The 72,089-nt window shown below is 39.7% G+C and overlaps 4 protein-coding genes across 4 annotated transcripts in view; 2 read left to right on the top strand and 2 right to left on the bottom strand.

The window, feature by feature from the left end:
* The first annotated feature begins 16,646 nt into the window (after positions 1-16,646).
* Positions 16,647-26,909, top strand: LOC111234487 (cyclin-I-like). Its single transcript, XM_022762610.1, has 7 exons — positions 16,647-16,952; positions 17,777-17,933; positions 18,218-18,352; positions 19,322-19,396; positions 19,552-19,692; positions 23,735-24,034; positions 25,002-26,909. Exons 2-7 carry the CDS (start codon positions 17,820-17,822, stop codon positions 25,341-25,343), a joined length of 1,107 nt encoding a protein of 368 aa, XP_022618331.1. The 5' UTR covers positions 16,647-16,952; positions 17,777-17,819; the 3' UTR covers positions 25,344-26,909.
* Positions 26,910-29,686: 2,777 nt separating this feature from the next.
* Positions 29,687-59,994, bottom strand: LOC111234486 (septin-8-A). Its single transcript, XM_022762609.1, has 10 exons — positions 59,850-59,994; positions 50,647-50,761; positions 50,161-50,356; positions 47,021-47,207; positions 41,488-41,649; positions 39,906-40,002; positions 34,031-34,199; positions 33,688-33,820; positions 33,096-33,265; positions 29,687-30,963 (listed from the first exon to the last, which is right to left on the bottom strand). Exons 1-10 carry the CDS (start codon positions 59,877-59,879, stop codon positions 30,960-30,962), a joined length of 1,263 nt encoding a protein of 420 aa, XP_022618330.1. The 5' UTR covers positions 59,880-59,994; the 3' UTR covers positions 29,687-30,959.
* A 1,524-nt stretch (positions 59,995-61,518) lies between these two features.
* Positions 61,519-64,000, top strand: LOC111234515 (ankyrin repeat domain-containing protein SOWAHA-like). The gene has a single exon (XM_022762658.1). It carries the CDS (start codon positions 61,619-61,621, stop codon positions 63,074-63,076), a length of 1,458 nt encoding a protein of 485 aa, XP_022618379.1. The 5' UTR covers positions 61,519-61,618; the 3' UTR covers positions 63,077-64,000.
* Positions 64,001-69,733: 5,733 nt separating this feature from the next.
* LOC111234622 (protein Shroom1-like) overlaps positions 69,734-72,089 on the bottom strand; it is a 10,030-nt gene continuing 7,674 nt past the window's right edge. Inside the window, exon 9 of the mRNA XM_022762794.1 lies at positions 69,734-71,138. Coding sequence (XP_022618515.1) covers positions 70,884-71,138 — 255 coding nt within the window. The 3' untranslated portion in view covers positions 69,734-70,883. The remainder of the gene's footprint in view (positions 71,139-72,089) is intronic.

Here is a 72,089-nt window from a genome sequence, read left to right as displayed (position 1 = left end):
TGTCTACCTTGCCTGCGGTGTCCTTAAAGCTGCCACAAAACGCTGGGGAAGGGAATCTTCAAGAGGAAAAGTAACGCCAGTGTCACCTTTTGTTTTTGCCCTTGCTGTTTCTGCCACATATTTAGTGACCTGTGCACCCTTCGCCACGGACAACAAATGCACACTCCAGACTGATGACAATGACTTGTGATTTATCTGAGTTTAACTGAAGGAAGTTTTAAGATAACCAGACTTCTTATTCCTGTGATGCAGACCTGCAGTTTGCTGAAAAATGACCTCTGCATGATCACATTACTATTTATAGTGACAAAAAGAAAAGGATTCAAGGTGAGAGTGTTTGAAAATGAGAAAAAGTTCAACAAATACACCCTCAAGAAAATGCTGTATCTATTCTCTAATGGTTATTTTGAAAATCAATAGGACTGGACTCGCCTGCAGCAAACCTTTACATACCAAGGTATAATTTTCTATTGTATTGATGAATATTTCTGCAAAAAAAGAGCTGATTTGAAAAAAAAAGTAAGTTACTGTCATGTATCTATGACTTCATGTCTCACATGATCTCAACAGATTGTCAACATACACATTTTATACAGATTGGTGCACTGTAACAGATGCACTTTAAATCAACATGCCCTGAAAGCAACATGAATTCATGCATTTGGTTATATGTGTGGTCTTGGGGGAGTCAAACCCCCTCAGCACTGAGCTCTCCCCACTGAGCATCCTTATGCAGACCCTTTGCTCTCTTTTAATTTTCCCAGCTTCCAACCCTTTGAACCAAGTGTTGGTTCATTCATTAATATTTATTTCCCTTTACATCACTTTGATGGTGGAGCCTTTTAAATGTTTAATTTGGTTCAGAGCCATTAAACAGTAATGCTGGAGTCTTTTAATTCTAATGTACACATTATGGCACAGCCTGAACACAGGCTGAGTGGGAATGACCTGTATACTCTGCATCATGGTGGCCTTGTTTCCTATTTTCTTGAGTCCTCTGTTGTCTCAAAGCATAAAGCCCCTTTTCGGCACAAAGCTTAATAGCACCCTTTAATCATAGCTGATTTATGTCTTTATTACATTTCCTGCTTTGTAATTGCTACAGATTTAATATATAAAATCAGTAAGTGATAGTTGTGTTTACCTGGATTTACCCGACCAAAATCAAAGATTTGTAACAGAGCGTATTTGGCCACTGGCACTTTTACTATTGCAGACTCTATATGTATGTTTACTACATTAAAGCAGTAAAACGTCAGAGGAATGTGATTAGCCTTCTTTTTTCAGCTACATCTAGTGTAAGGGATTTATAATTTAATATTCACTAATAACATTACAGTTACTAATCCCAGTTATGATCTGTTAATTTGGTGAGGTGAGGGTTGAGGTGTGGAGAGGGCTGCATAGCCTCTGCCAAAACAGGGAGGGTGCGTAACCGAGCTTCTGAGGTTGGGACTTCAGAGAGCTGTGAGGATGCACCAAGACTTTGATGGCTGCTGCATAATCAGTAACTCCATCTTAGCTGTATGGATGCCTGCTTGTTAAACTGCAGTGTCTTGTTTCCTGATTCTACATGTGTTAAACACAAAATATGCAACAAAATATGCAATATGTGTAAGTAAATGATGTAATTAATAATAGTAATTATTTGCAGTTATCAAATAAGTGGCCCTACACTGGTTGTACTTCTGATGGGGGCCAATTCCTGGCTGGGTGGGTCAGACCACATGGACTGTCCGCACTACAAGTGCACTGACTGCACCAGAAAAGTACTGCACACCCATTGTATTTATAATCACTATTACTGAACTCATTGTCCAATACGTTTCTCACAGTTTAGCAATAGCTTCCACTAAAAACTTTTAATAAAATGAGGGGTCAGGTCTTTCTATCTTGTTCACCTTATTCATATCAATGAGGGTAGGTTAAAGATCAGAAACACCACAGTTAAACAGCACCGCAAGCTACATCCTTAAATGATCTTAACGTTGGATCAGCAGCTCTCTAAAACAGACTCAACAGAACGGAACATTATATCCTGAATGAAGGTGATGTTTTTATTCCTGTTGTATTGGACTGGATTGATTTTTACTAGGAAACTGGAGTGTATACTATAGTACTAAATGGGTACTTCAGACATTTAGCTGTACATTCATAAAGTTTTGGGACTCACTACACGACACATTTTAAAAATTAATGGTAACGCCCCCAATTTGAGGCCAGCAGGGGATCTTTTTGCTCCTCTGGTAAATGCCCATGTTTTTCAAACTCTATGAGCAAAGTTATACAGGCTCAAGAGCATCAAGCCAAATCTCTGTTGTATAATGTCTGAGAAGACTTTATAGAGCTATTTTGACAGGTTAAGTAGTGCTCCCCATAAAAAATTATCTCATCTTTGTGTGTAAAATCAATGGGGTACCCCTTTAGTTGCGTAAATATTCAGTTTAATGAGTTTAAGAGGCAGAGCTTCAGGCAAAGAGTAAAAGCATTTGGAGCAAAGACTGTGACTCAGAAAAGACATCAAACAACTCCCACATTTTGCAAAGCTCTATAGGACCTGAACCTCACAGCCTCCTCATACCACGTGGACCAAGGACATACAATCCATCCACCATTCTTTGCTTTGAATGGATAAAAGTAGGCACACAAACACATAGACAAAGCTGCTTGCTATGAAAATCCCACTAGTTCTAGTCTGAGTTGTCTTACAATCTGTGTTTGTGGCTGTGTGCATCTGTGTGTGTGTGTCCTCCAGGTAATACAATCTGTCTGGAACCTTCCCTCTTTCCCAATTACAACTGGTAATTCCCCAACCCACATGACCACATCAAACACATGTGCCATTACCTCCCTGTTAGCCTCGCTCACATTCGGTCCTGTGTTTCTCTCTGACGACAAGTCCTCTTCTCTACTTATGCATCCCCGACCCTTTGATCCTTTGTCATCCGGCACATGACATCGATCGATTGAGGTGCACCATCAGAAAGACATAACAACAGGTGAAATGCTGCTCAGAGGCAAGAAGAACAAGAGGCCTTTCAGTGGAGATACACAGGATCATCTGCCTATTTTACATGTCACAGGAAGAGTAACATGACCTGTGAAAGCATATGATGTCTAATGTGGCTCTGGGGAAGCTTTGAAAAGATAAAACTTCTCAAGGGATGTCACATGAATAACCTCAGCTTGAGCTTGGAGAGCTTTTAAGAGAAAAGGCTGCGTCATAACTGTTGGTCTGGAGTGTGAAAATCCTGAGAGTTTACCAGTTGGTGCGGGTCAAATGAAAAATGGGAAGTTTAGGGACCCACTGGTTTTGGAGCTTGACCCATATTAGGGACAAAAAAGTAATAGATATCTTGGTCTCTGGTGCATCAATTTTAACCATTCTTTATCTCCTTCAAGCAATAGTAAATCTTTGTCTCTACTGTAGTTTTTTGGAAGCAGGGCAAGAAGTTAAAACATATCAAGAATTGAAAATCGTGAGGCATGTTAAGTTTAAAGTAAGTAAATAAACTTTTGTAAGAGCTATGAATGTTCATAATGAAGGCATACTGTATGTACTATTGCTGTACTGGGCCATGTATGTTTTATGACTTAGTTCAAAGGCATCAGCTGGCCTGTGAGCTGGAAATCTATGTTCAGTAATTTGAGACCGGAGCTGATCTGATGGGACTGTAAAAGATGTGTGTAATAACTTCTAATCATTTGGCTGTGCGGAACAAACTTACAAATCTTCTGATTGATATTCATTCACAGAGCCGTAAATAGCTGTTTTGCTGCTCACATGTGGATTTATGTGACTCTGCATAGCGAATGATTTCGTTTAAAGAGACAGTATGCAAAGTGTTTCACGTCCTATTTTCACAAACTGAGCTGCATCATGGCAGGGAATTACTAAATAAGAGTTTATTTTCAAGTGTTTAAAGCAATATTCTCACAAAGAAAAACCACCCAGCATAACAGTGCATCATGCAGTGGTGCTTGGATCCTTTTCTTCAGTAAAAGTATTAATACCCGATGTAAAAGTGATACAAGTTAAGTCATGCATTTAAAACTGTATTGAAGTAAATGCTGTTCAATGTATAAGAATGCATTATATTTTATTTATTGATATATATTTTGTCTATAAAACCTGGACCTGCAAAGTAACTCCAGCAGTCGAATAAATAGAGGTGCAAAGGGACAATAGTTCCCTCTCAAATGTAGTGGAGTTGAATTATAAAGTATAATACCTCAGAACTGCAAGCACAATACAGACAGGTGATACAGCTGTGCAGTGCATCACAAGTAAATGATATTGCTTAAAAAAAAATGACACTCAAATGAATGATGCAACGTAAATGAAAGCAAATGAAAGATGATAGATGCATAATATGGGACTTGAGAGGAGCCCAAACGCAAATACAGCAAAGCAGTCACTTGAGAGGAGTTTGGCACAATCACAGCTGAGACAAACAGGAGTGAATGACATCCAAAAATCCAAACCAAAGTTGAAGCTCTTTGTCTCAATGAGGAATGTTAATAATACTTTTCCTCTTAACTTGGCACAATTGGTCATAAAAAACAAACAGGCGATATTCAAAATGCGACGATACTATATTCTATTAGTCAGTAGACAGGTAAGAGAAAATGTGCAAGTATGTCCACATTATGAATGTTTCTAACATGCTGTATCTTTAATTGTTACTATTTTACATAAATCGTGGAATATGAAATAGTAATTTTTAATATTAAGCAATAAAAGAGAAAAATATCCCACCCACAGGAAATTTGGTTGATTTTATCTATCAAAATATAACTTGCTGATTGAGAAGCTGCTCCAACATTAATTTGACATGGTAGACAGATGTCATAAATTGGGTTGAGCAAAAGCAAAATACTATCTCATTAAATAACAGAGGATGTGTTGCAGAGTTCAACAGTAAGTTGAAAGGAGAAATGAAAGCACTTTTTGTTTGCATTATAACGAACTGATCCAGCTGATCAAAGGATTTTTTTTCAGTTATTCTGCATTTTTTTAATAAACATTTTCTTTACCACTGGGAGTTCTACCCAATGGATGGAAGCAATGGATCAAAAATCAAGAGTAATTAACTGGGCGTGTATGGACCAGTCCTCTTTTCAATTGTGCACAGTGTGTTATTATTACCTGTGAAAAACAATGTCATATCGCAATGTCTTCCGGTTCATTGGTCCACCTCCCTCAGTTTATACATGAATGATTTACCACGATTTTGTTAGAGAGCAGGTATCATTTGCAGACGATACCTTTGTGTATCTGATAGAACGATTTCTCCTGTCTGCTGCACAACAGCTGTAGTACTGGCTGTGTTAAAGTTAAATGTCTAGAAAACCCCTCTTCTAAGGTGCTCGGTGACATGATGAAACCTTGCATTCTCTCAGTTAAGGCACGTCTATGCAGGAGTCATTCCAGACACGTTTTCAGTCGGCCATCTCGCACGTCTGACGGAATAGACACTGTCCTATTCTAATCAATCTCTGTCTGCACAAGCCACATAATAAATGAAGTAATTTTCAGTTGCATTTTATCTACATTTATGTTACTTTTATTATTATTTGTAGTCTCTTTTTCTATTTATTGCGTGTGTTTTCTTTAGCACCAGCAACAAGTGATTTCACCCCACGATGAATTTATTACTCTGAACTATTGGGACATTTTGGCCTCAGGGTGGACTCCAGAAAAACAACAAACAAACTGGAACTAAATCATACCAACCTATAATTACCTGTCTACCAGATTACACACACACACACACATGTATAAACACAACGTGACTGTACTATATGTCTTTGGGAAGGTTTGACGATGATTAAGAGAGGAAAATGAAATGGATGATAGCATCCTTAAAACTGACTTCAACGTGATAATTAAAATGTCTAGCTTTCCTCTTCACAGCGTGTGTGCGTGTGTGTGTGTGTGTGGGTGTGTGTCCCATCATGCTCAGATTGCTGGGGCAGGTGTTATCTCACAGCTGTTAAAAACCTATCCTCATTTTAAAATGTGATGGAAAACAATTATTTGAGCTATTGGAGTAAATAAAGTAGAAAGGGCTCCTGAGTGTAGATGTGAGTCTTTTTCCAGGTGTGTGCGTGTGTGTGTGTGTGTGTGTGTGTGTGTGTGTGTGTGTGTGTGTGTGTGTGTGTGTGTGTGTGTCCGTCATTTCATTAATGAGCACCTTCCAGGCAGGTTGCTGTGATGAGGACTGGTGCTCTCCTTTCCACAGAGATGAGAAATGATGGTGGCAGCCCAAAGTCTAATTATAAAGTGGGCCTAACAAACCAGCCGTTCATATGTCTCTCACAGCTTAATGCCTCTGAGGAGAAAAAGCCTGAATTTTCCTGTAATATTCATTCTTTTTCTTTCATGTGTTTTGCTTCTTCAGAAAAGTGATAGTATGGTTTGGTTTGTCTTGTGCCTCCTCGTTGTCCTCCTCCTCCTCCTCCACCTACACGTTGGCCGCTCTCTTCGACACATCTCCCTCAGTGACTTTTCTTTTTTCCAAGAAGTAATGACATCACCAACGGGTTGTCATGGTTATTGAACTGTAGCAGCAAGACTTGAGATTCTGTTCAATCTATTCTTTAAAATGCACGTGGGTGGATGTTTGTGCATCGTGTAGTGTGAGTACTGAATATTCCTGCAGATACCTGCCAAGAGTTAAATATTTTAATGTTCTCAGGATGGTATAACGTGCACTATAGTGGGAGTGCATTACAGTGCAATGAATGGATACTTTTTATGCATGTGGCCCCAGGAAGAACTTAATCTCCGCTTTTTAAACCAGTGTTCATGGGGTCAAGGCTCTCTAAGGGGTCTAAAGATGAATCAGAGAGGTCACAATGTGATTAAAGGGGTAGAAAGTGTAAAATAATTCTGAATTTTTTTCAAATGTTTTGCTTTTTTGTTAAATGTTTTAAGAGAAATGCTGAATAATTTCACACCCTTGAGTCGCCTTCCTCGGAATCCTTCAAATAAAACAATGAAAAGTCACAGGCAGACACTGCTTTGTTTTCAGTAGTCATGAGCCAAAAGCGATAAGACCCACTGCTCTGAACAACAGACTGAAATAGGAAACAGAAAGCAGCAAGCATTTTTGCATTTTGAAAGGACAATAAGTGTCTACAGCCATGCTAGCAGCTCTGTCAAGCTCTATAGGCACCGAAGTGGTTTGCGCTAACGTCAGCATGCTAACACACTCACAAAATTATAATATTAAGATACTGATGTTAAGCAATGTTTACAGTGTTAAACATTGTAGTTTAGCGTGTTAGCATGCTAAAAATTTCTCATTAGCACTAAACACCAGGGTTCAGCTGAAGCTTAGAGGAACATCATGTTTTGCTGATCTTTAGTCATAAACCAAAATATTGGACGACTATAATTTTTACCCTCGGATGGTACTTGATGAAAAGTAAGAGGGTTAAAGTTATTACAATTCACCCTGAGGAGGGCAAGAATATGTGTGCCCAGTTTCATGACGATCCATCCAAGAGTTGTTGAGATATTTCAGTCAGGACCAAAGTGGTGGACTGACTGACAAACCGACCGGCCGACCTATATTGCCATCCCTGGAGCCATGCTGCTGGCATGGCTAAAGAGTCATGAAATTCTACTTCCAGAGAAACCACCCCAAAATCTTTGAAACCTATCCAGAAGCTGTTTCTCACATTTCCAGGGCTGTGAATGAGTGCAGTCGGCTCCTTATAGAAAGACAGAGAGGCAAAGCAAGCGGATGAAAAACAGTCAGGTTACGGTGCAGCATGAAAAATCAGCAGCTGCAACTCCTCCTTCACATTGGTGAAATTAGATCAGAAAGGATGTTGATATTTCAACATGGATGTACAGCTGGTTTCATAAAGGCAAAGTATATTATGCAGCAATTGGCTTTCAGGGCTCAACAATGCAGATTTTATACATTAACAGGTCATTTTGACCGCACAATGTCATTGTTTGGTGTAGATTAGAAAATAATAATTCCCATAATGAGCAGAGTTTCCTCCTTAATCTCCAGTGAACTCGGGATAACAGTAAAGAATGCCCTCACAGGTATTACTGCCATAATGATATGTACAATGGTGGACAATTAGCTGTGCAATAATGATTATTATACAGTGGGTGGTTTCAGCCAAGCAATCTAATGCCATAAATTTTAATTTGTTTAACGCCCGAAGTAAACCCACACTCAATACTGATTAGGCCCAAATTTAATTCTTCACCCAAGGTGCTATACAACAGAGAAGTGATTTAAATGGAAATTTGCTTATTCCATTTTAAGCACTTGCACGAGACTGGTGATGAGAATTTAATTTCAAAGTTAACAGGTATTTTACAATAGTGTGGCTCAGCCAATCAGAAATGGAGCTGGAGCAGAATATTTAACACTGAAATGAATAAAATGAGTGAATATGGTGGTGGATATTGTAATAAACTGCTTTTACAAAATAGATTATTGACTCTTCGCTCTTCAATTTAGCACCAAGAGAACTGTGTGTTTGATGCAACTGGGAAGTATTTGGACAAGGTTACAAGGCGGTAACCATACAAGGTCTACACTCCAATTACAGAATCAAATGCCAGGAGAGAGACAGCAAACACAAACTAAACTCAATATCCATACTGAGATGAAAAGTTTTTTGCCAGTATCAAAATAATTTTAATATAAAAGGCAAAAGGAGACAAGAATCAGACAGAAACTCTAACTCAGACAATGAAAGATATTGAGTTTCCAGAAATTCCTAGGCGACTGCTGCTCTGCTTCCAAGATGATTTTATTATATTATATTTTTCCTCCCTTTGTACTCAAGAGAGCTTTTGTGCAGGGGATATTGAAAGCAGCACAGCTCTTGCGTAACCATACTGCCCCCTACTGATAGAAGACAACCCCGGCATTGCGCTCGGTGCCCCTTTGACTCCAGAGCAAACTGCTCTCCGTCACATAAAGTTTTGTGCCGTCCAACATTTTCCTCACAGAAAAAGAAAATCTGACACTTGTTCAACTCTGTGAAAAGGAGAAAGTGAGAGCTCGGGGGAGGAAATAAGAGAAGATGGCAAGGCGTATGCGGAGCTCACGTAACACACTATAAGACGTATATCCTGTAAACTGTGGCCTGTTTATTCTAAGAGAATGCAAATGTTTGATTTTACACAAACTGTTATCATTTAAGCCTTCATGCAGAAATTGATAAACAATATTTCAAATAGCCAAACAAAACCAAGCCATCTCAGCTTATCATTTTCTAGTTTTTGCTCTCTGATGACTTGTCTATTTTATGAAAAGAAATAAATTTATTCAAGTCCTCGTTGCTCAGGATTTAATAAGGCATGTAGACTGGTGATGTTACCTTGTACCACTGTTTTATCTCCATCCATTATGCCACATCAGACACACTGAGTAATAGGACAACCTGCCACCTTTCCATTAAACAGACCATGAAATTGACTGAGCTGGCCTCAGTGTTATTATCTTGATGTTTCCCACCTTCAGCGTACAACATTTAATAATGCCATCAAGGCAGAGACAAAGGAACGGCATGTGTTTGTATTATTCAGACCCACTTAGTGATGATGATGGTGGTCAAGCTGTGTGCTGCTCTCCCTGCTCCCAACTCTTCATCACTTTCTTTCTTCTCTGTAACCTCAACCATGTGAAGTCTCTCGCTCTGGAAACTCTCAGCTAAAGCTTTTCATGGCAGGCAGGGGTTGAAGTAGGGAGACTCAGAGGAAGAATAAAGTATGATTTTTTTTTTTTATGAGAAGGAAATGGATCTGCAGTTCAACATTTCATCTTCATATCACAGAGATGATGAAAAATAGGAAGGAACAAAAAAACATGACTGAGGTTAAGGGATGCTGCTGAATGGCCTGTACGTGTCTTAACTTTCTATGAACTGGCCTCTGTCTCCCTCCAGTGGTAGGTGGTAGACTTACATTTAAAGTTTTATGTTACTTATTACTATGTCAGCTGGCAGGATGTCCGTTGATCTGCCTCTAATGATTCCAGCGGCATTTTGATGGCCAACTTCCAGCCGCTCTTCCTGTATCTGCATTTTGATGGGGGGGGGGGGGGGGGGGTGGTGTATGTATGTGAGGGTCGATAGATAAGAGCGGAATACACAGTCAGGTCTGTTGGCCAGGAAACATCTGCCAATCTGCTTCAATAGTTTTACTGTACAGCAGATGTTTGCAGCTAAGCAGGAAGGCTAAACATTTAAAATATGACTCTGCCCTGTAATGTCCCGATTAGAAGTCACACATACACTCAAACTGAAAGTTAATGAGGTCAATTTGTGGTTAAGAACATCATGGGCTCACGCTTAAGATAAGATGACAAGATTTCATTTTTACCCTTGTAGTTTTTGTTTTATTCTATCGCAACTTTCATTCTGTTTGTGCTCAGTAAGCGCCCACTGGGTGATTTTCTGGTATGGTAAGTAAGTATGGATTAAAAACAGGCTAAATTTGGTGGCATAAATGACTATATCTCAGTGTGAGGCTGGCCATGATGTCAAAAACTTGCACTTTTCAATCAAATCCAGCCCAACCTGTCACAGACATCAAGCCATCTTTTGACTCCTACAGTGTGAGGTTGGTGTTGATCATTGGATATAAGATATATTGAGTTATTTATTTTAGTGCTGAAAGAGTTGGCTCATCATTCGGAAATTAATTGTCAATACTTTCGATAGACCAGCAATTACTGGTAAAGGAAAAATATCAATTATTTACTGGTTGTGTCTCAAGTGTGAGTATTTGCTCTCTTTTATATTACTGTAAATGCAACATTTTGGATGCTGGTTAGACAAAACAAACACCTTGGCAATGAACCTTGGGCTAAAGGAATTTGTGTTGGGCATTTTTCACTATTTTATGATAAATTATGAACTAAACAATGAATTGATTGATATATATATATATTGCTAGTTGCTATGGTAGTTGCAGCCTTAACTGCTTTTGTGTGATGACATATAAAACAAGTGTTTTGCAGGTCATACACCAAAGCACTGATGATGGTGCTAGATTAAAAGTTAATGCTAAAGTTGTTGCACTGACATGCTGTGGTGAACATGAATGTCTATACCAAATTTCATGGCAATGCATTTATCACAAGACGTTTCAATGAAAAGCAAAAATGTCAACGGGAATCACATGAATCATTAGGATTCATCCTCTGGGGATCATGAATATCTGCAGATAGATAGATCTCTGTAGTCTCTATAGGGATCTGTACCATGACTAGCGCAGTGAGTACATTATGTTCAAACACTGAATTCCTGAAAGTCTGAACATCCCTCCGTGAACTGTAGGCACACATGTATGTAAGTTTAGCTAAGCCAGTGCCGAGGCGACAGTGCTCGCGAGGGGCCTCAAAAGATAAAAAGAAAAGAAAAACCATCTCAGTTCGGCCCCGACATGCAGTGATCAAAGTCAGAGATCAGATGTGACTTTAGGAACATAATGTGCTCAGCCAAGTGCGCAAAGCTTTCCTGACAGGACAAAGTTGGTTCGGGTTTGACATTGATCTACGGTGTGGTGCGGAGCATTCTTTGTCTCCGGGAGTAGACGGGAGACACGGGGGGGGGGGGGTCTGCAGACACATTGTAAATTCTTGTTAAACTAATCAGAGCAGACTCTGCTCAAACCATCACTGAGACATCAAACTAAACATGTAGAGTCTCCTTTTTCTGTTTCACACTTAGGATCCAAGAAGTTGAAGCCAGTGAACCCCCGAGGCTCTGTAAGTCTTTTCATCTCTCATACAAGCAGTCCAGCTTGGCTCCCTTGTGAATATACTGTAGCATTGTAAGTGATTATATATGTTTTCCTTTCAGATAATTCAATGTTTAATGATCTTTTAAACTTTGTATATGTAAATTTTCTAACTGGATTCCACATTAGCATTTGATACAACAAGAGGATATGTGCGAAAGAAAATATTCATGCAGCATGTTACTGTATCTCTTTGGAAAACTATTGTTCCTCACCACACACATACCCCACCACATTCATGGTTTCAATCTACATTTCTTTTTAACAATTGATAAATGTTTAATCAATTTCATTTAGGTAATAAGTTGTTCGGTATGTGAAATGCTCAAATTTAGCATCACATGTTAAAGGGAGAAAACGACTTAAAAATTCTTACTTTGTCATGATAATGATAATAATCAGGGTCCACTTACTATGTTTTTGCCTGCCCTTTCAACTGCATTTCACACCCTTCTTTGCTAGATTAAATGTAATAATATTACAATATAGGTGATACATTAATTATAATGATTATTGTTATAACTGTAAAACTTATGATTGATTAGGCGTCTGCTTGTTGCCAATAACTGCCATGGAAAAACCAAACCAAACAATGAATTGATCCGACTAACAAGTTTTGTCTGTGGGCTGACAGTAGTCATTGCTGGTTTTGATCTTTATATGGGCTTTGTTAACTATAAGAAAATTATAGAACATCACCAATCCTTACCTTTAATTTACAGGTATTCTTCAGTGATAAAACAAAGTTTGTTTGTTTGTTTGTTTCTTTGCTTGAGACAAAAAAAACCAAGAACAACAACATATTTGTCGATGTTTTTGATTGAAGCACTGCAATGCCATTAGTGTATTCATTTTTAGCCTGGCTCTTATAGGAATCTGCAGCATAACGCCGTTTCTGTCAGGGCAACACAAAACCACTTTAAAAACAGCCTGAACTGAGTGATACAGTTGCTGCTATGTACCATCAGGTAGCAGCTTGACACTCAGAACCATGAATATCAACAGTTTTCCGCCCAGTCGCATTTCCCACCGGTGATTGGAGAGTGATGGAATGTAAACACACACATTACTGTGCAAACATGCAAAAATGTCTGATCAGCGGAAGCAGTAAGCAATCATGACATTCTGCATGAGATACACTTCAGAAAGCAGGGAATGGAGGCAAATGAGGAGAGCAAGAAGCTCACACAGTGAGAGAGGCAGATAAAGAGAAGGATGCATGTGAGGAACAACCTTTTTATCATAAATCTCAACATTCTCATCTCAAGCTCTCAGAGTGTGTTTAAGTCAAACACAGCCTGAGTTGATACAGTACTCAACCACTGTGTTCCCACTGGCTCTTACACTCTGTCAACGTGTAGATATGCAGTTTCGCTGCGACCATCTTTTCTTATCAACATTCCTGTCGTGACCTCGGCTCAGACACACTGCTCAACTTTGTGTTTTATCAGTCGGCTGTGTGAGGTTTGTTGACTGTGGGTGTTATGGACTCCAGCAATTCTGAAAGTCGTCTCTGAGGCTTCCTGACACAAACCACAAGCAAGAGAAGCTGCCAGGAAACCGAGAAACACAAATGCGTGCTTTATCCATCGGTGTTAATTCCGTCAGAGACAATATTTACAATATTATTAATGGACTGTGGCAAAGTCTGCAATGTGTACAACAAAATCCGATCCCTAAAAGTTAGTCAGTATAAAGTGGCATGAAGCAGTCTTACTGCTGACCTCCATCAGGGACTGAGAAAGCAGAACTCTTGACAGGTCTCTGGCACAGCTCAATGGCCTCTAATCGACATAAATAATTCATTCATACTTCAGAGATAACAATGATAAAGCTAAGGCTAATTAAAGTGAAGATCCCACATGAATGATGACTTAAGATGTTATTATAACACCATGCTAATAAGTTAAAAGAACAGGTCATAAATATTTAGACGGCTACACATTTCTCATTATTTTGACACTACTGCAGTACATTGGTTTTAAAATGAAAAAAAATACTACAAGGTAAACCCTTTGATACATATCTCTTTTTGGGGGATAAATACATGTCTAAATATAAATACATCTATAAATCTGCACCTGTCAATCTTTGCTGGACTGTCTACGTCACATTGTGTTTACTTGACACTGTTGTATAATCTGCCCTGCATTGTACCTGGATTATTCTGAAGTCATTGGGGTCTTTTTGAAAACGACCGCAGTGAACGAAAAGACAAGACTCAAAGCCACTGAAACATACAAGACATGTTTCATGTCAAATATCATGACATTGTCATATCTCATATTCTAGCTTTAGTTTGAGGTCCTTAAATATCCATAATGTCTTCTGACTTTCAGCTTCAAGGATGTTTGAGGGTGAGCAGATTCATGTTGGTTGAACTATGTAGGACTCATAGTGTCCCAGAATAATAAAAAGTTCTGCCAAAACAACCAAAAATAGTGAGAATATGTAATATCTAACATGTAATCCCTACATTACTCATCTGATGTGGAGACAGACACCATTAAATTAAAAGGGAGAGTCAGCATGTGTTGTTTCATTTCAAATTATTATATATTGTAATTTGTGTATTATGGTCATTTCATGCTCTAGATCAGTATTTGTAGGACGTTAAAAACTCACTTGTTTGTGTGAATTCTTACTATCATAGCAATTAATAGTAATTTTCTTTTCTTAGTTGCAATTTTAAAGAATCACAGAATAGTTTATTATAAAAATTACGTATTTCAATTGATATTTGTCAAGAGAGACAGAAGGGCTTTTGGCATTTAGCCATTGTCCTTTATAATGTACGGTGTAATGAAAACTGAATAAAACTAGATAAAACTGACTATTTATTAAAAGACCACAATCTCTAGTGTGTTTTCGTCCATCAGTTTCTATAACCAAGGGTCGCCACAAACAGATTATGTGGAACAAAAGTGAAAACAAGCCACTGTGTCAAAAAAAAAAAAAAAAATGCCACTGAGCAATACTGAATGAGGATTGCAACATTTTCCAGAGTTGCACCCGTGGTGTTTGTTTTGTTATTTTGAGGATGGTGAAAGTATGAGGTTTAGTTTCATTATCAGTTGCGAACTGATAGTAAAAACAACCAGTTTAGGGCGGTGCTGCGATGTCCTGATAATACTTCAATACTACTTTTCTTATCAGTAAATACAAGAGGAAGCAAAAGAAAGTGAAAGGACACAGATAGGCTAGAGAATATTTTTATGTTCATCTCTACCATAGTGCATGATATGTATCCTGGTAGGTTATGTGAGTGTGAGAGGTTACATGATATATGCCTCCCACTATATACAGACTTTTATAAAAAAAAATGTATATATTATAACTCCTTAATAATTTTCTGTTCAGTACACATGCAGTTGGCAAGAATACCACCCATGTATTATCTAGTGACAGATATACTGACAGACATAATTATTAATTACTACATTAAATACATCATAAGCAGATACTACAGTGTTAGTATGAGACATACCTGTAAGTGCTTCAAGTGCATCTGGTTCTGGTTCTTTAATGGCAGTGCTGGTCAGTTGGCCTCTGTTTCAGGTAGAGCTGCAGTGATTAGGTGATTAATTGATTAGTCAAATTGCAGAAAATTAATTAAATGTCAACAATTTGATTAAAAAGAGGCAAAAATCCAGGTTCTCAAATGTGATTTTTTTTTTTTCTGGTTTCAAAACATTGGGCCTGTTTTTTAAGACAGGACCTCAGGATGAGGGCCCTATCAGTTTAAATTGTGTTATAGCGGTCCATACAGTATAGCAAAAGAAATGTGTAGTTTATCAATGTTCTTTATACAGGCGAAGGAAAAAAAAGAAAGAAAAAAGGTTCTTTTCAAGCTGCTGCTTCAATGTCAATAAACAAAAATCAGCTCACACACAATGTCAAAACTAATGGCATGTATGTCAGCAGCTACAGCTCAGTCAATCTTCATCAGGCATTTCATATAACAAACAATAATAGACTCGCAAATATGTACACACAAACACTGAACGATCGGGCAGTTAGGAACCAAGCAATCGATAAACCCATATGGAAACACAAGTGGGAGGGGTGGAGTTGGGGAAAATAGATTTTAAAGAAAATAGATTAACATCATATATCTAATAAATAGTACACGTTAAATATGACACTGAAACCACAAAATTCTTGAGGATCATACAAATCTGTTTAAGGGCAGTTATGCCAATTAAATCAATATGAATAAATAATGGAGGTATTAAGAGATAATGGGCCCTTGGGCACAGAACTGTAAAAGGATGAGAGGGGTTTGTGACTCTTTAGTCAGTTTGTGTCTCTTAGTAGGTCCTTTGATTGTATTTCTGAAAAGGGATGTTAACAGTCACTTTAAACAGACGCTTTGATCCAGGGGGCTCCTTAACAACTTGTGCCCCTGGGCCTGTGCCCTGCAGGCCCGTTCAGTGTCCTATCGTGGAATTAAACGAGAAGTGAGAAGGTGTCAGACTAATCAGGGTTTGATAGGCCCTACATTTGAGTGAATTGTCCTGATTTAAAATCCCTATAGTCGTTGTTAATGTATAACAAACATATCAGGCTGTGAGTGAATATTATATAAGATATAATCAGCAGGCAGCAGAGGAGCTGCTGTTGTAGACATGCAGTCTGGCTCTGGGCAGGATCAACTCAAACCTTAAACAGCCCCGTTTTATTTCAGCAGCTGAACAAACACTTTCTTGATAAACACTGGGAAAAAATCTTCCATTTCCAGCGAAGGCTCGACCATTTTGTGTGATGGGTCCCGTATGTCTGACCCACTAACACATTTCTGTTCAATAGACAGAGTGACGTCACGGGGGGGCGGAGTCTGGGGCGTTCAAAACACAGACTGCCCTTAATCCTCACTGATTTTCTGCTTCCTGCCTTGTTTTGCGCGTATTTTCTGTCACTGTAAGTTATTTGACTTTGCGCGTTTTTCTTTAAACCTTTTGTTTTACTTGCTCTTTTTATATAATGCGGCTGCTTTCCGTATATTCATCGCAAAACCCGTTTTGTTCCGAGGTTGTTTTCCCTAACAGGATCCTACAGGGGTTTGTTTGTTTGTTGCTTCTGGCGAATATGGATTGAATTAGAAACAAAAACCGTATAAATGCACCTGCCGTCGAGGAGATACTCTGCGTTTGAACTCGAAGAGGTAAGACTGAGCAAGAAGGAAAGAACAAAAGAGGAAAACAAATGGGGCTTTTTTTTTTTGTTGTTGGCTGCAGCAGCAACTGTACAAGAGGCTGCAAGCAGCTGCAGCCCATTATCCCGCCTAGATCCTGCCTGTGTTGTGTTTCACCCGCAGCACATTAAAACAGAAGTCACGTACCAGTGATTTCAACTTTGCAACTCGCCTTTTAAGTCTGCTTTCTCGATCCTGCGGTGACTGAAAAATGGCGATGTTGTTAAGTAAAACTGAAAGCGTAGCCTGTTTCCTGCTGCGTACTTGGCTTTTTAAGCAGAAACCTGATAAACTGAACCAGATTATATTAACTGGCGAACTGGCCGAAACTGACAAAATTATGGACAGTGAGACTTGTTCAAACCCGTCCGAAAATTTGAAGAAGTTGTGCAAGTTGCTGCTTTGGGCAACAGGCCAATTTATCTTAGACTTTTCTCATCATTAAATACATTTTGGTTGTCTCACCTTTTTATTTTCTTTTACCTCTCAATAAGGGAACGAGAGACCTCAGTTTACTACCTCACATCTTTATCAAACCTTTCATATGAGAATGGTAGGAAAATAGAAGGTAAAATGTGCATGAAATGATGCTAAATGAATATATAATTATTATAGTTTGACCTCTGAGTGAATGCACAACTCAAGCAGTATAGATTATATGAAGGATACGTTCATACAGTAGATCATGATACTTTTAAGGGATGTTTTGTTTTGTTTGCCAACCGATTCCCATTGTAGTCACTGTCTCTTGCTTGCTTTTCCTCTTCTTCCTCCTCCCTCTCCACCTCCACCAGGTGTGTGTGCCCTGGGTGCAGCCTGGCCTGTGCTCTGGTGGAGATGAAGAACCCAGGAGCCGCCGAGACCCGCCGGCTGGTCGGCCTGCTGGAGGCCGCTCTGGTCAGGGAGTCTCGCCTCTGGAAGGTACCTGTCTTCAAGAACGGATGCATCCAGGTGGGACACAGGGTCTGTGCACATGTGTACATTCAATTTGCATTTCCAACTTGTTTGAAGACGCAAAGAGTCATTTTCAGATATGGGTATATAATCTGAACCATTCTGGTTTGTAATGTATAGTGGAAAATTGAGGAAGAACCTCGCACCAAAGCCTTAGAATTTCTGAAAACATTCAGGTTATGGGGCGCTCCAGAGGTCACAGCTTACCTGACTAATCCAGAACACAGTTCTTAATGCAGGTATTATTTATTAACCAGTTGTTGTCTCCTTCGAACGCTCAGGGTGCTGACATCTCTTCATCCCAACACAAAGAAATGATCCTTTGGCTCGGAGAAATGAGCAGGCTGTTCCACTTCTGTCCAGAGACGTTCGCACTGGGGGTGTGCGTCCTCAACCGCCTGCTGTCCACTGTCAAGGTAAACAGCTTTAACAACCTTTTGTCCCAACAACCTTTTGTCCAGTATCTGATATGTTACTCTTTCAGAATAAATGGAAGCAAATTTCATTAAAAAAAAAAAAAAAACCTACACAAATGGCTGCATAGAACAGTTCAAAGTGCAGTAATGGACAACATTTCATTCTTCTTCTCCTGAGCTAATGGTCCATAGTCAAAGACAGCAATACATTTTGTCTATATCTGACATCGGCGTTTACTCTGAATAGGGCTGCACAGTGAATCATGAATAATCGTATCTTAACTCGGGTCCATTTACTTCCAATTATGACTGTATGTAGTGTATTTAAATTCAGCTTGACTTAGAACAGCAACTCTAAAATCAAACATCTCAGACCTTTCACCCTTTTCTTTAAGGTTTCTGATAATCACACATCGTTCTTAAGGCATGAACCGAGCTACTGGTTCATCCTTGCTCTGTGGCAGGGAACAAGAGAGCACAGCGAGGCAGATCTGTGCAACCTTAAAAAACAAAAACTAGTTTCTCCCAATTTGCTAAGCTTCAGGAAATATGATCACAATCTCCCCTTTCCTGAGTTATAGCATTGAATAATGGCCAGATGTCTTTTTTTTTGCAGAACATTATAAAGTCACAGTGAAGTTGACCTTTTGACTGTTTGGATATAAAATGTCATCACTTCACTACATCGATGTAGTGTTCACAAGAATGGGACAACCCGAAAACACACAAGTACAATTGTCCCAATAAATCCTATTAAAGCAGTCCCATCCCTCATCACCTGCAGAACTGATCCTTGCTGAGAGACGTCAGCCTGAATGTGTTAGTGTTCTAAATTAATTTACTGAAAGTCAGAATCTGTGAAAGCAGTGAAAAAGCATCCCTAAATGTTTTTTTTATTGATGTTTGTTTTCACATTCATACATTTGTTTTGTTCTTAAGAAAAACCTGAAGTCTTTCTTTTTTCTTTAGGCCCAACCAAAATACCTGAAATGCATTGCTTTTACCTCACTGGTCCTAGCTGCCAAAATCAATGAGGAAGATGAGGTAAGATTTTTTTTTTTTTTTTTTTTAAAAAGCAAAGTCAGCTTTAAAAAAGAAAAAAAAAAAACAGAGTTACAGAAAAAAACAGAAGCGACTTCAATGCTATTTCAAAACAATATGTTTATTTGCTTCCCTTTTGTTGGTGTCTGTTTTAACAGGTAATAGGTTCTGTTAAAGACCTGGTTGTGCAGAGCGGATGCAACTTTTCAACAGCGGAGATTCTTCGCATGGAGAGGATCATTCTAGACAAGCTGCACTGGGACTTGTACACTGCAACACCAGTCGACTTCATTCACATAGTAAGTTAGACTTCAGCAGATACACAGGCAAAACAGAACTGTTCTTTTTTTCTTTTTCTTTTTTCTTTTTTTTTTCTTTTTAAACTGAACCTGAACTGTCGGAGCGTCTCACAGGGAGCTGGCTGGATTTTGAAATGCTTTGTGAATTCAGGTCCCGGTCTTGCCTAAAAACACAGCAGTACAAAAGCACACATTTAAACCATCATGCTTGCTTCAAGGGGGTGTTAACATACCCTCACACACACACACACACACACACACACACCCCCACACACACACACACACACACACACCCCCACACACACACACACACACACACACCCCCACACACACACACACACACACACACCCACACACCCACACACCCCTGCCCCAACAGTGAAGAATTGGTCCTAGTAGAGATTGTGCATTTATTTTGATTTGTCTCTTTGTGCCCACGATTCCTATAAACTCCAGTCAGTCCTGGTTGGAGTGTGTTGTTCTCTTATTAATAATCACTGTAGCCAAGAACGAAGACTAAAATCCCATCTCTCACTAACGCATAAACAAAATAAAATGAAATAAAAAGGGTCTGATTAGAGGATCAGTTAGATTTTATATTTGGTTGTCCAACATATTAGAATAAGACGGGCTACGTGTAATCAAATAGTGGCTGTCAGACAGTTGATTTTATTTACCAATAACATAATGTTGCTGCCTGACCTCAGCTGGGATAAAACACTGCTAAATTTGCACTTCACTCACTTGTTTTTAGGGCTAATCTAATCGAGTAAATCAACTTCTAACATTAAGAAAAAAATCACTTCTTAAGTGCCACATCATAGTCACCCATCATAGAGGTGATGTTTTTTTTCCCACTCTTAACAGATGTTGATTTTCAGCCGTCTGCAGCTTCATTGCAAACGACATTAGACAAAGCCAAGTTATAACCCAGACTAATTACCCAATTTGCATGTGTGTGGACAAAAAAAAAAAAGCAACAAAGACACATTTTTAGCACGAGGTCTGAATAGAGCTGTGTGAGATTCCTCTAACCACGTTTAAGACTGCATTTGCAAGCTGCCAGCAAAAATAACAGGCGTGTTGCATATCAGGCCAAGGCACTTCTGACTAGCTCCTACCCGCAGCCCCGCAATGGAAAACATAAACCCTGCTGCCACCAGAGGGAGTGTGTGCAGACAGAAGCTCATCTGTGCAATCAAACCTCAAAAAAAAAACGTTAAAACCACAGACCATTTGAGCGGTTAGCGTATCAGGAACATGCTATGGATTATTGAGACTGTAATGTCAAAACACGTTTGTCATTGTTCACAAATCCCATGCTGCGTTAACTCGGTTTTATGGCACAGTTATTGTCTCACCGCTTGGATTTGTAGACGGTAGTTTAACTGATAACCTTCACAAATCGTTACCAGAGGCAGGCAGAACTGTTGACGGTCACAAACACACACACACACACACACACACACACATTATCATCATTTAGGTCCCATCATGCAGTTGGGGCCCAGGGCTGTATTCATAACGCTTTTTTTTTTTTTTTTTTTAACAAGAAGTCACCCAGGATGTGATGATCAAAGATCCACATTTAAACAGCAAAGACGGCAGTTTGAGCAGGTTTCAATGGGCCTCACAGAGGACTGCGTGATACAGGCGACATCTAAATATCACAATATGGCAAATGTATTCAAAATCAGTTTAAGTAATCATAGTGTGTTGCACGGAACATCAATTTAAAGTACACCAGCAGCATAGCAATGTCAGCCTGCAGTGCTGGTCCGGACTGAAATATCTCAACAACTTTTGAATGGGTTGCCATGAAGTGTGGTGCAGACGTCCGTGTTTCCCAGACGAAGAAGCCCTCAGACTTTGGTGATCGCCCGACTTTTTTTCTCTATTGCCATTTTAATCGGAAATAGACATTCAAGTTCCTCTCAGGATTGAATTCCCATCCACGAACTTCCATTTTCCTAACTACAGTTTACTTTGTGTCATTCATGTGGACAGTTTTAGCAATCCGACATGATCATCATATCACGATACAAGTCAGGAATAATGATACTGAATTAGAAGTTTCAATTCTAAAAGGCAGATATCCTGTAGATGCCGATGAAACAAAAAGTAATGAAGCCAAAGACTAGATTCAACTGAATGAGGAGGCAGGACAGGTTGTAGGCCAGCAGTCGGGTGCTTTATGAATACAGCCCATAATTTTCTTTACATAAATAGTTTACACACTGTATTGATCCACACTGTTTGAAGGCTTTCCGTCGAGAAGATATTTAGAAGATATTGACCTCCTGCCCCCCGGAAATATTAACAGCTGATTTGTGAAGTCTTGTTGTGCATTCTGCGAGTCGATAATTCTCGTCACTGGACCAAAAAGAACAACCCGCCTTCCCTCAAGAGATAAATCAAAGTGTTGGAGCTGTTGGGATATTGAATCATGGAGGACGGTTACATTTCCTTAAAGCCACAAACCAGAAACTGTCACCCAAAAGAAGCGTCATGGCACATCATCAGTGTCTCCAGCAAAACAAAACAAAACAAAAAAAAATGGCACTTTCCCGTACTATTACAGTTTGACTGATACTGGTATCGCAGGTTTACAGTGTGTGGAGTTATTGTTGTGAATCTATTATTGTCCTAGCACTTCACTTTAAGTAATACAAAATCCAAGACTTTTAAAATAAAGAGACATAATGTATTAATAAAAGCTATAATAAAATAAAGACATTTTCTCTTTTTTTATACTATTGAAATAAATATTTTTTTTCAAATAAATGCTTTAACTATACTGTTCATATCTCACAATTACATTCCCCCTGCCCTGAAGAAATGACTGCGTTCCCTTCCCTAAATAAAGTGTTATTCTCCATTGTCTATAAAACAGCAATCGATAGAATCTATCAGTAATTTGTCACAGACTCGCCACCATGACACTTTTCATATGAATAAATAAGAGGCTTTACAGAGATGCTTCGTCATTACCTCTCGATATGCTTCAACAACCAAGTGAAACTCTTCTGAAAGGCAGAATCAGCTACGTGATGCTCAAAACTCTCACCATCTGAGGTTGTACCGTGACCGTTGACTCCGAACGTCCAATTTTCTTTGCTTGCTACATTACCCTGAATTACATACGTTTCCAAAATGGAGTGAAAAAGGGGAAATTTGAGGAGGAGGAGGAAGAAGTCAAGCAACTGTTTTTTTTTTTTTTTTAGGGGTTACTTTTTGACTTTGGCACCACATTGCTGAATCTACCTCCCAGCATTCCACTTTCTTTAAAAACCAATGGCTTATTTTTGCTACAGAGTAAGAGACGAAGAAAGCAAATGAGCTAAACACAGCGTGAATGAAAGAAACACAAAAGATATCTGACGAGAACAAAAAAAAAAAAAAATTCCAAGAATGCGTTGATATTTCAAAATCTAGTGGTACTTGTCGGTACCTTGTTGGCACTCTGTATTTAAACCGGAGTTTAAATAAAGAGCGTGTTTTTACTCAGTGTGTGATTAAAAGTATGAAGAAGTTCTTTAACATAAGTTCAAAGTGTCTTTTTCTTTTTACAGTGAGCCCCCTCTCAGGTTGCGATTAATAGTTCCTGCCTACAAACGGGAACACAGAAAAGCACTGCACGTACGATACAATACGAACAAGATTACTATGATTCCTCAGGCAAACAGGGGAGGAGGGGGCGGGGGCTTGATTAGTAAAAACCTGATGGTGAGATTCTCTGTCTGTTGCTCAAGGTGTCCTCCTGCACACCGCTTCCTAACTTAAGCAGCAGGTGAGAACACGTGAGAACAGTAGAGAATGGCAGACTGCGACGAGACAGTGTCCCGGGTGGATGAGGATGGAGGGATGAATGATGTGCTGACCTTTATCTCAGATATGCACAGGTCTACTTGATGTTGATGTGAAATTATTAAGTAGTAGATGTAAGGGGTGAGTGATGGATGGATAATGAGACAACTATGACATCATTATGCTAACGTTTTGGTCTCGTTCCTCTACATTTCTCCGTCCATCTCCATCCTAGTTCCACGCCCTGCTCGTCTCCAGCCATCCCCACCTCATTCCGTCCATCGGCCTCGGCTCCGGCGTCGGCTGGGACCCGGCGTCGGACCCCAGTGAGCGTCCCGCCGGGCCGGGGCATCAGAAGAGGCCTCCGGGCTTCCAGGCGGCGCTGTGGACCAGACAGGTGCAGCACTGTATGGCCTGCCACCAGCTTTGGCAGTTCAAGGGCTCCACATTGGCCTTGGCCATCATCACTTTGGAGCTGGAGGCGCTCACGCCCGACTGGTTCTCCGTCTTCACCGACCTGTTGAAGAAAGCACAGGTAAGAGAAAAATGCGCAGCCCTGCGAGGAGGGCATGACATACAAGACACCCACGGGGAAAGTGTGTACCAGAGCCCAATCAATACTTTAGCATGTGTTGATATTATCAGCTGATTTTAGCCAATATAAATAACAAGAAACTGCAGCACAGAAATGCTAAAGATCAATTTGAGTTAATATAGAAACCATTAGTTAGATCATCAGATAGTAACATTTTACAACCGTAAAATGTCCAACTGAGAATACAATTTTAATCATTTTAAAAATATTTTTCATAACTATCAACAATCTTTTTTTTTTTTTTTTAATAGTTTTATGCAAAAAAAAAAAAATTAAATTCAAATTATTTAAAATTAATTCCTTAAAAATGCTCAGAAATCGAGTGCATCCTGTTGGTAACTAATGACTGAAGCAAACAAATACTTGTGAATCCACAATATAATCACTGGAGTGATTTACATATTGACTTAGCTGTGAAGGACGTACACGTTTGCATTAGGATCTATTCACTTCACCCACAGATCTGTAATTCCTTGTTTTTATATTTAGACATCCCAGACTATTTCATTTCATTACAAGTATAAACTTGAACAAGTTGATCCAGTGCAGCTTCGTACTGTAGGGTGCTTTGGATCAAGGCACACCATTAAAGGCACATGCTGGTACATTGAAGAATTGAACAAGTGATGCTCTTTACTGCCAAAAATCAACACACACACGTTTGGTTAAATCGGCCGTTCGGCTGCATTCACACACTGAGGAAACCAAGGGAACTTGTCTGGAAATTGCTGTTTCACCCAGTTTGTGCACAAGTGAAGTCCTGTGTCGTCGAAATGACCACAGTTGATCACAATGTTGATTAGAAATCAAAAATCATTTGTTTTGAAAGGTAAATTTTGATTTTGATCCAATTCCAGCTTTGAGTATTTGACCTTTTTATATCACACCTTTTTGTTCTCTCTTTCAGGTTGATAGTGCCGAGTTCATCCACTGCAAAGAGATCGTGGACGAGTACCTACACAGCCTGGAGTTGTCCCTGCCGGCCAACGCCGTCTACATCTTCGACAGCGCCCAGATCCAGGAGGAGGAGCGAGTCTGGAGCCCCACGCAGCACCTCAGGCAGCCCAGGAGGGGACGGCGAGGCGGCGGCGGCGAGCAGGGGGACTCGGATGAGTATTACGACGGTTTTTGGTGTTTGTATAACGAGGAGACGACACCGGGTGTGGAGGGAAGAGATGTCGAGGGTTTGTTTGATTCCCAGCAGAAAAACGTCTCCCCCTGCCCGCCGCTGCACCCCGCTGTCAATTAGGATGGTTAGTCCCACCACCCATCTCTTCACAAGTGCACGGTGCCCCCTATTCTACATTTATGATGTTATGAAGTCAATTAGCACATTTTAGTACCCCACGAAACAGCTCACTGATGCTCTAAGGTCATAGACTTAAATCCTGATGTTTTTCACCTGTTGTAATATTTAGGAATTGATTCAGAAGATTTGAGTAAATAAAGGTAGAAATTCTCTTTTTGCTAAGGCCAAATTAAATACCCGTTTTAGTCCCTTCTGTGCACTTGTCGACCAAATGTGAATCCTAAGGTGTGTGTGGACATGACCTGTTCTCTGTGTTGACAGCTGGGCAGTTGTGGGGAATCTTTGAGCCTGACTGAATTGAAATGGAAATGCTTCTCTTTGGTGCAGAGTTATTGGTCCATTTATGTTCGCTACCTATTATTATTATTATTATTATTATTATTATTATTATTGTTATTAATGCCAAGTTGTACTTTTTAACCTTCCTGTCCTTTATATCCACCAGATTGTTTTGTTTCCCTGGTGGGAGGTGAAGGATAAGAATTAGGCAGTTGTGTGTGTTTGTTGTTTGTTTTTTTGTTTTTTATGAGTGGTTGAGGCCAAGAATGGCTTTTTTATGTTTGAGAGGTTTTGTTTGTTGTGAAACATGTTGGTGCTCAGGTTCCCCACCAGAGCCACATAGCACTTTGGAAAAAAAAAAAAAAAAGTTTTTTTTTTCTTTTTCTTTTTTAATGCAAATAATTTTATTTTTTCACCTTTTTTATTATTATTTTAACCTTTTACTTACTTGTACTAAACATCTCTGCTTTAAGTGTTTATTTACCAGTTATTTACAAAAGTTAGCTTTTCACAAAAAAAGCTTTAATTTCTTGACTAAATGCTGCAAATGTTTTTATTCCTTTTTTGATTCCTCAGCCTGTTTTGATTTACTTTATGCAACTGTTGTTACATATCAAACACGAGCACCTTTTGGGAGTTTAGTTCAACACTAGAGCAGAATGACAAAAAGAATGGGTCATTTTGACATCATGAGATTATCTGATCAGTGATTAATGCATCATTGTACTCATTTAAATTTTCAATATATATATATTTTTCTTATGATGACATACTTAATGAGATCACCAATAATCATACCCAGAACATTCTTGATATTGAAGTATTTGGATAAAAGTTTCCTGTTTTTTTTTATTTTGTAAATATAACCCAGCTCTGTCAGCTCTGTCAGCTCTGTCGTCAGTTTCATCACGTTACTGACACATTTCGATTGAAACTTTATATATAATGTTGGCTGATTACATGAACATGCAGCGTGTCCACAGGGACTTCACCTCCACTGCCAAACAGTGAACAGTTCACTGTGTTCAGAGGGAAGCCAGCACTGAGATCTTTAATGTGAACTGGTTACTGTCTGTTTTCTCTACGGTTCAGTGTGCTGAGGTTCATCCAGTCAACGATTGAGTGGATGTTACAGCAGTGACCAATGTAAATGTTTTTTTTGTTTGTTTTTTATCTTTCATATTCCTTCTGATACTGAGGCAGCTATATCGACAGAAATAAAGCTAAGACTCCAAAAGTCCAAAGTGTTATTTTCTTGTTTGTCAATTTCAAGAGGGAGCAGCAGGTTGGAGAAGCCTCCCTGTGACTGAAAGGTTGCCATGTTTAGTCCCAAGTTTGAAGGAAAAAATATAAAATGGGTGAAGTTTACAACACTCTCCTGTGTTGTTCCTATAGAGATACAATTATACTGACATGATTTGTGTTTCACTATAAATCACATTTAATACTAATGGATTGTTTTAAGAGTGTTAATGCTCCTACAGAGCTGCAGTCTACCCACGCAGGTGTTTACACTTATGCCTGATTAGGGCTCTTTTTCAGGACTTAAAAACTACACTTCATTTACACCTCCCCCATTCACCTGTTCTTCGTTGCACCTGCTGGGGTGAGACAATTTAACACTGCCATTACTCTTCGTACACAGTTCAGTGGCATCACTTCATTCTGGCAGAGGTCTAATCAGCCAGGGTAATTGGAAACACCTGTGTGGGTGTGCAGGGCCGTTAAGCTTAATCTATGGAAGTCCATTATCAGCAGGACAAAAACACAAAGGGTTAAAAAAAAAAAAAAAAAAAAATTGAAGTCAGTGAACAAAACGCTGAAATACTCTGTTAAACTTTTGACTTTCTAAATCAGATTTAAAGGGGAACGACAGATTTCACACATTGAAATCTGTTCACAGGGTCTTGGGGAGAACTACTACGTATTCTTTTCGTGGCTCCACAGGGAGCGGCGTGAAATATTTATAAATTTCATCGTCAGTTGGAGCAGAGGGCTATGACTGACTGAACTGTTGGTGGTCGAGTTGCACTGTGGGTAATGTATGCGCCACATTTTGACAAGGAAGGAGATGTAGGCGTGGAATGAAATAAAACTCGCTTTTTAAACTTATGTACACTAAGAGTAGTTGTCAGACTACTGTTAGAATGTCAGAAACATAACACTCAAAGTTAATTTTATTTCTGTGTCATGTCAAACATTTAGCAATGACGCATGGAATTACAAGACACTGCTATATGTAAAAAAAAAAAAAAAAAAACAGCAACAATGTAATATGACATCTGGTAAAATACAGAGCAGTTATAACAATATATACTTCTGTAAGTCAAAGTTGTGGTAAATCAACATTTTGACTTGTGTCTCATAATTCTGAAATGATTTGATAAAGAATCCAAATTAAGATACTATCTTATAATTTAGATTTAGTAAGTCAAAGGTTTGATTTTTTCCTTGCCAGGTGTATTTCTGTTTTCATCATTCCTAGCCTTCCTTTTTTTCTGGTGGGAACGGGCTTCTTTAATTACCAGAGTCCAATATTTTATGTCTATATAGTCTGCAGTTTGATGGGTGAACTTGTTCCATACATTGTGGTATGTGTGGTTATCAACTACCTAACACCCCATTTCTCACTTCCTAATTCTTACGCAAGCCTGTCTACATACTGTTCGACCACAGCATTATACCTCCTGTATGTGCAGCATGTACAGTATGTAGAACAGCGTGTCAGAGAGCCATTATCACTCTGCTCTGTTAGCAGAGTGTGTTGGTGTACTACGGCACAGAGAGAACAGAGAGCTCTGAACAGATTGTACTGCTGGATTAGATCCAGTGAGCCCTGCAGGTGGTGGACAGAATAATAATAGTGCTGGCAGAGCCTTCACAGTAAACAGAGAACCATTACTATCGGAAGATCTCAATACTGTACCATGACTCCCCCCCCCCGCCTTGTTTTCAGTGAATCACTCGTGCATTCTCTGAAGTTAAATAAATACTAATGCAGGAAATGACAAACGAAGAAACTGCTTTTCAGTGGTTGTACCGTGGTACAGTAGTTTTGGACTGTTCAGCGTTTCAAGAAGTCACATTGGGCTCTACGAAAATTGTGATGAGCATTTTTCACAGTTGTCTGATTTCTACATACCAAGAAAATAAATCAATTAATTGTGAAAATGGATAATTAATAGTTGATGAAACTGTTAGTTGCAGGCCTAATACACAAAAAAATGAATGTTTTCTGGATTGGAAATATATCTTATTCTCATTTTTTGATCTTCACCTATTACTATTAATTACCAATAAATATTTAAATGAGTAAGCATTATACATTATCCAGTTACCAACTATTTGATCTGTTTTCAGACTAGAATGAGAAAAAGCTGAGAGGGAGATGAACTGTGGAAGCACTGAGTGTTGAGATGCAGCCATGTGGTTTCTAAACAGCAACCCCCCACCACCTCCCCCCCCAACCCACACACACACACACAACACACACACACACACACACAACCACACACACACACACACACACACACACACACACACACACACACACACACACACACACACACACAGTTAACCAACATAATCCCCCATTGACACACACATCCTGTACTTCCTCCACAGACACACAAAGTCAATAAATTTCACACATTTCTTTTTCACACACACATTTCTTCCTCGGGAAAAAAAAAAAAAAAAAAAAAAACACACTGTAGACGTGCTGTCTTGGGCATACACACACATACACCCAGCTGAGGTCAGTAGCATGGTGGCGAAAGCGGGGCGGATTATTTGCAGACTGAGCAAACATCAGTCAGCTCTGCAGCTAGGGATTGCTAAACAGGAAACACTGCATCTCAAGATGACAACCTCTGCATGTCATCTCTGTGTGAGTGTGTGAGGGAATAAGTGTCATCACCTGCCTGTATTTCACTTTCATCTCCCTCTCAGTTGAATATCCTCAAACAAATCATGGTGAGAGAGACACATCAAAGTCAGGAGGATGGATGGGAGGAGGGGGGGAGGGGGTGCATTTATTTCCAACGACAGACAGTAAATACAGCTGCTCTCGTCTCCATCTCTGAGCGTAAACTCTTCTACAGCGAGCTGAGGCTTGTATGTTTTCCTGCATCCTGTGTGTGTGTGTGTGTGTGTGTGTGTGTGTGTGTGTGTGTGTGTGGGTGTTTGTGTGTGTATATACTGGCTTCATGTTTCTGTGTGTACGCTGTCACAAGACTCACATCAAGGCGATCACACATGGTTTACAATAAAGTTACATCATTTACGGACAATGTACACCGTCATATGTGCTTCTTACAATAATATCATATTCAAAAATTAGTACATTTTGCATATTAGGCTGCGTAAGCTCGAGAAAATATTCACATATATTTACTGAGTTAATATATAACAGCACCAGAATATTGCATACGTTTTTATTACGAGTTAAGACTAAGATTTAGGTTGTCAGTACCCATGTATATGCAGTTATATACAGTATACAGGTACTCAGTTTTATTGCTTGACATATTGCTATTTAAATGTATTATTTATTTGGGCTCATTCGATATAGGGACTTATTCTAGTGTGAAATGTATTTAATCTAAAGTCTCATGATTACAAAGAGGTTAACAGACACACCACACTTGGACAACATTTCAAACAGTTCAAGATATTTAAAAAAAAAAAAAAAAACTTTCGGAAAGACTTGATTTTGTAGGACTGACATTTAAATTGAAGAGATCAATGAAATCAAGCAGACCCCTAGTTTTTTTTTTTTTTTTAAAATACATGTTGGACAGTTTCAAATATGTTAAGCTGGTGTGTTAAACTGTAGTACCAAAAGATCAAAAGAGTTGAAGGGTTATAACCTGTCATTTCTGTGTGAATAGTTGATGGTAAAACACAAGAAAACAGAAAATCTTGAAATCACAACATAGAAAAAACAAAATGCATATATATATATTTAAAAAAAAAAAGTGTCCAAAATAAACACAGAAATGAAAGATCCTGAATAAATGAGATGGCCACTGTTGGCAAGTGAACATGTTTCCTCATCATCTCTCGCCATCTTTCACTCTTTTCTCCCCTGTGGCTTCATCGTGATCATCATCATCCTCAGTGTCTTTGGTCCATGTGCACAATGTCAAGATGGAATGTCAAAAAAAAAAGACAAACAAACAAACAAACAAACAAAAATAAACAGGTGTTGTCGTTGCTATGGTGATGGAGGACAAATCCATGGTCGTGTGTGGGAGGGAATACAGCGCCCATAAATTAACTGAAAAACAATGACAAACAATAAACAAAATAAATTGAATGAATAAACAACTACTTGAAGGAAATAATAAATGAATAATTAAAGATTTAACAGATTCTACAACTAAACTCAAGTTTGTGTTGAAGCGAAGAGGTGCTGGAGTTCAAATAAAAGCCACGGCTTGTGTTAGAAAACAGAAAATAATAGTGCGAGTTATTGAAACTAAATTTTTCTTTTTCCTGAAAATCTACATTTTATCTATAATAAACAAAGTTTTACGATCAGCATCTTTCCTCGACTACAACTTGACGCTGGATGCCATAAATACACGAATCGGCAAACTAAGAATGTGTGGAATCTCCTTCACAAAAACCACAAAATGGAAGATCGGTGTCCTACAGCGGCATTGACAGAAACGTGCGTGAGCAGCCACAAGATGGAGCCACATGGCCACACATAAATTCTCAGCTTCAGTGAGGATGTCTGGGTAGTCAACAGTAAGACCGCGAGAAGTACAAGTCTTACAGACCAATGTCTAAAGCTTAGCGAATGTTTTCAAATCATCTCCAAACTTACAGGCTGCCATTAGCTTCAGACCTGCTCAGTGCAGCTTGAAAAATAGCTTGCAGAGAATTAAAAACCTGCTATAAATATGCGAGTCATTAAGATAATATATTTAGGCTCCATTTTTTTTTTTTTAATGTTTGAGTGAGAGATTTTCTGAAACCTCTTCTTTGGTGGCAAGTTCAAGGAACCTCCATCATCCAAATTTGAGAAATGGCTACAGAAATACATTGCATTCATGAGCTAAATAGGAAAAAGTATGATGGACACCTGAACATGACACCCATACAGTATGTGACTGATGAGCATCTCATTCTCAAACCATGGGCATTAATCTGCTACTGTTACAGCTTCCACTCTTTGGGGAAGATTTTTCAAAGGATTTAGGAACTTGGCTGCACGGATTTGCTCTTATTCAGCCACAAGAGCATTACTGAGGTCAGACACAGTCCTGGCTCACAGCCAGTGTTTCATTTCATCCCAAAGGTGTTGGATGGGGTTAAGGTCGGAGCTTTGTGCAGGCCAATCAAGTCATTCCACACCAAACTTAAAAAAAACATTTCATTCTGGAACTCACTTCGTGTATGGGGGCACTGTCATGAGAAAACAAGAAAGGGCCAAACACAAACAAGAGCGAAGTCGGAAGTGCACTTGTCTAAAATATCAGTTTGCTGTAGCATTAAGATTAACCTCCTTAGTTCCAGGATAAACAGCCACAGATCACTTATTTTTTGGCCACAAAAAACAGAAGAAGTTGAAGGTGAAGGAATTTATACACACAATAAAAACAGAAGTTTGACAGGGAAGTTAATGTGACATGATGTTTACTACAATGGGTCACTGAATAATGCATCCGCTTCACGTCTGCAAGTCGACTGTCGTACTGTACTAAAACGAACAGAAGCTGATGGCTGGCAGGTAAAAAAAAAAAAATGTTTGCCTTGGACAATGTTTTGGAGTACAGCGAAATATACATGATGTGTCAGTTATTGAGCTAAAACATGAAAAACCTGTGTTGCAGTTACACCTGCGCCATCATAAACTCATCGTACGCACCATCAGCATACCCATATTGAAAATGAGCTGTGTTCTGCATCACCTATTTATAAGCCAAGCTCACTATTGTCTCAGCGAGTGAGTTATTGCCTTCTCCCTGAGTATCCTGAATAATCAGAGCGAGGCAAAGGGAAAGAGTGAAAGGACAGGAAATGTTAAGCTTGGGCAGGACAAAAAGGGGAGGAAGTTTCCTTAACACATGCCAGGCCTTTAAAATAGTTGAAACGTTTGTGAATTGGAGATGGGCTCGACAACAGCACAGCACATTCAATTTAAGGCTCATTAATGCGACACTTTGCCACAGGACTTAGCAGAATGAAAACCTCCAGCTTAAAGACTTGTAACAGGAGCTAAAGAGCAAAAAAAGTAAAGAAGGGATGAGGAAGGGATGAGGAAATCATTTCAGGATTTAAGGCACAAATTAAAAAGAAAACAGGATTCATTAAAGAAAGGAAAAGGGCTGGAGAAAGCAGCTTCCTGTTATGGAAGGAAGAATGAGGTGAGTGACTGACAGAAAGGAGGGGTTGGCTTACTTTTTCTTGTCCTTGTCTTTCTTGAGGGGCTGAGATAAGGAGAGCGTCTCGGCTGCCACCTTCTTCCTGTTGAAGGTGTTCATCTCTTCCTCCAGGTCTCTCCGCTTCTCCTCAACCTTCCTCTTCTCCTCCTGATGCATCCGCTTCAGCTGCTCGAACTTGTCATGCAGCTGAGAGGGAGGAAACGACAGCGGGGGGTGATGGACCGGCGGGAGAGGACAAATATTTTTTTGTTAATTAACAATGGGTCAATGTGTAATGTAAAAGCAGTTGCTCGTGGTGACAAACCCAAAGAGAATTTTCACCCAACTCTGGATCTCTTCAGCTCTACAGAGCCTGGTTTGGATCATTGTTTTGGTTTTCAGGCCTGCAGCTCTGCCCTCATCAACCTCAGCTATCTCCAGCTAAACAGCTCTAAAAACCAGCCGCCCTCTTAACTTGCTCAGTTGAACAAACAAGAAACAGGCTTGGCCGCATAATGTCAATAATGACAGGTGTTTCTATTTTATTTCTCAGAGTTGATATGTGGACATATCCGTGGCCTTTTAAAATCAAATATACCGCGTCCATAGCTTCACATGCCCAGACTGACCTCTCTCTCCTTTTCTTTCAGCTCCGCTTCTGTCTCTTTTACTTTGTTCACAAACATTTGTCGCATTTCTTCCTCTTTACGCTGCAGGTCCCCCAAGAACTCTTTCCTCTTGGCCTCGTACGTCTCTTGAAGACTGGAGAGAAGAAAAGACGTGACAGAGGAGAGAATGACAATACAGTAGACAAGAATAGATTGGGTATTGTCTGTAAACAATGGAAACTCTCCCTGGTGTTGACACACGAGTATCTCGGTGGTTTCGGATTTTGTGCATGCGTGTGTGTGTTCTCACTCTCCGTGAACACAATGTGTGTATGTTAACTGTGTCAACTCTCTCCCCCTCTACCTGAACGGCTGGCTGTCAGGGTCTGTGTCTTTGAAGCCCATCTCCTCCAGCTTGCAGCGTCTGTATAGCTCATAGTGGCGGGCATGAGTCTGCTCCCTCAGATCCTCCATGTTGACCCTGATCAGCATCTCTCGGAGTTTTACAAAGTCGCAGTGGCTCTCATTCTCAACTAAAGAAAAAAAACAAAACACACACACACACACACACACACACACATACACAAATATCATAATTAAGACAGCAGTTGTGATTTCAGGCCATCGTCTTGGTTATTTCCAATAAAAGAAAGGCTCTGACAAACTCTGCTTTGGTGCAGAAAAACTGGATTTGGATCGTGTTAATGAGCCAGCGTCAGAGCTACAGGTTCTGAGTCTTTGCTTTTCACATTTCATTCTGTGCCTGGCTGTCTTTTTCACTGCTTTTAACTCATTTTAACTTCCCATCTGCCACCCTGTTACCCTCCCTTCCTCTCCATCTCTCTGTCAAAAGCAGGAAGTCTTTTTCGAGTGAGATGTGAAGTCACTTCACTTGAGTTTCATGTCCGAGTGACTCTCACAGTTAAATGAATTCATGGTGGATAAAGAGCAGGAAGTATTTCCTGCCTGACAGACTGACAGCAGGGTGGGTGGGGGGTGTGCCCTGGGCATCATTTCCATTCTGATGAAGCCTTTTTACTCATAGGTCACTTCATTTAACTCCACGCCAGAACAGACTGTCACTGTGGGAAGATCAAGTGGGTAGGGGTACCTAAATGTGGACTGAATCCATCTGTACTGTGAATCAGCCTGTAGTCTGGATAAAGAGGAGGATAATAATTTGGTAATATATATATATATATCTATATATAGATATATATACAGATATAGATGTATCATATATATATATATATATATATAGAGAGAGAGAGAGAGAGGGGCAGAAAATGGATGGATTAACAAATATAAAATCATTAATTCATCTAACTTCATTTTAGGATGTGTGCATTATAAAAGGATGAACTTCCTATTTACTGTAGCTAGCAGAAGTGACTGTGCTTGTTCTGGGTCTGATGATGTTGATATGAAAAAAAAAAAAAAAAAGTATTTTGAAACTTCTGCCACGCACACAATCCCAACAGACAACAACAGATACATACAGGCCCTATAACTAACATTACTGCCTATGAAAAGAAAACACTTAAAAGTTTTGTAAATTAAATATAAGACTTTTTAATACCTTCTGAGGCCTTTTTGGGGACAACTGAATTCAATACTTTTTCAGAGTCTTCAAGATCCACAGATAACCAGAATCCCTTCTCTATTCTGGACTGTTCTCATCAAGTAAAATCACTCCTCCCTTTCTGGACGTTATTTTTCCGCCACTTCAGAGTCTATGTGGAAACTTGAAAAACGTATTCGATGTCCTCAATAATTAGCAATTTTTAAATGAAGGCCACATTTCTGTGAAGTGCTAAAAACGTGGAGCAGCTGTGGTCCAGAGCATAACTTGATACATCAGCCAACTTATCTTGGAAACACAAGAAAAGAGTGGCCCGTTAAAACAGACATGTGATATCAAAGGAAAAATAACTTTCCCCCTTTCAGGAAGTAAATGTGATCAACCTGTTAGCAGACCTCAGAAAAGAGTTTTTCCTGTTGTCTCAGATCTGATATGAGTGGTGGCCGAGGACATGTGAAGAGGCACGTGGCTTTTCAGGGGGTTGACTCATATGCCATGAACCCTGGGGTAGCGGTGGTGGAGGATGTATGTTGTTTAAATGCCACCACAAGCTGTGAGCTCTGAGGATGTAAAGACAGCAATGCACAGACTGAAAGTGCCCAATTAGCGTGGCGTTTAGCTTCCCCTGATGGAAAATGCTGGGAAAGCAGCCTGCAATGTATGATAGTGAACCACAATGCAGCAATACAATGTGCAACATAAGACAGTCAAAGTACCTAAACAATCCAAACATCTCATCCAAAGAAACAAGACTTTCCCTCATTAGACGCACACAAAAAAAAGTAGTGAGTGAGTAACCACCTAGTCACCCTCTTCTACTTTAACGCTTTTGGACCCAAAATCTGAAAAAGATGAGAAACAGTAGTGGGGATGCAGCTGTATGATTCACTCACTCTTATTTTTACTCAAATTTGCTGGTTAACCACACATCATTAGTGGGAAAATACAAGTTAAAAAGAGAAATGAGCTGTTCTCTGAGGCAGCATCCAGGCTACTGAAATTGCTTGTTCATTTGGCATCTAATAGTCTCTCTGTACTGTCCCCCCTGCTGAGGGCTGAATGGGGGCCAATCCTCTGACTGACTGCAGCAATGAGCCCTCAAGATATCTGAGCACAGGGCTCTACAGTCACACACACACACACACACACACACACAAGCATGACCTCAGAAACATACAAATAGAGGAGAACAGAGACAGGGCTGCAAATAAATCTACAGTTATCAAAAATGTATGAAAATAGATGAATAAGCAAAATGAAATTCAATGAAAACACAATTTTTACTCACTGAACAGGCTCATCATCAGTTCCTGTGGTTTCAGTAAAGCCTTATTTAGCATGTTTTGAGTGGTAAACAAACAGCTTTATCTAAATTGCAAAAAAAAAAAAAAACCTCTCAGACATTCAATACATTGAATAGTGTGTCAGAGAGGAGCTCAATATCTTGGATTACTGAGTGAAAAGATAAGGGCTGTTATTTAATTTTAGTCCTAACTTTCTCTCATGCATAAAGCCACTGAGGACATATCCATGTGTCCTTCCGGTACTGAGAATGATTTTGGTTTTTAAAGTTTTTATGCTTGGCTGAGGTGGAAAAGTTGGTGTATCTGTAAAAGCCAAATGCGACAAAGTGCGATGGAAATAGATGCTTCCAAAAACAGTCTGAGAATCAATTGCAAAATATATGATGAATAACATCCATGTTCACATACAAACACCCACTACAATATGTTTGCACAGAAGAACAAATACATAGTAGCTTACAGAGAAGAAAAACAGGGTCTGCTATATGTCACAGATGTCTGGGGTTCAGAGATAACAGAGTATCAAGATCCTGAGGGAAGATAAATAAACACACACACAGACACACATACACAACCACCCTCAATTACTCTTTTTGTCAGTGCACAGTCCTTCCTCTGTCTTCCTTCAAATCGATGGAAATTTCCCATGGCTCTTCGAGAGGTTACCATAATGCATCTATATGACATCTGGCATCTACAAACTGTTTCCACTGACACAGACCCTCCTTTCAGTCAGCCGAGTGTCGTAAAACACAGAGACGTCTGTCCTCTTCTGCCCCTGTCTGAAGATACTATGACAAAGTATGAATGGTGAGCCATCCGTTTGCAAGTGTGCCTGACTATGAGGAGAGTAGTTTTCTTGTATTACAACCCACTAGCCCTGATGTTTGTTGTAAGGCAGAGATGGATGAGCGTGATAAGATTATTAGATTCAGACAATTAAAAAAAAAACACAAAGAACAAAAGACTTTTTTTTTCCATTGGTTGTTTAGCAATCTTCTTCTTAGTCAACACACTCAGGTCTTCATGAATTCAAGGCTCAATCTGTATTTTTTATGATCTAATCAAAATATTAAAGCTGGTCTGGCTTTACTGGGGTAAACAAATCTTGCAAATGGAGATAAATCCCAAAGAAATGAGGTTACAGTAAAGCCGAGATAACTTTTTGCATATGGCTCTCTTCTGTCTGTTGCTGGACTGGACTATGGTTTCACAGTGACTGATGGAGTCCAGAGGAATCTGTCCCCCAAGAGACACACAGCAGGCTTTATAAATAACCATAGAGCGTCCTCTGAGAGTTAGGGAATGACAGTGGCCAGTGGATAATGGAGAGAGGAAAGGAAGAGAGAGTGAGGACACAAGAGCAGTAAACCGAGGAAAGGAATGAAGAGAGCTGGAAGGAGGGAATGAGAGAGAGAGAAAACATCCATGAGAGTATAACTCCCATCTGAGCAGTAATATTCTCACAGCACTACTCTGCCTGACATTATTAAATTAAACTGTTTAATATCATTGACAAGCACAGAGGAATGAGCCTCAGGAAACAAAGATCCCAGGATCCCTGACACGATAGATGATGTCTCCAGGGGCAACGCATGCACGCAGACATATGACGGCAGAGCAACATACGGTACATGAACACCATACACATCACAAACACAGAGACACACACTGGCAAAATCCCAAAACAATCTCCACCCACTCGCCCTTCATTCCACAGTGTCACTCCGCATGAAGTCACACTCACAGCTGTGCAGGGCACTCCGTGTTGAGAGGGAGGGTATAAATAAAGAGGAAAAACGGTTGAACGCACTCACCGCTCTGCCACAAGCAGGACACATCTCCCACCATGGATACTGATAGTACACTTGCTCGTTCAGCTGATGACTTTTATTATGTGATGTTTTTCCATATGTGCAAAACATAACATAACTACCAGCGTGTGGTATAAAATAGATCTTACAAGTTTTTTTTTTTTTTTAAACAACGATATTTCATATACTCTCGACAAATCAATCAACTAATTGTTGCAGCTCTAGCCTTTATTTCCCACTTCGAATCCACACTTACTGCTTTGGGATGGCATCCACATGAACACACAAACAGAGGCGGAGTGAACAGAGCAAGCCTGCAGGGGTATGGAAAGAGAATGAGCCATGGACTTCCTCAAAAATGATACACCCATGACCACTTCCAGACACGTCCACAGTGCAGGAAAATCCAGGAAGACTCACTACACATGCACACTCATATAATGGCATAATAAAAAAGTGTACCACAGTTCAAGTACTGACATTGTGCCTTAATTGGTTGAAAGACATTTGAATAAGTTCCATTAACATATACAGCACTCCTCCCACATTTGGACATTTACCTATTTAATACCTGTAACCTGGCAACCAAAACTAAAGAATATACAAACTAAGCAGCATCGTCACACTTATATGGGGCAACATGACTTACAAGTATTTATAACTACATTTGCGACATGGGTTTAGGTATCAAACGTGTGATCTTCCAAGGATACTTGACACAAGAAACTACTGTTCAAGGCCTTTCTGTTTGCTGCATTATATGCAAGAGGAGTCATGACTGAAGTTGGACGGATCAGCAAATCTGTAGCCAGTGACTCACAGGAAGTGACTGAGTAATAATCAACTGTCACTTAATAAAATTAACCCTTTCTACATGGAACTATCTCTCAGAGTTTTTCATAGTTGTCCAATTAAAGTTCGGATCAGGGCTGCAAGTTAAAATAATTTGCATTATAGATCAATATCAATTAATTTTATGATTAATGAATTAATCTCTTGCTGTACAAGATGAATTGTGCTGACAAAACTTCCCTGAGGCCATGGTTTTCAATGTCTTGTTTTGTCCGACCAACAGCCTGAAAGCCAAAGATATTCAGTTTACCATCATAGAAAAGCAAAAAAAACAAGATTCATACCAAGAGGCATTTTTTTTGTAAAAAAAAAAAAATGAAAATAAAAAAAATAAAAAAAGATTCAAACTGTTATTTGATTAATCCATTTATCGAATACTTGTTGTGGCTCTTCCTTGGATAAATGTCAATGAAAATGTGGTATGATAACAACAATACACTTCTGACACCAGACTTGTGCCTATCATCACACTATAAAAGCACAATCCACAGTTTGGCCTCTCTCTGTCTTATTTCTTAAAATATTCATTCTGTAACGGTGTGGAAAAAGAAGGAGTTACACATCACCTGACCACTTTATGTACTCACTGTTGCGTCTGCTTGAGAAACACAAATACCAACACACCCACCCAACCACCAAACCACCCACACACACACCCTAATTAACTTTCTTGTAGATGGTTCTCACCTTGCACAACACCCCAGGGGTACTGTCTGGCCCTCACTGTTTTGTTGCCCACTTTGACCTCTTCCACGCTACCGACCACAGCAAACGGCAGATGGGCCTGCACAGGAAAAGAATTTAAGAGTGTCAGAAAGCTCGAGAGGTCACAGGGGAAACAGGAGGCATAACCAGGAACTGATTCCTGGCTCCATGCGTCTTCTGGGTTACACTTTCTCCGATTTTTTTTCTTGCCAGTATTTTGTACAGCACAGAATGTTTCACGAGTCAAATTTCACTCGATACAACCATGCTGTTGTGTAGCTATAAAACAACAAAATGGATAAATAAAAATAGTGTTTAATTTCAAATAAAACTTGTTTCACTGTGGCTGTCGTCCCTCTTATCTTTCACAACCAGACCACAGCAGAGCCAAGTGTAACCATGTTTACATATGAGCTGCACCAGAGTCCTGTTTTAAGTTTAACATGTGGCTCAGTCGGGAGTGTGAGGCCTATTTTGTTTAAGTGATTAAACATGCACGTACACACACACACACACATTTTCTTATTGCTCTAAGAGCTACTACGCCTCGTTAAGATCGACAGGGAGGCATCATGGGGAAAACATGCCCCATAGCAACCTCAAAAATTAGGTGGCGAGTTGAAACCAGCTGGCTGGTTGAAGCACAGAGGAACAAGCTGGTGAGTGTGGGCGCTGATGTAACCAACTATGAATAAATACATGGGGATACTGTACAACGACTGTGCCCGAGAGAACCAAATGCAGTCTTATTTATCCATGAGAGAATTCACTGTTTGTGAGCATTTGTACATGTGTGGGTGTGTATTTGAGCACAGAGTGATTATACATCATTCCCATTATACAATTGGAACTGAAGAGGGCTAAATATTCTCTGTAGTAAAATGTATTTGTGCTTACTGCCTGAGCAAAAGTTATTTAATGAATATTCAGTTATAGAGCAACTCAAAGTCTTTCAGTACCTCTCAGTAACTAGTTTATTTTAACAATGTAAAATGTACAAATGGACATATAAAACCAGTTGGAGGAAAGCATGCACTGCCATGAAATTCATAAATTCTTTTTATTATGGAAAGAATGGGGAACTGGTGCAATTTTGTGTTAAACAATGTATAACATTTGTATATACTGTATGTCCAAGCACATACCCAGGGTGAGCTAATATTTGGACATATTTTTAGTGTTTTCCCGTGTGTACAGTCACAGATTTGTGGGATTTCCAAGTGTCAAGAAACATTACTTTCTAGCACATGTGTTAAAAGCAAATATAACGGTGTCAACATATGCTGCCGTTACCAGATGTGTAACACATGTGGTCCTAAAGACATGATGCTATAAGATATCTTAAAAACAAAATCCTTTAAATCCAACGAAAAAGCCTATCACTTTTACTTGTCAACATATCCGGCAGTCATTTCAACATGTCATAAGCACCAAACCCAAAGTCTGAGTCTGAGATGTTATCATCTAAACAAAACACATACGGTGGTGAAGATTAATTAAAAAGACTTATTGAGTGCATGAGACTACTTGAGTATGTTTGCTGGAGAGTCACAACATGACTTACGTTCATGGAGGCGTTGATCTCACTGACTGCTTCGTCATCTGTTGGGAACTGATATATCTGGACACCATTGCTCACCAGCTCACTCATAATCTTTATTTTGAACTTATGGAGCTCACTCTTGGAGATTGTGTCCGCTTTGGCAATGATGGGAATGATGTTGACCTGAGGAAAGGATGAGAAAAATAGAGAGAGACGGGGGGTGGGGGGGGGTTAGTCTTCAAAAATGTACAAGCATTCCTGTTTTGAAAGCTGCTTTGCGTATACATAGTTTAGCCTGCTTTGACCTGCAGCTTCATGAAAGGACAAAACATACCTGTCAAGTTTAATATCATACCAAATGTTTTAACTTCCATTTGTCACCAGGCCATAAAGAAATACTGCAAAAAAGCTAAATTAAACATGCTAAAGACCTAAATAAAAACATATACCAAACTAAATACATTGCTAAATATGTCTGAGGAAGCATATTAGACCATATGCAGCAAAACCGTACAGTGAATAAGCTCAGTCAGAACCCCGACAGATAAATAAAACAAACAGTGATTATGAAAACAAATTAGGCTCCATCTCCGATCAGCAGCAGATGTGCAGAAATAAACACACAGTTTGTCTGCATTCCTCTGTATGGCTGCATTACCCAAATCACTAACTGGGAGGATGGGGAGGATTCCTGCAGATTCACTCATCAAATCCATAGTGTGCCTGAGAGCAAGAGCCAGAGCTTGTTAGGAGTCAAATTACAGACTCATCATACTTTATTGGATCATTAATTTGCAGCAGGCCAGCCAGTATCATGTTGTTACCCTTATTTAGCAAAGCAACTTTATTAATTGCTTCAATTCAATGCTGCCTCGTGTGGCCACTAAGGCAGAGTCAAGTATCTTGAAATGGTCGTTGAAGAGGGTGGGGTCAGTGATATTTGGTCATTTCCCACAACCGGGTTTTCCCAACTGGCCAAAGAGTATTCCCAAATAGTTCTTAGTGTTTATTCTGAACCACTAAGATCACCAGACGGGTAGCTGTAACCACATCAAAGCAGTCACATGTAAGATAATCACTGAGAAAAAAAAAAAAAGAATTCACATACAGAAGCCTGACATTTATGGCACTTTTTGTTTTAATCTTACTAATCTTATTTCTCAGAGAAAATATCTGTAAATGAAATAACTGATTTGGTTACCCTTATCATCAGTCTTTTCCTTATGTCAATTTGGGGGATAATAATGCTGTAAGGTTCTGAAACTACATTCCCATGATCCAGAACGCTTTGGGGGATGTAAAAACAAAGTACAATATTGCCATTGAGTCAATTAGCTATGAGTAACAACTTGAGCCCCAGTTTTGACTATTTCTTCACATTTTGGCAAATTGGTACTGTTAAAAGTATGCCGAATTAGCTATTAAGAGTTCCTGTTTGCAACGTACCCTTGGATGCACAAACAACTATAACTGCATTACTTGGCAGTGAGGAAAATTGAAAAGCGTGACAATTTTTGAAGTTAAATTTTGAAGTTAAAAGGGAGCATAGTCTTTTCTATCATTTCTGAATTTACAAACATTTACAAAGACAGTGGCATCCTTGTAATATGCAAGTCACGCTGAATCTAAAAATATGTGTATCGTGTCTGTGTGTTCAGATTTGATTGAGTTATGGCTCCTAGAAGTAGTATTCATTTTGACACAAATTATGGCAATAGTATGTACTAGGGAGTTCAAAGCAGCTCCAGCTGATGACCATGTTGATAAGCAGAACAAATGTGGGTCTCCCCTTCAACACACAGTTCAAAACCTCTGATTTTTGTTTGTCTGCTTGCACAAGATCAAACAAAAAGTAATAATCTGAAACTATACTACTAAATCACCCAACTCTGAGAGTAACTTACAAGTCGTGATAAAAACCCATGTACATTTGACTCAGGAGAAATGATGAGACATTTCCAAGGTTAGAAGGAAATATCAATCCTTGTTTGCCAAATTACCTCTACAAACTGAGTCTCCTACATCTTAATATTAGATAATTATCAAACAATGGTTTCCTCCTTTTCAGGAAAAATCTTCATTTTAAACAAAGTACACGTCCTTCAGGCTCTTATCTCTCTTCCTGCCTTCATCCACCACAATCCACACTTGCTCTGCTCGGCCTCAACCATCCTCTGTCAGGAGGGGTGATTCATAACCCGTCTACAAGAAAAACACCATTGTCTAGCCCTGACAACAAAATCTACAGGCTGAGGCAAAAGCTGTTTCTGGTCAGCTTCCCTGTCTTTTCCTGTGACAGGGCAAACCTGGCAGACAGCTCTGTTCATTTATCTTTAGTTTGCAGACGAAAGCTAATATTCACACATAGAAATGTTCCCATAGACGTGAATATAATTCAGCACGACAAGCAAAACTGTGACTGTGGACCATAGTTTTGCATTCATGAGGATGGAGCCAGTCTTGAAACGCTCTCATGGCAATGACATGAATTCATTACGATTTTAATGCTGAAACAATTAGTATTATTTAATTAGTTATTTTTATTTTTAGTATTTTTAATTAATAAATCATCTTCAATCCTCTTTTATCTGAAATGTGAAAATTTGCTGATTTTGTGCAGGTTAGGTTTTAGGTTTTGGTGAATTTATTATTTACTGTTTAGTTATTCAGGTAATCAAAAAAAAAATAACCAGTGTGATGAATCAATACTGAAAATAGTCACTTCAAGCCCTACTTGGTTGGGAAAACCAACTACTTTCTGCAATCCACCTGTAGCCATCTAAAGCTCATATATTAAATAAATAAAACTGAAAATGTGCAAAGGCTGAATTGGCGAGTAGCTGCTGCAAATATTGCCTGCAACACATTTATTCTATCTAGAAAGAGACCGCTGCATAAACCCCATCAAGCCTGTAAAAACAAAACAATGTCACATCCACAAAGATTGCTAGGACAGAGCCACTGAGGTCAGACTGCTGTTCACTGTGGCCACCCACTCAGGCTAAAACTGAATCCATTGTTGCACTCACTATGCTGTAAATCACTTTGGATAAAAGTGCCTGCTGCCAACATTGCTGTTATTTTGCACTTTCTGGTGCTGTGCAACTGAAAAAAAAGCTTGTGAATAACTAAAAAGGCCCATCTTAGCCACACCGGAGGTTCACAAGAAAGAGAGTTTGGCTCTTGTGAAAGGACGGGGCGATTTAGCTGTAGTAAGCTGCTTTGCTTTCGCACATACTAGGGGAGAATGTAGCAGGTAAGCTGCTATACGATAGCGAACGCATTTATCTCATGTTAACTGCTTTGCTATGGTTCATATAAAAGGGATAAAAATAATAAGGTAAGCTACCATGGCTTAGTTCAAAGTAAGCAGGACACAGAGAGTTGGCTGTGTATCCTGTGGTGGTTTGGATGGTATTAGGGGACAGTTGGCAAACACAGGGTGGCAGGTTTTGATCACTCTGTTGGCTGGTAAAGACAGAACAGAGGCTCGGCAATAAGAGTCCTGAATTTGGATCTCGGACCTTTTAAGTTTGTGTGGTTTTCTCTCAGGTCAGGACACTATTTTGGTTTTCTCATGGGAATAATTAAGGATAGTAGAGTTACTCCTGTCATTGTTCTTCACCATGGCTTTGCCCTTAAAAACACAGATGATTCTCAGGTAAAGTTCTAGTGCAGGGTGGTTTAATCTGGATAAATCAAAAAGTATTAAGTATTAAAAACTATTTAAAAACATTTATAAGAATTGCAAATGTAATTTTTTTTACTATTTGATTTGAAAAAATGAATAATTAGTGAGTTTAAACATCCCTAAGAACTTCAAAGCCTGGTTAAGATCCACTCTGTGATAAATTATAAATATCTTTTTCTGAATTCCTCATAAAACTATTAACTGTCCCTTAAGAGAGACAGTTGGCTGAGGTAGCCGGTCATTTTTCTGAATAGTATCAGGAGCCATTTCGCAGAGATGCGCAGTCGTGCCTTGATAGTTGGCAGAGGTAAACCAGCAGGTTTTTGGTCACACGCTGACCATCTGCTTTGTTCTAGATTTATTATCATTGCATCAATGGATATAAACAGGACTAAAGCTGCCACTTTGTCCTTCCTACAGCAGTGCTATCAGTAGTTATATGTAAACACTAAAAAGGCTGTAGAGGCAGTAAGCAAAATCTTCAGGGCCACGGACCGGAAAATCAGCTATTCTCTCATTATTGTCTTAAGTCAAACAAGTGCATACAGAGCTAAAGACGAACAAATCTTCACTTTCGGATTTTGGCTGCCTCTTTATCTTCGCTCACTCTCTCCTGTGCTTTGTGAACATGTGTTTTGAAATGTTTTGTGGAGCGTTTCCCTTCTTGAAATTCCACACTTCCCACTCTTTGAGACCTTGATTGAGGATCCACACTGAATGGTTTTTATCACACTAAGCATTTCCCAAAAACATTTTATGAAATGTTGAATTTATTTAAGTGTGTCATAAAGTAGATAGAAATTGTTTATATCAGTACCATATATGTAAATAAAATCTTTTCTGTTAAAAAGGGCCTATTTGTAAGTTTTCTCTGTCACTGAACGTGGTTTCTTGCCACGAGTGGGTGGTGGTGATGGTCGCTTACCAAGAGCTTCAGCCATCATCTTTGCAATACAAGAGGTTATAATACGCCCTCTGAGCAGTGCTACTTCTTCAGGACAGAGGGGTTGGCTATGTAGAAATAGCATTAAAAATAGTCCTTTAATATTAATTTCCATAGACTGATATGGATTATAAAGAAAGGGATCTGGCAGGTAACATAAGTAACAATAGCTGCAATGGCAGAGCAAGCTACAGAGACTCAAACTTTTTCGACAAAATTGAAACTGTTACATTTTGACAAATACAAAACGGCTCTGGCTAAGACCTTCCCCACTAACCCTCACTGTGTCTCTAGTGAGTTGCACTCATAGGATGTATGGCAAAACATGGAGCCACCAGCCAATAATCTGTGTAGTAATACTCACACAAGAGCAATGAAAAAGCCACAAATCAATGTGGCTCTGAATGTGACTATTGACTGGAGTACAGCTGTGTGTTGTCCTATAAACACATCAACCATGTCAAACTGGAACACAATTAGTAAGATGAGCATAATGAAAATGTGACAAGACTGTTTCAAACTGCGAATCTGTTCATATAGGGCAAGTCTTCCCAAGAATCTGGGTTGTTAAAGTCTAAACCTCATTCTCTTTCCACAGAAACAGCCAAATAAGTTCACTCCAGAGAATGGCATGTGAATTTTTCTTGAAATCCTATATGCTGAAATAGAAGCTTTGCGTTCACTGCAGAACTTTTCTTCAAGCTTTATTCTTTTGAACCCACACCCCTGCAGAAAGATCAGGGATCTCCATACCTCAGTGAAATGCACACCGGTCACAGTGAAACGGAGGTCAGATTTCAGCAACACTGATGTTATTCACAGACAATGGGGAAGGACCAGGAGTGTGTGAGTGTGCTTTTTGCCAAAGGGAAGACCACAGCATGTATATGGATGTGCGTTTGCGTGTTAATTATGCGTACCTTGCTGTCCAGTTTTTTCATAGTGACAAGGTCCAGAGACTTGAGGGAGTGTCCTGTCGGGGCGATGAAATAAAGGCAGATGTGGATCCTGGTGTCATGGTAGTTAAACAGCGAGCGTTTGATCTTCAGCTCTTCCTGGAGATAGTTTTCGAACTGAGTGTCGATGTAGTCAACGATGGGCTTGTAACTGTGGAGACAGCCAAAGAGAAACTGTTAGGATTTATGTCTCCGAGGATAAAAGGAAAACATTTGTCCTCTAATTTGTGCATTAGTAATGAGTATAAAAGGAAATACGAACTTGTCGCTCAGGAAATGAACCGAGACAGTTATGTTTTCAGTAACTGTGTGACCTGAGTCTATGCCAAGATCAGTTTAGAGCTGTACAGCTTAGTGCTGCATGAAAATTTGCGTTCGGCTTATGGGAGTCTGGTCGAAACAAATCACAGTGGCTGCAAAACATCCTGCCTTCTCTCACAGTGCTGTACTGGGCTTTGCAGCCAACAGTATCAACAGTAAATCAATGAAAATTAAGAAAAAGCAGTATGAAAACAGTTATGTAGTATTTGCTTTTGTGCACTTTGCATGCGTAGTCTTACACTTTATATTTTTTGGCTATCCACAAGGCTGTAAATGACCTGCGTTGCTACAGGATATTAACTTTGACAATAACCAGAAGGAAAGGAAAATAACTTTTTTTCCCCCAGATACTACAATTGTTTTTTTCTATAGTAGATTTGCCTAACTTATATTAGAGCATACAGTATTTCAAAAAATCTATTACAATTCACCTTGTAGGGACATGCAGGTTTGCTGAATCGGAAAATATTTGAAAACATTATCCAACCTTATAGATTTGATGAATACAATCATTTTTCCTAACTTGAGATTAACACACTGCCACTTGCTTTTGTTTCATGGAGAATATTTTCAGTTTTTCCGTTTGGATTCACTGTTACACACCTCAAGTAGCATCGAGGAATCAAAAAAAGACACACAATTCAACTGGGTCAGAACAGAAGTGTTGTCTGATTCTGCACTTCTTTCTCACTACAGCAATTATCAAGTTGAAATATGAAGAAATATTAAATATCCTTTATTGCAAATGACAAATTATGCTTGTTAATGCAGCAGCACCATTTATCCCTGCATGCTGTATTTAACGTGATTAAACCCCACACCAGTCACCAGCCTAAGTGGGAGGGTCATGAGAAAGTTCAAAGATCAAAGATGTTTTAGGCCACATTCACAAAGCTTGTTTGCAGCTTTAAGTCATTTATAGTTCGGTTGATTTTGAGAGATGAGAACAAGACAATTAGAAGTCAGCCACATAAACTGCATCATAGTTGCCTAAAATACAAGTGCCTTTCTTGTGAATTGCTTGTAGTTTATTAGTCACCGAGTCTCACAGTCATAGTTTAGCTCTCACTTTACCTGTTAGCATATTCAGACTACAAACCTCTGTAGTTGTGATAATTTCGTTGAGATAATCTATGTTTGAAATGTTCAATTAAAACGTATTCATTTTTCACAATTCTACCAGCACAACCTCAGAACTATGTTTTGAAACAGACTTTGCTGTAGTTCCCAGACAAATGTGCAATGCGTATGTTGTGTTGCGACACTTGGCTGCTAAACCACCAACCTCAGCCTCATTGGTTCCAGCTGGTGTCACCTCTGCTTTCACATTTCCTCCAGCTCACACTGGCAACGGCAGGATTCACAAGCAAAATTTTGCACCGAGCAATGTCAAACATCTGAATCACCTCCTGATTCCACATCAGTCACAGGGACCCCCCACTGGTTCAAAGTGACTGAAGTGTAACCCACACGTTCGTATCTACAATGAAGTGCCTGCTACAGTACAAGTGCTCTGCTACAATGTGAACACAAGAGAAGGAAATTACAAAGGTTATCATGTTAAACTTATAGTTAGGGGCATGAATCAGACAGATCTTTGCCCTATGAACGAGCAACTTGTGACACCAATAAACTAAAATTGTTGCTTACTAGAAAAATCCTCTTGTTAACCATTATCATGGTTCATGTACGTTGCTGATAATTACCTAAATTAGCAGCCAACTATACTTGTTGGTAATCTTGTCAACTTTTCAACACCGAAATCCTCAGCTGGAAGCATGTTTATAGTAATCTGTCGTCTCCCTTCACATCTATCTTCAATCTTCTCTGTGGAATGCACCAACTCTGACCTTTTGAAGCTCTCTCAGTGTGCATTTACAGTCTGCTGCAGGAGTCCGTCCTTCAGCATGTCGGTTTATACGGCCAACAGAGAAAGCTGCTATCAAAGGGCGTGAGAGTGCTGCTTGCTGGCTAGGTCACAACATGAACACTCCATTCCACAGCTGAATGTTAAAAAAAACAAATCAACTATTTCCTCTTTATTGCAACAGTCCCACTTCGTCCTGTTTCCATCCTACTGAGAAAAGCAAAATGTGCAGAAATCTGGACTGATATCAGTTTGTGTCTGTTTCTCTCATTTGTATCCTAGGCAACGTGGATCTAATTTGGGCAAAACTATGGCGTTGTCATCTTGCAACTAGAAAGTAGGGTTTGGATAAGGATTGACAGGAAAATCTGTTGTTACTCCAGTCATGAGTCAGATGGAAAAGACATATATTTCATGCATGTGCTCAGACTATCAGATGGAAAGGAATTTGCCTTATGGAACAATATGATTATTGTTTATGAGAAATTATATTAAAACAGTCCTGATCCAATGAATGGTACTGTTGGTAAGATTTACCATGGTTTTTTTTTTCCTCCTACACAGTCATCTAAATTTTCCTACGGCTTGATTCAAACCATGGACAGTATGATTTTGGTGATCAGCAGGTCAAGAAACATCTATGGATTTATTTGAGACATATATTTCTTCTTATCATTCAAAATCCCTTTCTTTGTTTTATTTCAATGACTAACCTGAACATAGGACTTGCTTCTTATTGAAATACAGTAATTGATCTGATGTTGAAACAGGTTACTTGTATTGTAGACAGTTTTAACCAAACTCCCTGAATGTCTTTTGACCTGCACATCACTAAAAACCATGATTACAAGGAATTGTCAACCATGAAGTCATGTCACTGTCTTAACACTATCTATTATCATTTCATCGTCCTCACCTATCCTCTTTGTTGATCTGATCACCGAAGCCAACAGTATCAACAATCGTCAGTTTGAGGTGGACGTTGCTTTCTTGCAGGTCGTAAGTTCGCGGCCGCAGATACACGCCGTTCTGATAATGGCTCGCCTCTTCATTCTCAAACATCGTGTTGAAAAGTGTGTTCATTAACGTTGACTTGCCAATACCAGTCTCCCCTGTGGATAGAAGGAACCGGAGAGAGACGAGAGAGAGAAAGAGACAGTTAAATTACTAAGTCACCGGGGAGTAATTCATCAGCTTTCAGACGTGGCTTTTTACTGCAACACAAGCGAGAGGCCTGTGCATTTCTTTTATGTCAGGAAAAACACACTAGAGGGAAAACAAAACAAATACAGAAATGTTCAGTAGTTACAGCATGGCATTTCCATGAGTTGCTGACTGTATGCCATATGCAACACATTGTCTCTCACACACACTGCACACACGGCTGTCGGTTTGTACTCACCTACACACAGAATGTTAAAACAAAATCCCTGTGTAACCGATTTACTGACCAGTTGGTCAGGGAGGCTGTCAAATCCAACATGGCCGCCCAAGCTCAGGTTACGCTTCTCTTCGTTCTGAAAAACACAGACAAAAACAAAACAAAAAAATCAAAACTCCTTCCTGCATACGTGGAAAACACAAGGGGAAGACATTAGTCAGAGGTAGGAAGTGTTGGGTGGTAGAGAAGCTGAAACCTTCACATTCCTATGCAAATGAACATCAAAGACCCTCTGTTCATTCTGCAGATGTAAAACCCATCAACTAACGTTATGAGTTAGGTAATCAGGGCCTGCAGCGAGGATGAGCTTCAAGAGTAATCCTTCGCAAAGCATGAGCAACTAAAGTCATTTCCACACAAAGATGCACTTTAAAAGAAACAACCAGGGAAATGAGATGATTCAGTGATTTAATACATGTATGGAAAATGAAAATATCTTCAGTTGGGAATAAAAGTTGTTTATAAAGTTGAAGGATGTAAAAAAAAAAAAAAATGTTCTGCAGTTTTTTTACACATCAGTCACAGAAACGTTTCAAAGCTAGTCCTTTGTTTAACTTCAGCACTGATGCACTGACACCACAGCCACAGCACAAGCAATGAGTACACGAGATGAAACCATTTATCTTAATTTAGCCCCTTTATCATCATGTTTTCCAAAACAATCAAAGTGAGTGTGACAAGACAAAATGATCTCCAATCACCACAGCTACTGTAAATTATTGCAGAGACCATGCACAAACACTGTAATCAATCTGCATTTGGAGGAAGAGCATCCTGGAACTAAAAGCACAAAGATTACTGACCTACAGCAAACCAAAGACAGACAGGTACTATTGGGTTGTAAGCGTTTTCACCTTTGATCTCCCTGATCTAACCCATCTTGACTGAAGAAGAGGCAGTCAGTGAGGAGAGAAGAGTGTGTTAGATCTGTAGAGGACGGGAACAGACAGCACCTTGAGATGAATGGGGCCACCCGAGCTCGTCTGGCTCAGCCACGAAGGACTGCATATTTGAAGGCTGATGTCACCGAGCGCAGGCAGCCTGAGAGCAGAGCAGAGCTCAGCTGAATGCAGCCTGACCGTACTGAACTGAGTGGGGACAGGCTCGGCTCTGCATACACAGCAGATGAGTTATAAACCTGATTGAACCACACAATATAGGATGAGCAATGTGTGTGTGTGTGTATATATACATATATGTATATGTGTGTGTGTGTGTGTGTGTGTATGCGTGTGGGTAAGTAAAAGGGAAAAAAAAAAAAAGAGAAAGAGCTTAATGTGTCAGGCAACACAGCTGAAGTAATCTGACGTGAGCTAAGCTAGGCAATACTGAGCCAAGCTGCAACGTGCTGTGAGTTTATTACAGTCCATTAACACAGGTGTTCAATTACAAAAAAATCTATACAAGCTATAATTGTGCTTCAAGTGACGCTGTTTGTAAAACATTCAGCAAAACGAAGACATATGTTTCATGGCAAGTCAGGTAGCAGCACAGCCACTGTCAGAAACAGAAAACATTCATTATGATGCTTAAATGAAAGATAAAAGCTCCATTTCAAAGGTTTCAGTGCTGCGATGTAGCTCTCTAGCTCTCGTTCCTTTTGTGACTGAACACACTTATTGCAAGTCACTTTGGACAAAAGCATCTGCCAAATGAATGTAATGTTTGTACTGTTCAGTAGCAGGTTTACAGGGATGAGGAAGAGGCAGTGGTCACTCTTTGTTTGTTATTCACTGCAAAACTCAGCGCTTGTTAAAACAACATTAATGCTTCCCTGTGGTATTCAGTTTACTGAATGAAGCTCATGGAGATATTTGGATAAATTGCTGGAGGGGGAGGGTGTGGCCTCTGGTATCGTGCCTGGAAGGAAACCGGTGCAATGACTCTCTGGATTCCTGTGTTTAAAATAAGAGAAGCTGATAATTTATATTTGCCTTTATTTATCCAGGCAAGGATAAATAAAGGCCTCTGTGCTCATTTTCCATCAACACCCCATTTTGTATCCAGTTTCACATGTGGCAGCAGCTGCACAGTTTGCACACAGATGATGGAAAGGCTTCTTGCTCAGGGGCACCTTGACAAAAGTGGGAAAATGTTTTGTCTTATGCTGCACGTCTGGAAATTTACATTTCCAGTCAGTCATGAGCTTACTTCTGGAAGTTCATGGTGCTTACTAAAAACATGTCTGGGCCTTTACAAAAGTATGGCCAATGTCAGGGGTAAACTTATGTCATAATCAGCCTTAAAGAGTACTTTGACCTTGTAAACCTTGTTTTTGTGGAAATTTCTCCAAACTTACCAAACCACAATGATGACACTCTCAGATTCAAAAAAATAACAAAAATCCTGACTCATGAGATAATTGAGGGTTGACCTACACTACCAAATTGTCAGTAGCACATAATCTTTGTGTGAGTGTGTGTGGAACATAAGAGGCAGATGGCTCTGTGACTGAGGGCTATGAAAAGAGCACGCAGACCTGACCAACTGTGTTATCTTTAAGGATCAGACAGAAAAGAGCTGCAGACGTGGACACAAACTCCCCAAGCTGTGACTTCACAGACTGAATGTGTGAGAGTGTGAGAGTGTGAGAGTGTGAGAGTGTGTGTGTGTGTGTGTGTGTGTGTGTGTGTGTGTGTGTGTGTGTGTGTGTGTGTGTGTGTTGGGCTCAGTGCTGGAAGACGTACTCAGATCCTTTACTGATAAAACTAGCAATACAACCATGTGAAAATACTCCATTATAAGTAAAATTCCTGTGGGTGTCTACTTCCTTACAGGTACACCCATAGCATTTATTGGAATATAATACAACTTTTAGTTTTTGTTGACACAGTCATAGAGGTGTTAATTAAATTATATGCTTTAGCACTGTCATTGTGGCCAGCGGTTGTGCTGTAATGCACTGCAAATAAAAAACACCTCTCAACATAATGCAATCCAGTACACCACCACCACCTTTCTGACAGTGTCTGCAAAAAGAGAACATTATGGGCTTAGTAAAGACAGGTGTTAGCATTAGAGTGACTAGGTGTGCCTAATAAAGGAGGCACTAAATGGCTTATTTGACAATGCTACATTATATATCTATTAAATGGGCCTGTGTAATTGCGTCATAAAAATGCATTGAAAAAAGGGTTGGGTCTGACTGCACATGAATTTGAAAGAAAATAAGACTAAGTTACTAACTAACTAACTTACTTACTTAACTTTCATTAGATTAAGTCATTAGATGACTTGCCAACAAGCAGATTTGTGCAGTGAATATCACAGAAGAAATCTTAATCTGCAAAAAGAGCAGTGAAAAGTATGTTTGCCTAGCAATAGCAGAAAAAAAACTGAATAGACATGGTTTTAATTTTAGCCTATGTATTCATGTATATATAGAATGTGAGAGCCACAGCTAATCACTAATGTCATGTGAGAACATATTTCCATTTTTGGTCATTGTTCTGTTTTTACTTTGGCTGAAAGATTACAATTCACTATAAATTAAGACTTTTCCATCTTATGCTCAAAACTGACTGGATTTCATCAATAATGCTTCAATGTTCTTAATACATTTACACTTATTGACAAAAGCATAACAACACCCATTAACAAGTACAGGATGTATAACCAACAGACGAGAGCAATTAGGGAGGCATCTTTCTTTCCACCCACTCAAGCTAGTTCAGAGAAGAGAAGAACAGCAGCATAAAGTATGACAGGAATGAAAAGCTTCTGAGTAACTGTCCCAGCGTGAGGAAACAACACAGTCCCCAGGCCACCGTATCACCAGGCCGACAGGAAATGGCTGCACAGAGTGAAATGAGGCACAAATCATATAGGCTAGTTCACAGTGCTTTGCGTTTGTAGCTGGCTGATGTGTACCGCTAGTCAGCAATAGGCCTTTTTTTTTCTTTTTTTCTTTTTTTTTTAAAACAGAGGACATTTTGACATTCAACAGAAGAGAAAGCACAGGTGTGAATACTGAAATTAATAATGGCTGAATTGCATTTAGCTGCTTCACTTCAGAAGCATTATTTTAAGTTTTAAAAGTATTTTTAAAATGTGATTTACCACTGCTAAATGTCTACAATTTATAGTCAACCTTCAAGAACATATTCAGGTACACATTGCGGCAAACACAATGACACCACAGTGTGGTCACAGTATGTCTCGCCACTGAGATATACTGTGTGTTTTACTGTGTAGACTGTACTTTATCCCCGCAACAATTAATCTAGTGTCAGCTGTCACAATTAATGATTATTTTCAGTATGTGTTAGTCTTCCCATTATGTTTCTGATTAAATCATTGATAGACTAGTCTATAAAATGCCAGAAAATTGTGAAAAATGTCCAAATGTCCATCACCATTTCCTAAAGCTAATTCTTAAATCTTAATGACTTAAACGACGAATCTAAACCAGGGGTATAGACAACTGCACGGATGCACAGACTCAAATTCACTGTATGCAGTATCTTTGGCTCATGTCTCTCCCTCCGTGCTTCCCCTTTAACTCCCCCACACCCACCCCTGGGGGTGGTGCACCTCACAGTTTGAAAACCTGTGGTCCAATGCAAGAAGACGGCCACAATTCCACACAGCCCAAAGTGACACCTGTAAATTTCTTAGTATTCTCAAACAACTCTCCAGATCTAAAGAGAGTAAATTATTAATTAATAAAACTAAACTTTTCAGCACTATTCCAGTCTTAAAACTACAACTCAAAACAATAACCAGAAGCATATCAAACCCGACTAAAATAAGCAGGCACTCAGCTTCCCAAGGGATTAAATAAATATGTGGCGGAGATTCAACCTGACATAACTGAGGACAAAACCAAGATCACCTCACAGACAAACGTTTTCAGCGAATAGTCCTGATGTGACCTGAAATTCTTTCACACACCACTGTTGTCTGTTTATCCCCTCCTCAGCTTCCCTCTCGCCTTCAGGCCTCAATCCCCACCCGACCTGTGTCTGACTTGTATTTGCAGCTGGTGTCTGCCTCAGTGAGCCTCCACCTGACAGACAGCAGCAACCTGACAGGCTGAGACACACACTACTGCTGCAACTGATGCGTGTGTGGGAACATACACAGAGGAAAGGCCTTGGAAAAAGCTTCAAATATTTACAGTAACTTGAGGTGCACTTTGTGTAGAACTGGTTTGGTTTTCACATTCAGTTTTAGAGGCCAGATCAAATGCCAATGATTTTTTTCTCTTATCAGCACAAATACCAAACATTCACTAGTTGCAGTTTCTCAAATGCGATGTTTTACTCTTTGTCTTTGTTTCATGTGCCCGTAAATTCAATATATGCGTTTTTGACTTTTATTCTGACAGAAAACGCTATCTGAAGACGTCACCTTGGGCTTTGACACATTGTTTAACTACTTATATTAAAACATTCAGTTGATACAGAGATGTCTTTATCTTGACTTGGGTTCTGGTAGTTTTAGACTAGATTTGGACTTTAGTTTTCTATGCTATTTGCAAAAATATTTTACTGAATATGTTGTTATATTTTGTCTTATCGTCATTGTTGTGGCTTGACTTCTGTATATATTTGACTGTGACACGATCTAATACTGGACAGTAATGGCACTGACTTGCCTTTGTATCCTGCACTTAGCTGGACAATAGAATCTCCATTTAAACTGAGACCTGTGAGTGCCTCGAGCTAAGCTGAAGAATGGGTCATACCATTAGCCTGTTGTAGTAGGTTAACAAATTGGGAAACTGGGCCTAAGTTTAGCTGTTAAAGTGTACTCTCTGCAAACCAAATAAGCTTTATTTGGTGTCACAAACGGATGTCAGTTTGGGGGCTTCTTGGCGATGTAGACCAAATATTACTTCCATCCGTGAGGGGAGAAGACCACATGAAAACCTCAGTGGCAAACCCACATGCACATTCAGTACTTCCTGTCCAATGACGGTCACGTAGATTTCTGAAAATGTAGCTTGATGTGCTCTGAAGTGTCACTGTGTGTGGACTGATACATCATGCTTTTGAGATCTGAGAGGCTTTGTTGTATTAATGCTCATTATCAAGGATTTTACAGCTCATCCTATGTCGTCATACAAGAAATATACTTGGTTAAGATGTTTTTGCAATATTGTCAGCACTAACCACACCTACAGATTTTGCCTGTGTGTGCTGTAGCTGTTCTCCTGCTGCTACTTTTGCTGGCGGCGATGTAGTAATGGTAAAAAATGTTGACGGTTGAGATGCAGATGACGTGTGCAATTCACAGGAATCCACAAGCATAGATATACAACAACAACAAAAAAGTTTTTATCTGATCATTGTTTTATCAAATGCATCTTGTCTCACACTCATGCACAACAATTGTATGGCCACATTGCTGCTCAGCTTTATAACTCATCTATGCCCAACAGGACAGACGAAAAGAAATGAGTGAGGCAGACGGGAGAGAAGACAGGAACCATTTTACGAGACAGATGTACAGCACACTCATCTTTATAGAGCCTTTCAAATATACACCATTTCCTTACTATTGCTGAACTGACAAAAAAATAGTCTGACTCAAAAAAAAAGAGATATTTTTATAGTTTTGTCAGTTATGTTATTAGCCACAAGCTAAAAGTCTTTATGGATTAGAGGCAAAACCTGCCTGGATCTGGTAAGCTTTTCTCGCTCACATGCATGTAAAGCTTTCATACGTGCTTAGTAAGATAAAATACATTCTTGTTGCGAGATCTAGACTAGTTATGCTCATTACTGAATGCTGTTGGAAAAGACAACATGGAGGAGGTGAACTTGATTTAATCACAGACTGAACACAAGGAAAAAATGTGGATCCTTGTAAAGTGCGAGTAAAAGAACGTATGCAAGTTATTATAAAGTATCTATGTAAGCATCACAATATGGAGCTACAAGTTTGTCTTCGAGAAAACTCGAACCTATTCTATAGATGGATATTGATTCATTAGCACAGTGGCTGGAGCTCGGCTGTCATTATCCATCTATGATACTGGATTTGACAAACTTGCCTCTAGGCGATTCTGGTCTGTATGTTCTATGTAAAGCTAACAACACCGACACATAACAGTGAGTAAATCTGACCTACAATCTGACCTCATCAACATACAAATGAACAACATGGGAAAAGCAGTGGTAAGATGTAAGATGTAAAGGAACGTGTTTTAAGTCCTAAGACTTGTTTAAAATGAGAAAATGCAGATTTATTCTGATTAATCAGTGAATAAATCTATAACTAGAGCAAATATGTGAATAATAAATCAGCACAAACAAGCAAAGCAACTCTTTTAAAGTACAAGCATCTTCTCCCATAGTTTGTCATTCCATGTTTCTTGCCTTTAAGCACTTTATGAAGCTAATTTAATTTCATGCATGCAGGCCTCATAGGAGCGACAATACTCTTCAGGGTCAGTAAGCACTGTACATGCTAAATACGTTAAAGGCCATTTCATTACATAACCATTTAACTGAACAGCATCTTTTTTATGCTACACACTCAGTGCAATCAGTGGGTGAAAAAAAACAATGGAAGTTGTTGGCTATATTGATCACCTCGTGTGGCTCTGGCCTAGAAAGTTATCCCAAAGCTACAGCTTCCATTGGATTGGGATTGATGTGTGCCAACAACGCAACCAACCACACATCCCTATCAATAGCTGCACATAATTAACAGCGTGCACTTTACACAAACTGCCAGACGCACGTCAGTTTGTTCAATATGGTCTCACTTAGTTCAGAAAGTTAGACAGGAAGTTAGAGAGTCAGGCAACTATGCTGCTCCTGACGCTGGCTTCTTTCACTGCATTCTCAGCATTTTCTCATTAATCAACCCTCTAATTTTGTATTCCAAAAGAGACATTTTAGAATTCGCTCGTCTGCAATATCTTTTGCAACCTGTACCCCTTCTTGGACATGATCCTGATTTAAGAAAATGCCAACTGTGCAATATCCACTGCATCCTCTTTTTTTGGATCCGCTCCTTTCTTTGCAGACATGTGTTACACCAATAAGTGGAAGGAGTGGCCTGGAGTGTGTTCTTAATCTTTTTATCCCTGCAGCTCAGTGCTCCTTACTGTCCAATTCATCACCCCAAGAATCTCTTCAAGGATCTGCCAAAAAGTTAATCACCCTTGTTAAATCTCCTCCTGTGCATTTTCCTTTGTCACTATAATATTAGTTTTCCTTAATACATGCTTTGTTGTGTGACAGTCTACGAATTCTTGATGTAAAGATCTGCCTACATGTTAATGCTCTTTCTCTGGCCGATATTACATCATGATACTGTACCTACTGGATTACACCTGACTGACAACAGGGCTTGTCACTATGAATATTATACAAGATGCATTCCACTCTCATCTACTCCTATGCCCAACCTACTACTGGGATGTGCAATAGGTACTGCCTTGAGAAATACAGGCCATCAGCAAAGTAGCCACAGCCTGTTTAACAACTGGCTGGTAAAACTGACATTGCCTTAGGTGTAAATATAACATTATGAGTCAAACAAAAGTTCAATTTTACACCCCTGAACAAGAAGTTAACAGGAAACACATGTCAACACATTGTCAGGACTGAGTCTCATCATACAGTACTAACTGCTATCTAGTAATTCAAAACAATATTGCAGTTTTACACCATGAAAATGCAATTAATACATCTTCAATTGTGTCTGTGGTGCACAATAGTGACTTTACAGCGACGATATCCTATTTTATAGTATTTTGATTTGCTAGCTAACCACTGTATTTGTTGTTACATGATATAGTAACGTACATTCCCTTATTGTGTTGTGTTTATAGCCACTTCTGATAACGTCAAGTAAACAGTTTAATGGTGCCATACCCTACACCCATATGCCCAGCAACGCATACATGTTTACAGATACAGAAATAAACGTTACAAAACGCAACATTAATGCAGTCAAAATAACACCGTTGTCTTAATTTGTCTTTAGTGAAAGAAACCATCACAGCAATCACTTCCACCATCTCGGCTGAGCCCACATCACAGGCTTCAAAAGCGGGAGGGGGAGGCTTGGTTAGCTACATACCCACACACGGCAGCTAACACCCACACTTTTACTAATCGCAACCGTGCACTCCCCGTGACTGCAATGTTTTCGCTTCCAAAAAGATGGGAGAAACGGCAAGGAGTGCCGTGGCTTTCACTCACCGAAAATACGTCAACGTCCGTGGCAGCCATGGTGCGGAATGTATGGTGTTGGTGTGCTGAGCAGACCGAGCAGAGGCGAAAGGGAGCAGCCCTCGTCTCTCCGTGCTAGCCTGCCAAACTACTGACTGAGCCGAGCTGACAGAGACGGGAGGAGAGGGACACAAGACGGAAGAGAGCTGGTAACTGGACAGGGAGGCTACCAGCTAGCTAGGTGACAAGAGGACTCCCTGCTACTTCGCTTCACCTTCGTTCGCTCGGGCAAACTAAAGCGTTTCTTTTCTTCTTTTTGACTAAGGCTGGGAGTCGATATGAGTAAAAAACACTGATGAGTAGCTTGTGTAGTATGAAAAGAAGTCGGCAAACATAGTTAATAGCAGCAGTCAGGTAAGATAGATGTTCCTGTTACGCGCCATACATTTAACGAATAGTCACGATTTTAATAGTATCCTCTCTTCTTATTAATTATTAAGGGTGCTTGCCGATTTAAGGTTGATCAATTCTGTATTTGGAGCAGTTAAAAGTCGTTTTGAAGTGTTTCCTGGCGGTAAACCAGAGACATAATGGTCAACGTTTCTACGTACGTTAAAGAAGGGGGTGAACTATCTTGACGTTCTGGCGACATCTTTGGGGCGGGGTAGATAGGTTCCAATATGGCCACTTCTTAGGAACTCCCATTCAGTCCAGGAATGTCAAGCTGCTCACACTGCAAGCCAGGACAGGAGCGAGCAGCACCGCAGAGCGACAGAGGTTGGGGGCGTGGGGGCAGAAATATGTGTGTCAACGGTGGAGGTGATAAAATACCTGATCATCACTTCACTGTAGCCAACTGTAGATGTGTCCTTCTCAAGACATTGCATTCATGAATTAGTGAGGTCACAGATTAATTCTACTACAATGTGACTTAGCCAATCAGAAGGAGCTATTTTGTCATTATTGTTGTGTCTAATTTACTCCAGTTATAAAACCAGTTTTCCTGTATTATGTGTACTGTAGGCTACTGTTTGACTGTGCATGTAGCCTGGGTGCCCTAGGGACTCCTACTTTTTGCAGCTGTATGTATGTTTTTAGGGCCTGTCCAATAGTACTGGATTTTGGTGATGATAATGACATTGACAAAACAAACAAACAAACTTTTTTTTTTTAATAAACTGAATAAAGTTACAGATAGCCAGACAAGAGAAACATATTTTATAATACTTTAATTTGGTTATTTATTCAAATGTCTTGCTTAGACCCTATTTCTATAAACTGATCAAGACATTTTACTCAGAATTCATTATAAATTATTGCTTTTGTACATATGTCTGTGTGTATATGTGTGTGTCAGAGGACAGCAAATAAGGCTTCTATCAGTTATTTTTTTATCAGTAGCAGTAATGGTGATAGAAGTTGTTGTATTATTAAGATTTCTTGTATTATATTACCTATGATCATAACTCTTCACATGTGCCTGATAACCTAAAGTATAAGTAAATGAATGCAATATATAATTTCTATTTCAAAGTATTTCTCATTTACATGTAAATGCCTCTAAATAAAGTATAAACAAAACTGTTGGGCCAGTAGGGAAACATCTTGCATATATTATTCAAATTCCATCCACGTCTGCACTTTTTCCGGAAAAGCATTCCTACAGGTGGGGAGGAGGAGAGCGGCCAGGTGAAGGCTACCGCACTGACACCAGGACAAAGGTGGAGCAGGATACAGTGTGGCTGTTGGAGTTAAGAAGTTTTATCTAAAATCCGCATAAAGCCCATATAGTTTCAGTAATGGTTTTGACGCAAGAATCCGTCCTGTCTCTGCTCCTATCGGAGGGAGGCAGAATGAAGAAGTCCGACTTGGTGGGTAAATTTAAAGGTTCAATAGACTGCGTCGATCCCGCAGAGAAAGAGCGGAACAGGGAGCTTTTCAAGACCTTTGTCAACAACGTGGCTTTCGTCAAAGAAATCGACGGTGTCCGGTATGTTCTCATTAAGAAAATGTATCAGCATTTGCTGGACAATGTCCAGACTGCAGCGGAGAGCCGTGTGGAAAAGACTGAGAATGAAGAGATCCCCCTGACAGGTGAGCAGCAGCGCCCATCTGCGCGGACTGAAGAGAAGACTGAGAGCTCTGAGGGCGCAAGAGGGGAGAGGTCATCTCTCTCTGAACTTGATCCAGAACAGGCAAGTGAAAGTGGTGACAATCCTACAGAATTACTGTCTCCTCTACAGCTAGCACTGCAGAGGAGCAAATATACTAATATTAGGGTTAAAAGGATGCTGAATTTTGAGATCCAGAAACAGGGTACAAATGGAGATAATTGTTCGAGGAGGGGTGCAGTAAATGAGCCCACCACCATCCAGAGCAAACCTTACGCCTTGCCTCTGAGAATGCCACCCAGCACCACCAGGGTGGAGATCCACAAGCTGAAGGTGGACCGAGATGATCCTCCTGAAAGTCCAAAACTAGATGCCTCCAGGGGAAAGCGAAAACCCTCCTCAGCTGAGACAGGCAGCGGCGTCAGCTCACCCCAGCTGAGGAGGGCAGTGAAGACAACCAAGGCGTCAGAGGAGCACAAAGACACAAGGATTCCCTCTACGGTTCCCCTGGAGCAGTCAGAGCATGAATGGCTGGTCAAGTGTGCCGCCGGCCACTGGAGCCAGGTTTATGGCCTGCTGCTGACAGACAACCAGCTGGCAGAGAAGAGGGACTTCATGACAGGGTTCACTGCTCTGCACTGGGCAGCCAAGTGTGGGAACAGTGAAATGCTTGTGAGGATTATTGATCTGTCAAGGCAAGGAGGAGTTGATGTTGACGTTAACGCAAAAACACATGGCGGATACACTCCTTTGCACATTGCCGCCTTGCACGACCAGGAGTACATCATGGCTATGCTGGTGGGAGAGTACCTGGCCGATGTGAGCATCAGGGACAACTGCGGGAAGAAGGCCTACCACTATCTGCACAAAGGCATCTCTGGGACTCTGAGAGAGATGCTGGGTGAACCCAAAGCCCAGCAGGCTCAGGACAAGGCGCTGCAGGAGAAAGACGAGCTGGACCTGTTCCCGGATCTCTCCAAGGGCCTGCATTCAATAAGTCGTCTCTTCCAGCCACACGTGACAGGCCAGAAGAAGAAGCACAAGCAGAGGCTAGGATTTTACTCGCTGAGCGACGACCCCAGTGAGGAGAGAGAAGACAGCGGCGGCGGCCTCAGACAAAGAGTCATATCGGATGCTTTTATGTGATGGAAAAACTCTTTTGTCCTCTTATTTTCATGAGGGAATAGTGTGAAAACACAACAAGAACACAGCAAGAACATTCAAAGAATTTGACTGACATTCCTCTGATTTTTTTTTTTGGGGCCTTCTTCAACAATGAAAACAACTGACAATCAATCAATCAGCTAATCAGTGTCTCTTTTCTTGTTTGTGTTTTATTTATATTTTCTATCAGATATAAGAGTCGGACATTGAGTGTGTGGTGAGAGTGATGATCAAGCAGTGACTATTGAAGTAATTTTGTAAAATGTAAAAGCAACATCTGCAAAAACAGACATCTCCCTCAAATGGAAATCAAATCATCGATGACTTGATGAAGAATTGATGATGCCAGTAATAGTAGTAGTAGTAGTAGAGTTTTAGTTTTATCATGTTACCTGAATGAGTTGTATCTTAAGATTGTGTTTTGAGGTGTGAATCAAACATGACTCAGAAAATATTACAGTGGATACAGAGTCATCTTATTAATCATCATCTGTGGTGTCTGCCTCTTGAAGGCCTCGTCTTATCAGTCTATCGTTACACTTCAACTGATGTAGGCCTAATGTTTGTTTTATAGTGAATTTTCCATTTCTTTTTCTAAATTAAGTTACAAAAACAGCTGCACCAAGCACTGAAACCAGTAGGTAGCAGCACAGGTGAGGCTATTTATTTCTTACATCACTGAGCTTTCATCCATTGCCTGTTTTAAATGTCTTCAAAATGTCCTTTCTATGTCTATTTTTGATTTAAAAAAAATAAAAAATAAAAAATTCTAACAAGAATTTCATCTGCAACAAAGACATTTTGAACAGACAAATCAAGATTTTACTTGTTCTCTTCTGTTTTCATCTGAGTAAGAACTGAACCGAGAGTGGTGAAATGGTCATGCTTTCAATTTCCACACGCAAACATGCATGAACTGAAAAAAAAAAAAAATGGATGTGTTGACTCAAGGGTGAATCAAACCTGTAGCAGCAACAAATAAATAAATAAAATAAAGAATAAAAATCTGTGAACTGTCCGTGCCTATGAGGAGGATTTACTCACTTCTTCATCGCTTCACTTTATAACAGATTAATTATAAAACACTGCGCAGCATTAAGGAGAGGCAAACATCCACGGAGATGCCCTGCAAGAAAACAAACACTGGATTTACAATAAATGTAACTAGAAAAGGTAGAGGGTGCATTATTCATAAAGGTGTGTGCAGGTGCGTCATAAATCGTTACGCTCCCTGCGCGTGTGCCAAAACGTCTCTGACATATGGCTGTGATTCAGCCAGATAAGCAGCTGTCTGGGGAGTGAGTGTGTGTTTTGCAAGTGTTTGCACGCATGTGGCTGAAAGTGTGCGTTAATGCCACCACTGGCCCCGGCAGGCCGAGCAGAGGACAAGAAGTTGAAGAGCAGCATTCATGTAGAGCTCACTTATCTGCCTTGTTTCCTGTCTGTTTTGGTTCATTAGCCACGACAGATGTGACTAAGTCTCACCAACTAGGAGTCGACAAGATGCCAAAGATGACATGCTTAGTTGCAATTTGTTTGGAAAAGAAAAAAAAAAAGAAATGGCAGAATTTAGTAATGGTATGCATCCTGTTGTCCCCGCCTCCAGCCCTCTCCCTCTGTTTCTTGCGTGTGTCATGATATCATTTTCCCCAACAGCATATACGGTCTTTACGTCAATACGATGTTTCATCTCTAAGCCTCTGGGTTTTATTAAGCAAATGGTCTTCTCTGCTGCTGATGCCGCTGCTGCTGCTGCTGCAAGGAGAAAGGCCAACACGTGGTCAGGAACAACATGATGTTAAATTACACTATAAAAAATGAACTGTTGATACAATGAAGTGTAGAGTGTGAGAAGTAAATTCTACTTATGTTCCAAAAGTAGAGATTCATGTTTTGAAACTGGTCCATTTATGAGTGTTGATGAATTAATCTGTTCACGCTGTTGGCTTGTTTAAGGTTTAAAAATGTTTACTGTAGGCTTTCCATGGAAAGAGCTTATTAAGTAATACAATGACTGAGCTACAGCCTCCTCTAAACAGCTGTAAAGTAACATGTTGTGTCTTGTTTGGTTAAGCCATGCGCAGACATAAATATTACAGAGCGTTACAAGCTGTCACGATGCTTTGACCTTTGAATTTCCCGCAGTTCAGTGAACTAACCCTATCAAATGCAATGTACTAATTAGCGTTAATTTGTGAGCTTTTTTGACAGCGTCAGGCCCTGCCTCCAGTTTTAATGCTAAGCTAAGCTAACTGCGTCCTGGCTGCAGCTTGGTACTGAACATACAGAGATGAGAATATCAATCTTCTTTTTTTATTCTTGCCAAGAACTTAAGAATGAGAAGATCCATACCACTTTCATGTCTGTGTGTTTAGTAGATAGATGCAGGCTACTAGTTGTAGCTTCATATTCATCCCTTTAAAGGGTAACCAGGCAATCAGTGTCTGTTGATGTTGAGTAGGATTTGATTAAACTTGTCTCCCTTTACTCAAGTATTGCCACATTTGGTCAGAAGTACTGAACCCAAATGCAGCCAAAAAAAAGGGGGTAAGTGAGAAAAGATGTCTTTAATAACAGAAAGAAACCTATAAAAACAAGAATCCAGAAAAAAACAGGCAGGGACAAAAACCAGAAAATCCAGGAACTCAGCAGCACGACAAACAAAAACTTCACAGAGGGAAGTGGAGTACAAACTGGACTTCCACAGTAGGACAACAGACAGACTGACAAAGACAAGTGAGAGCAGAGAGACTAAATACACACCAGGGAGGTAAGGGTGATTGACCGCAGGTGAAACACGTTAGGGCGGGGCAGACAATCAACAAGGAGGGAAAGGCAAGACAAAGACAGGAAGTAAATGTACAATGGACACACATGGAACTCCAACTACAAAATAAAACAGGAAATGAATCAAAAGTCGTACAAAAAGTGAAATTAATGACGCAACAAAAATTAGGCCAGACATAGCTGTCATGTTGTCCACCAAAGTCCACAAGAACTTAAGTTCACGCAAATGTCTTATCTCCCACCTGTCATGAGATATATTCTCCTTGGATCCTTTGTTCAGTGTGTGATGACATTGTTGGGAATAGGTAAATTCAATTATATGTTTATTGTTGAGATCCTAGTGTGTAAAAGTGAATTGTTAGTTTTTTATGTCATTCTCATTTACATAGATGAGAGGGGCAGAATATGACCTCACTGGTAAAACATAATTTAAATAACACCTAACAGGGTCAATAACTATTGGTATGGAGGGTCTGGAATGCAGTTTCATTGTAAACTATTGTCCTCCGTGCATGTCAGATAGTTATAAACTGGCCTTAAATTAGCTTAATGAGAGCAGAGCTCTGACAGAAACATCTGCTGTAACGTAGAGGCAATAAATCTGGGTGCTATAAAACCAGTACAGCTTTACAATCAGCAGTTTAGCTTTGTTAAGTCTTCATAACTGAGCTGTGTAATGAGAAGGTCGGAGGAGGAGACTGACGGCACGCTGACATTCTGGGCGGGCGGTGAGTTCAGAGTTCAGGCTGAAAACCAAGCTTTGAAGCCACTAATCTGAGCACCTGGCAGAGTCATTACTGAGTCATCCGCCTTTGATAAATAACCCTCCAGACCTCCAGCAGACACTGTATATTATGACCAATTTGACACAGTTACTTGGTAGCATGAAGCAATAAAAAAATAAAATAAAATCACACTTTTTGCCCCTTCATGGTGTAGATTCACAGCTGAAGTTTGTGTTTCACTGACCATTTTCCAGTTCCCTGCGTCACTGCTGAGACAGAAAGACACAGTCAGTGATTATCAGCAGCAAAGCTCCTCATTATCCAGCAGTGTGACAGCACTGCTGCTGCAGTGTTCAGACCATCCTGTTCCCTCCTGTTTTGTTGTCGGCAGCGCACACACACCAAATGCTACATCGCTTGCGCTGTCTTTGTAACAGCGCTAAACCTAATTACCATGCAAGTAATGTATGACAAAGATCTTCTAGTTTCCAATTCCCTGTTTTATGTCCCTACTGCCTTCAGTGGGAATATGATCAACAGTGCTTTTTACTTGGTACGCTAAGTGCTCTCTAGTGTCTCTCACTGCCCTCCTGGGGTTTGCCAACATCAAATCCTTTTTGTTCATTCTTTTAATAAGCATTTGTTGTAGCTGACAAACAAGCTGGACGGCCTTCCGCTGTGAGGCTGAACAAACAAGGGCAGAGAATGAGGCATGAAAGAGACAAGAGAGATGGAAGACACAGGCTGCTTACCAAAAATAAATCCCGCTCAACTTGTCAGTTTTGAGCACCAAAACCTGAAGTTTTTCTCACAGCAATGGTAGACATTTTGTGAAATAAGCTTATTTGCCGTCTTGTAGAGAGTTAGATGAACGGATTGACACCACAGTCACGTCTGTCTAATCAATGTGAAACTGAATCCAGCAGCTGGTTAGCTTATCTAAGCATGAAGACTGATAGCAAAATCCACCTACCAGCACCTTTAAAGGTCACTAATTGACACATTATATCTCATTTGTGTAATTTGTACAAAGTTGACAAAAACAAGATATAAAATGTTAATTAGCGAGCGTTAGAGGTGCTGGAAAGTAGATTTAGCTGCCAGAGCCAGACTAACTGTTTCCTCCTGTTTCCTGTCTTTCTGCTAAGCTAGCTAAGTGGCTGCTCATAAAGAGAATAAGTATGTCAAATATACAACCCAGTTTCCCCTTCTTCCATTTACAGGTATTATTTCTGTCCTCATCATCAGCCTATACACACACAGATGATGAATCTTCCATAAAGTGTAGAGGGAGGACACTGATTGCAGAATACTGGCTGCCAGTTCAGTTCAGTGACAGTGAATTACTGGCTTCTCGGAGGCAGTGTGCCGATGTGCCTACAGAGGGCAGAGACGGACTCTGAGACGAACACAATCAAATCCTGGAAATCTTCGACTACTGAGGAAACTTCAGACCTTTGGTGGAGGAAAGCCAAAATATGTCAGTAGATACCAGTATTTCATCAGTTTGAATGAAATAATAATAAAAAAAAGAAATATCCAAACATAAAATCACACTATAAATATTTCATATAGCCCGTATTTGCAGGTCTATGTATAGTCTGTCATGTTTTGCACATAATGTGATTCGCCTGTACCTGTTATTTGCTACTGTTCAGGTTGGATGAGTGTGTCTGCATCTGTTTCCTGCTGCTAGTGAGTGAAGTGTGTCCGAATTTGGGCAAAAATGCCCCTTTGACTTTAGAAAAGTTCATTGTGGAAGAAACAGAAGAAATGTGAAACACCAGAATGAGAGGGAGAGCTTAATTTATGCACAATATTACAAGCAACATGGAATTTACAACTCCAAACAGGCACAAAAACACAACTCAAACTCTCAACAGAAAAAAAACATAGCAGAAAAAGTGGATTTAGAAATGTCTCTGCTGTCTCTCCCACCAGCTGGGACTGAAATATATCTTTCCTTCTTGGTTTTAAAACAGATTCTGTTCGTATCAATGTCACACACCTCCAGTATTTGAAACAAAAATCCCCCAACTAAACAAATAAAATCCTACTTCAAAAACAGGCCCCCCTTTTATGCGACCTCTGTTGTCGTCTAACGTTTGCTGTATGCACGCGCATGGTAACAACTGAAATGAGTATTTATCCATGTGCTGCTCCCTCTGTGGGAGTATTTTCCTCGCTTCCCCCCCCGGTCTCCTCTTTTCTGCAAAATGTTGGGTCTTTTGCATACTTTAGAAATTCCAGCAGGCTGCAGGGAACAACACGAGAGTCTCTCTAACCCCCTCAGCCCTGCGTCAGCACAAAGGCCAAAACAAACATACGTTTGTTTAGCAAACGGAGAGCGACACAGTTGTAAATCTCCAGAGAAATGTTTTAGGAAGTGGTGAAACTGTTCAGCAAAAAAACATGAAAATATCTTTCCGGGTAGAAGAAGTTTCCTCCTTCTGAGGGAAACCTGCTTTTAATTGTTTACTTGTCCACTTGTTTGACATTTTGTGTTAGTCAATAAATGATTTTATATATATATATATATATGTGGAGGCTGCTAATGATGCTCTGCTTCTTTGTGGTCACATTTACATAAATATCACATACACAACAGTAGACCCATTCACTGGATCAATTCGACATTTTTGATCATTTTATGACTTCATAAGGAGTTTTGCTGACACTGAGAGAAATTCTGTCTCTCTGTTCTACAACTTAAACCTCTTAAGACATTCACAATCTCAAGCGTCTACACACACACACACAAACACACACACACACACACGCTGCAGATATTCTGATGTAGAGCAACAGCTCACATCACTCTTAAACAAATGTGTCTGGTTGAGGATTCAGTACAAAAGAAATTAATAAAACTATCAAAGCTAATCACAAATATTAACGAGGAGACACAGAATGTAAGATTACTTTTGCGGGGAATGTAATATGATTCAAGAGTGTGTATCCAGGGCTATTGAGAAGAGCTTTTTTTAAAAACTAGATGCTAGTGTGTACTTTTAAATAAACTTTAAAGGTTAGATGTGTCTCAAAGGGGCTACACTGTGGAGGTAGTGAATAGAAAATTAGTTTAAGACACCTGAAGTGAAGATTGTGGACGTTCCTCTTATTTAAAAAAAAAAAAAAAAAAAAAAATGTATTCAAGTATCACGTGTCACTTCTGTGACAAAGGGACATTGGGAGAAAATACCCAGTGATATAATTGTTGCTTACTTTTAAACTGCTTTAAAGAGGTTTAGCACCTCCGCATGAGGAGCTGTTCAAGCATGAAATCATCAAAACTTAATAACATGAAGAATGAAATTAGTTGGAAAAGTATTTCTACACATTCCTTCATTTTGCTGGGTATGCTCATGTACCTTTTTATAAAACATAATTTCAGCAATCCTATTTAAAATGAATGACAAAAACAAACAAAAATACGTCAAATAAATTCTTTTAACTGGATGGAGTAAGGCTTTCACTTGAAATTACTTTTGAAAACAAATCTGATTTGAAGAAATGTGCATTTATGTATCATTACAAAGTGCTTTTTTTTCATTCACCTTTTTTGGTTTTTAGTGCCTTAATTTGAAACATTTTCAAAAAATAAGAACATTAAAAAAAAAAGAAAGAAAGAAAGATTAAATCTACTACATCTATTGTACATTTCACTGACATGATACAGTACACCAGCCCCCATCTTTCACTGAAGCCTTCTCACTGGTCAAAATACAAGTTTAAAGCTTATAATAGGTTTCCACAGGTGCAGATACAGGGCTGTAGCGCTACCATCTTAATGAAAAAAAGAAGGACAGTTACTGAATTGCTAACAAGGGACGCAAACTTTCCACACAGCAGCTCTAATGGAAAACGTTCCACAGCAACACCAATACCAAGGCACGCGGAGAAACAGAAGAAGTTTCGGCCTTCTGTTTAAAGTCACAGGAAACATAAAGGGGTGAGTCTTCGTTCATTGGGCGGAAAGTGGGTGAGCCTTCTGGGCGACCCTCGGCAGATGACAGAAAGGCAACGAGTCTCAACAGTCTTTATTGCTCACCTCATGAGAAGCCTATAAGTTATGAGAATAGAACAGTATGATGGGTACCCCTGTAGTTTGTCACACTATTAAAAGGACAAAAGGAATGTCATGACAGGGTGCAAAAGGGTTAAAGATATCAGCTGGACCATTTATAATCCATGTCCTGTAGTCTGTATGTAGCAAACTGAGCCAAGCAAAGCACATCCATCCAATCCGGGGCTTTTTCTTGCCTCCCCCTCCTCCCTCACAGATTCAGGCTGTTGGAAAGAGCCTCCAGCTGCTCCTCTCCCAGCCTCTGCTTCTCCTCCAGGTCCTTCTGCCGGATGAGCAGCGAGGCCTTGGTCTGGACGAAGCGCCGGTAGTCCTGCAGCTGCTCGGAGGACAGCTGGCGTGACAGGAAGGTGGAGACCAGGTTCTCTCTCCGGTCCAGGTTATCCTTCAGATCTTTGGCGTCCTCCCTCTGTTTGCACAGCAGTCGGTGGCGACTGTCCAGAGATTGCTGAGTGGAGAGATGAAGAGAGAGGACAAAGGAGATAAATTATACCGGATGTAGATTTTATTCAGCCATATTCTGGTGCAAGTTGTTATGTATAATATTGTAGAATATGTAGAATGTTCAGTAATGTGTACCACGCTTACAAAAAGGACAGAATATCAAGACATGTAATAGAAAATCTGAAAATGTATCACGTCAAAAAGCTTTATTTTTTTAACCACAATTTTTGGATTATATTTTTTTATTTAAATTTAAAAGGTAATACGTCACTCAACCTGTGAAAGTTGTACAATTATGTTTGAAACAGCCACAGGTCAGGAGGCGCAGTGTTTCCTTGTGTCAACAGAGGGCAGGGTAGATACAAATGTCATCGAAACCGGGCTGGAGTTTCGGTGAGTCAGTGTAAATACCAGTGTTGCTGATAACAGCAAGAAAACAAATGAGCCTCTAACAAGCCCTCAGTATGCAGCACGTCCAGCCGGGCTTTTACAGATGGACAAATTAACAAAGAACCCTTTCAGGAGAAAAATCTAGAAATCCAATGCATCCATGCAAACATAAAATGATGCTGAAAATATTGGGACACACAATCAAACAGGATATTCAGAGAGGACACAGAGCTCAGATCCTGTGACACGATGATCTTAGAGACTTTGAAAGTAAATACAACTGTATTTGAAATAAAGACCTGAAGGACTTGCAGTAAACATATTTTAGTGAATGGTAGCTCCTTCAGGTGCATGTTGAAATGCATGTAATTATTTCTCAATATATCAAACCACTTGGACACAAACTCTTAAAGTGCGGCCTTATCAAACTGCATTATGTGAGAGATTATCGTCAAATGTCTGATAAATCTTCGGGCTCAAACACAGATAAGCCAAAAATGGCCAATTAAACTCAGATAAACCTGACAGCATTTTTTGAATTCCACATAGCGAGAAACCTTGACTC

The sequence above is a fragment of the Seriola dumerili genome, unplaced genomic scaffold, assembly GCF_002260705.1.
Source record: "Seriola dumerili isolate Sdu_G_001 unplaced genomic scaffold, Sdu_1.0 BDQW01000449.1, whole genome shotgun sequence".
Taxonomy (NCBI): Eukaryota; Metazoa; Chordata; class Actinopteri; order Carangiformes; family Carangidae; genus Seriola; species Seriola dumerili.
Note: the sequence above shows the minus strand (reverse complement) of the source record. Positions and strands in the feature narration are given on the sequence as shown.

Bases quoted from the DNA above. Each gene is read 5' to 3' on its own strand.
- LOC111234487 (XM_022762610.1), top strand. From the start codon at position 17,820: ATGAAGAACCCAGGAGCCGCCGAGACCCGCCGGCTGGTCGGCCTGCTG. The intron at 19,397-19,551 runs GTAAGATTTTTT...CTGTTTTAACAG, and splicing joins AAATCAATGAGGAAGATGAG to GTAATAGGTTCTGTTAAAGA. The intron at 19,693-23,734 runs GTAAGTTAGACT...TCTCCATCCTAG, and splicing joins CAGTCGACTTCATTCACATA to TTCCACGCCCTGCTCGTCTC.
- LOC111234486 (XM_022762609.1), bottom strand. From the start codon at position 59,879: ATGGCTGCCACGGACGTTGACGTATTTTCG. The intron at 41,650-47,020 runs GTACGCATAATT...TCCTTTCCTCAG, and splicing joins TGAAAAAACTGGACAGCAAG to GTCAACATCATTCCCATCAT. The intron at 33,821-34,030 runs GTAGAGGGGGAG...TCTTCTCTCCAG, and splicing joins CCTGACAGCCAGCCGTTCAG to TCTTCAAGAGACGTACGAGG.
- LOC111234515 (XM_022762658.1), top strand. From the start codon at position 61,619: ATGGTTTTGACGCAAGAATCCGTCCTGTCTCTGCTCCTATCGGAGGGA.